This window comes from Musca autumnalis, unplaced genomic scaffold (assembly GCF_047663935.1).
Source record: "Musca autumnalis isolate F117 unplaced genomic scaffold, ASM4766393v1 scaffold_1, whole genome shotgun sequence".
Lineage (NCBI taxonomy): Eukaryota > Metazoa > Arthropoda > Insecta > Diptera > Muscidae > Musca > Musca autumnalis.
Window position 1 is genome coordinate 51,082,508 of NW_027411644.1, and position 72,089 is coordinate 51,154,596.

Genomic DNA, 72,089 nt, shown 5'->3' on the forward strand with positions numbered 1-72,089 from the left:
CTGCTTGATAGGTTTGTTGATCTATGGGTTCTCTCTTGTAACGTTGGACCTCTCTTTCTAGATCATGAAGATTCCTCTTGACATGCCTGGGTGAGGTGTCTTATCCACTATATGGTGATTAGGATAACTCCCACGGTAACGCTAGAGCAAGTAATGCAACGAAAACACGTGTAGATGGTCCTATGAAGCCATGAGAAGGCACCATGTTGCAGTTCTCAGGACCAGGGTTTCGGAGTCGGAGTTTACGAGTCGATTCCGGGCAATTTTTTTCTACAATATAGAAATATAACATTAAATTCGAGACACCATTTTTTCAAAAATCATTATTTATTTTAAAAGAGAGCTAAAAGAAAAAACATATTAGCAAATGGTATACTACACAAATTTATAGGACGATTCACAGGATATTTTCTCTCCTTTAAAGTCTAGTCTTTTCATCTATATTTTGATTACAAAATGCATGTCCAGAATATTTTTGGTCCAATTGATCCTTTAATTTTTTGCAATCAAAAATAATGTTCTATTACAAGCGAATTAAAATTGGACATTTAACGTCTTTTAGACCTACTGGTCTTCTTACAAAAAATCTTCTGATCTTCTTACCTTGTCTTTTGTGATATGCCAACCTTGTCTTCTATAATGGACATTGTGGTCGTTTGGGAAATCCTACTGATTTTACTGTGACATAAAATGGAAGTCAAGGTCTGGGGGTAGGAAATTCACATTGGGAATGGATGCACTCATTGAATTGAGAGAAGTCTCCCTTGTCACTTGTGGGATGTTTGTGGGACAATTATGTATATGGGGATTTCTGAGTGAAATCGGACACTGTTTCAAAATTAGGTTTTTGATTTCCTTTATTTTTTGTTGTAGTGATGCTTCTCATCAGCAAATCATTTCAATATATTTAAATTTTTTTTTACCAACGGTTCCAGAGTGTACCAGGATTACTTATCAGTGAATTAAGTTCTTTTGTTTCCGCGATAGGTTTAGCCATTGCATATTTCACATTCGAATCATCATTGGTATTTAAATAATAATCTTATGAAAGAAATATCACTTTAATATTTGATAAATTTTTGGGCTCAGATGCCCAGTCATATAATTCACAAGCTGTGTTTATTTGATAATCAATTTAGTTAGTTTAATGTTCAGATGGTACAATAATTGCAAACAAAACAAATTTTAAAAAATTTAATGTTTTTTTTTTTTTGTAAAAGGTCAAAGTAATACCAAAACAAGTAAAAAGTCGTTAAGTTCGGCCTGGCCGAACTTTTTATACCCTCCACCATAAAATAGTCTTAATTAAAATGGAATAAGTAGGGCCCTTTCACAATTTTAAGTGGAACAACTTTTCGACAATGGGTAGACTCCTACTGCCTCCCACTATTGCTTAAATTACACTGTGAACACAAATGTTGGGGCAAAGATAATTCCTTTTGGAGATGTGTGTATATTAAAAATCCCGAAGGACAGATGCGCCGGGAGTCGAACTTCCGCGTTAGGGCGTGATGAAATTTTTGCAAGTGACCCTGAATAAGCATCTTATATTTGTTTGTTGTTTTTGTAGAGCATTTAAGCAACATTGAACAAAGATATAACGCTAATTCCTGATGGCCCACAGAGTCTCTAACAAAAATTTCATCACGCCATAACGCGGAAGTTCGACTCACGGCGGATCTGTCCTTCGGGGTTCATAATATACTCACCAAGGCCTTTCTTCCCCAAGAGGAGTTTTCCGTGCCCCAGACTTTCACCTCCATTTTGTTGCACATTGTTATCTAATCTAGTCTAAAAAAAATGTGTTCAGCTAGGTGAAAGGTACCACCTACGGGGCTATATCAAAGAGTCAACCTATCTTTAAATCTTTTGGCGGAAAAGTTTTATAGCTGCAGGAAACTTCAAGAGTCAAATTGAGGGTAGTTTCATAAAAACAATGTAGACCCTCAAAAATGGACCCATGTTGACGAATTTTAGTGAAGAAATTTCGTGACCACTGAAAATTCCCGAAAATCGGGAGGTAAAGTTATATGGAGGGATATACCAAAACATGGACCTATATTGACGATTATTTTTGAATAGAAAATATTGTAGCTAATATTCTCAAAATACCGATCATTACAGCTAGTTTGGTTAAAAATTGCAGCTAAAACTCTCAAAATACCGAAAATCGGGAGATACCGTAATATGGGGGCTATACCAAAACATGGACCTATGTTTTGGTTTTGTTGGAGATGTTTTATGACCACTGAGAATTTCAAACGTCAAATTACAGCTATTTCGGTTAAAAACTCTAGCAAAAATTCTCAAAATACCGAAAATCGGGAGGTACCGCTATATGGGGGCTATACCAAAACATGGACCTATGTTGACGATGTTTAGTGGAGATGTTTCATGACCACTGAGAACCTCAAATGTCAAATAACAACTAATTCGGTTAAAAATTGTAACTAAAATGCTCAAAATACCGAAAATCGGGAGGTACCGATATATGGGGGCTATACCAAAACATGGACCTATGTTGACGATGTTTCGTGGAGCTGTTTCATGACCACTGAGAATCTCAAATGTCAAATAACAGCTAATTCGGTTAAAAATTGTAACTAAAATGCTCAAAATACCGAAAATCGGGAGGTACGGTTATAAGGGGGCCATACCAAAACATGGACCTATGTTGACGATGTTTGGTGGAGATGTTTCATGACCACTGAGAACCTAAAATGTCAAATTGCAGATAGTTTGGTTACAAATTGTGGCTAAAATTCTGAAAATACCGAAAATCGGGAGGTACCTTTATATGGGGGCTATACCAAAACATGGACCTATGTTGACGAGGTATGGTGGAGATATTTCATGACCGCTGAGAATTTCAAATGTCAAATTACAGCTATTTCGGTTAAAAACTCTAGCAAAAATTCTCAAAATACCGAAAATCGGGAGGTACCGCTATATGGGGGCTATACCAAAACATGGACCTATGTTGACGATGTTTAGTGGAGATGTTTCATGACCACTGAGAACCTCAAATGTCAAATAACAGCTAATTCGGTTAAAAATTGTAACTAAAATGCTCAAAATACCGAAAATCGGGAGGTACCGATATATGGGGGCTATACCAAAACATGGACCTATGTTGACGATGTTTCGTGGAGCTGTTTCATGACCACTGAGAATCTCAAATGTCAAATAACAGCTAATTCGGTTAAAAATTGTAACTAAAATGCTCAAAATACCGAAAATCGGGAGGTACGGTTATAAGGGGGCCATACCAAAACATGGACCTATGTTGACGGTGTTTGGTGGAGATGTTTCATGACCACTGAGAACCTAAAATGTCAAATTGCAGATAGTTTGGTTACAAATTGTGGCTAAAATTCTGAAAATACCGAAAATCGGGAGGTACCTTTATATGGGGGCTATACCAAAACATGGACCTATGTTGACGAGGTATGGTGGAGATATTTCATGACCACTGAGAACCACAAATGGCAAATTACAGCTAGTTCGGTTACAAATTGTTGCTAAAATTCTCAAAATACCGAAAATCGGGAGGTACCGATATATGGGGGTTATACCAAAACAGGGACCTATGTTGACGATGTTTCGTGGAGATGTTTCATGACCACTGAGAACCTCAAATGTCAAATTGCAGATAGTTCGGTTAAAAATTGTGGCTAAAATTCTCCAAATACCGAAAATCGGGATGTACCGTTATATGGGGACTATACCAAAACATGGACCTATGCCCATATACTTTGGGATATAAGTTTGTTGATCACTAGGAACCCTAAGTGTCAAATTATAGCTTATTCGGTCTTCAAATGTGGCGAAGAACGTCAAAATGCCTCAAATCCGGAGGTACCGTTATATGGGGGCTATACCAAAGAGTGGACCGATATAGCCCATCTTCGAACTTGACCTGCCTATGGAAAAAAGACCCTGGGGTGCAAAATTTCAGCACTCTATCTCAATTATTGCGGACGCTAGAGTGATTACAACAGACGGACAGACGGACGGACAGACGGACATGGCTAGATCGTCTTAGAATTTTATCCTGATCAAGAATATATATACTTTATAGGGTCGCAAATGATTAGTTCGATGTGTTACAAACGGTGGAGGGTATAAAAATCAAGAAAAACGAAGAGTACAACCTTTGTTAAAATTTTTTTGATTGGTTTTAAATATTAACTCGCGATAATTACATCCAAGCCCACTGTGCAAAAGTTTTCCTATTTTTGATTAAATAGCTGATAAAACAACAAAACATACAAAAACAATTTGTTGGACCAATTGGACAAATACTAATGAAGTTATGGGTATTTCTTTGCATATAGTTCTTACAGAATTCAACTTTTTCAAAGTGCGATATCTCTGGATACGTTAATCAAAAAAAAATCTGAACATATACTGAAATGTTTTGCTGAGAGCAGCAAACCTCATTTTAAAAAAAGTGTACGATTTTACTCAGAAATCCCCATATATATGAAATCAGTCCTTGGAATGCCTACCTCCAGATGAACTAAGGTTAAATGAAATGTTTGTTCTATATATGTAGACCTTCTTTAAATTTAAATTATTTACAATATATGGTTGCGGACAAATATAATACTCCATTCGAAAATTGTGGTCATCAGACGCTAGATTTGGCGCCGACAAGAATTTTACAGCTTTTGGGTCATTAATTCAGAAAGTATTGTCAGGACATCAAGGACTACCATCAGTAAAAATTCCACAACTGTTCTTGAGAAGCCTTAAAACTGCACTCTGAGACGTTTGGAAGAAAAAATACAATGTACCAATTTCAGACCAAATCGAATACTCCCTTCTAGAGTAATCGTGTTAATTTTTATATATTTGGGTATAAAACAATTACACCACAATTTTCGTTCAAACCTACTTTAGTACTTCGATGAGGCACATTTTTTGATTGTATCAAAATGTATAAAACTCCGTTATCCTAAAGGCCGTGGGTATAAACAGAACTTATTTTCGGAGAGAAGAACTAATACCGTTTAATTAATGTCTTTCTATTTTCTAAAAATGATGCTCTGCAAGTAGAATTTCTAATGTTCTGTGAGAAAACCTACTGGTAACTTATGAGAAGTTTTACCGGTCTTCTATGGTTTCTTCTGGTTTTAATCGGGAGATATAATGTTTTCTTATGAGAATACTTGCTTTAATTCTCGATAAGAAGGCCTTATGAGAATACATTACAAGTATGTTCTTTAATGATCGTGACAATATGTATTTGCCCTCGGTGGCCATAAAACTGAGGTCATAAAAATCGGTTTTAAATAGTTATTCGTCCCTTCTTTAATGCACTTTACCATTAGGCTATCCTCATTTATTTATGTTCCTTGTTACAATTTACTTAAAAAGTAATTTGTCTTCTTAAATACATCCTAAGCCCCATCCTCCCTAAACCATATTTTCTCTTAAAATGCATCCCGTGGTAATTATTATCCTTTCTTGTCCTTCTGCACAATTAATTTCGCAACCCAATTCCTAGCAAAAATTAAAAGGTAAATGTGATAAAACAAAATGCATTCACCACAACACCTGATGCAACCCACTTAGCTTACATAACGACACCACCAGCCACCCTCTGTGTACCAGTTAACAACAATGCAAGTGCATTGGACCATTAGCTGCTGAGAATAAAAATGTCACAAAAGCTAAAAAATTGTGTTGGCAGCGGGGCGTAGTGAATGTCATAAACGTTTCATTTTGTTTGTGACAATACAACAAAACCAACAATTGTAGATAGGTAGGTAGACATGCATCCATAAGTAAAACATCTTTACAATAGCATCGTCATCAAGAAACAAAAACAAATCACTTAGCCTTAATGGCTTATATGGGTGAGACAAAAAAAAAACAATTCAAGAAGGTTTTTTGTTGTTTACTACTTTTCATAAGATATGAAGAATAGATGAGTGGAACAGATTTTCAGACTATTAACTTTTGTGCAATGCTGACGAAGGTAGTGCAATGCCATAATTACAGAAACATTGTAAAATGGAACATTTCTGAGTTTTAAAATAATAGTAAACGAATCAAATATTTGGTATGGAAATGATTAATTCAGCCTGAAAGTATACTTCATAATACGTTATTTTTTGGTAGTATACGAACGGTTGTAATGTTGCCACATCCGAAAAATAATCTGTTAATATAAAAAAATTCCTACCAAAAATTAAATTAAAGAAAACCAAAGATTGGTTAAAAACCGAAATGTAGTTAAAAATATGAGAACATACTATATAAAAAAACTTCAACATGAAGCAGGATATCACTGTAATTATCTACATTGGAAAGTGGTATATCGAAAGAGTTCTTTTCGTACGGTATCTAGTGTCACAAACACCTGCGGAAATTTGTCATGCTTTTATCGAAGGCGTACTGAAAATACAAAATTTGTACTTTAGTGTAGAATGTTAGAATTCATTATACGCACAAAAATCGTTGTTGTTGTAGCAGCATAGGTTTTCAAACTCGTGCCGTTTATTGCCGTTATTTTGATTGAAGAAATGATGACAAAAAACGTAAAAATCTGTGTAATTTTTAAAATAACATATCGTCGGTGTCATGCTTATGTGTTCCATACGCCATTTACCTGATTCGAGAAAAACTCAAGGCTAGATGTACTGCAAAAATCCAGTACTTTAAGAGCTCAGTTCTACTTAACTAAACTCAAAGAATATATTAGGAATTTATTTTAGTCAGATATCTGTTATAGTCTAGAAGTTATGGCCAAGTTTTATAAATGCAAAATGTTGTTGACTTGTTCCATAGGATCTTTTTTCATGTTTTTGGCAATTTGTGTCACATTGAACACTTTATGTCAAACTTTTGATCAATTGTGTTCCACCTCCGTTAACGGTACTTTGAAGACTGTAGCTACATTTTGTGACAAAACTACTTCAATTTGACAGTTGAGGTTCCTAGTGATCACAAAACATCTCCACCAAAAATTGTCAACATAGGTCCATGTTTTGGTATTGCCCCCATATAACGGAACCTTCCAATTTTCGATATTTTGATCATTTTAGCTACAATTTTTGACCAAACTACCTGTAATTTGCTGTCGAGATTCCTAGGGATCGCAAAACACCACCACCAGAAACTGTCAACATAGGTCCAAGTTTTTGGTACAGGATCCATATAAGAATACCTCCTGAATTTCGGTGTTTTGAGGATTTTAGCTACATTCTATGACCGCACTACCTAAAATTTGCCTGTTTGAAGTTTCACTGTGGTCACAAAACTTTTCCACAAAAAATTGTTAACATAGGTTCATGTTTTTGTATAGCCCCCATATAACGGTACCTCCCGATTTTCGGTATTTTGAGGATTTTAGGAACAATTTGTAAACGAAAATTTTTAATTTGACATTTGAGGTTCATATTGATCACAAAATATCTCCACGAAAACTGTCATATAACGGTGCCTCCCGATTTTCGGTATTTTGAGGATTTTACCTAAAATTTTTAACCTAACTACCTGTGAATTGGCGTTTGGATTTCCCAGTGGTCACAAAGCTACTCCACCGAAAATTGACAATATAGGTCCACATTTTGGTACATGCCCCATAGAAATTTACCTTCCGATTTTCGGTATTTTGATGATTTTAGTTAAACTTTGACCAAACTACCTATAATTTAACATTTATGGTTCACAGTGGTCACAGTGGTCAACAAATTGTCAACATAGGTCCATGTTTTGTTATAGCCCCCATATAACCTCCCGATTGACCTCTCATTCTAGATCATGAATATTGACATGCCTAGTTGGGGGTCCAATCCACCATATGGTGATTAGCATGGTTCTCACGTTAACAGCCGATCAAGTCCTGCAACGGGAGCATGTAATTGTGTTGCTGTATTTGAGGAATCTTTGTCTCCTAATGTAGATGGCCCACTGAACTCATGAGGAGGCACCCTGTTTCAGTTTTCAGTGCCGCATTCAGACAGGTTTGAATATTTTTCCATCGCGTTGCACTTATACTTGCGGACCAAACTGGCGCCGCATAGTTTACTTCAGACCGATCTATCGCATTATATGAGGTCAACAAGGTTTGGGCGCACATACCCAAAGTGCTACCGACTAAGGACTTGAGGATCTTCTTCTTACATCTCAGCTTGTCACAGATAGCGGTGGCGGACGACATTAACTGGCTGTCGAAGACACCCTTAGAATCTTCGGGTAGTTAGTGGTAGTCCGTGCTCACATATGCAGTGAACTCAGTGGCCCGGCCGTAGGTTGCGGATATTTGCACATTTCTGAGGTGGAAAAAGGTGGTAATATCAGTCAAATATGAGCTCAGCTTTTCACGCTGGCATCAGCGACGCCAAGATCCTTCAATCATCCGAATACGTAATGATATCAGTGCCATCTAAAGGAAGAGTAAAAGCAGAGGTTAAACATTTCCGGAGATATCAACTCACCTTGGGGAAGTCTCTATTCAACTTGTACTTTTTATACGCTCAGCATTTATGTTAACGAGCGTATATATACACTTTGATACGATCAAAAATGTGCCACATCGGCATAACGGTTTTAGACCACAAGTATGTTTGGTCGAAATTCGTTTCAAACAAATTGGACTAGATTTAGCCATGTCCGTCCGTCTGCCTGTCTGGCTGCCTAGTGCGCACGATAACTCTCGAACGGATCAACCGATTCGAACCAGATTTTGGACTTCGTAATATTTTACCCAAACTAAGTTTAAGTTAAAAGATTAGTCATATCGGTCCACTCTTTCGGGTACCTCCCACACAAAAGTTCAAAATGTTTCTGTAAAATGGTGTAAACGATAACTCTCGAAGGAAGCAATCGATACAAACATTGCACATCGTGAAATTTATACCAGACATAGAAGAGATTTCATTATGGTGTCAATCGGTCCACTCCTTCGGGTACCTCCCACACAAAATTTCGGAAAAATTCAGTTTAGGACCTGCTCTCGAATCGATTTGATATTTTTTATAACAACTTGTATTCAATACCCAATTACGTCGGTACAAGTTTTATCAGGGGCAAGTCCATCCTTCTTGAGAAAATAGCGTGAAAGGTGCTAGATAACTCTCGAACGGATCTGCAGATTCGGTCCAAAATTTAGCTTTCGTAATATTTTGTCCAAACTTGCTGTAAGTTCGAAGATAAGCAACCTCGGTCCACTCCTTCAGGTACCTGTGTAGGTTTCTTATTGCATGGCTGGTTCCGTATGTTAAGGGTAGTAGTTGTTGTATTATTTACGTGAACATGTTTTTCACGTTACAACACCTACCGGAATTCTAAGGCCTAATGGTCTTCTCTGAGAAGATCTACAAGCCTTCTGTGAGAAAACCTAATGGTCTTCTATAGGAAAATATACTGGTCTTCTGTAACATTCTTTCTCAGCCAATATTCTTCTATGAGAAGTTTTCTGTTCTTATAAGAGACGACCTATCGTTCATCTAAGAGATAACCTAGGGGTCTTCTTTGGAAGGACATATTGATCTTTAATGTGAAGATACACTGGTGTTCTATAACAAGAACTATGAGAAGACTGGTCGTATATGACAGAACCTACTGGTCCTCTCTAAGAAGACTTATTGATTTTCTATAGGAAAAGCAATTGGCCTTCTTGGAAAATACCTTATTATTTCTTGTGAGAAGATTTACTGTTCTTCTATGAGAATGCTTTAAGGCATTCTGTTTTACTGTCTTTTATGAAAAGACCTGGTCGTACTGTTTCTTAAATAATTTAACCTATGAAGAAATATCGTTACAACCCAGTATATATAATAAATTAATCTTATATTTATATCATCTTTATTTTTACAAAATGGCAACGTGCTACTGCTGTTATGTTTAAAAACGCGTGTGTGTTAAACTGAAAAGGCGTATGAATACATGCCACATGACGGTGCACGCAGAATCGGCAGGCCTAAGCTTCGATGGAGCATACAAGTGGATGAAGAAATTAAAAGGCGCGGTATTCCAAAAAGCGAAGCGAAAAACAGAGAGGAATGGAGATCTTTTCTTAGTTCGGTCTATGGAACAAATGTTCTGTAATGGGCCAGCTAAGTAAGTAAGTGTTAAACTGATAGATACGTGGTACGCATAGTTTTTGATTTCCACGTTCTAACAAAATTTACAAATGCTAACAAAAGTAAATACAACTAACAACGGATTCTGTAACAAGCACAACAAATCTTCTGTGGATATTAACACGCTGTGGTAAGCAGTTATGTTTTTGATCATTTTTGTTATTTGTATTTACTTAAAGTACGCATCTACCTCGGATGCAATTGAAAGATGAACGAATTGTTGAGACTGCTTTCGTGCATATGTATGTAGGTACTTATATATGATACATGCGGTTGGCATATGATAATTTTTATTAATATTTTAACCAGAATCTGTCTGCTCCACTTTTATTTGAGGGAAGTATGCATAATTTATAATGTTTTAGTAATGTTTTAATTTATTTTCAGTTTATTTTCCGGGCGGTTTTAAGAAGAAGTTGGAGACGCACAGTGGGAAAAAATACCGATCTAGCGTGCGGAAACTCGAAAAATGGACTTGAAAGAAACTATGAAACGTTAGTACAGTATTGAACTAGAGTGTTGGCTGTACTTAACGGCATATATAATAATTAGAAATAGTTAGTCAGAACGGAATAACGGTGCATTTAAAATTTTGCTTTTCAAAATAGTCAGGCTTAATCCCATAGTCGTTGTTTTAATATTTTATTAAAACAACTTTAATTTATTAGTGGGAAAAATTGGCGATGTTTTCCAAGGGGTAAGGCAGGGAAGACTATAGTTTCAGATCTCGCCACAGATCTTCATCAGTTCCCTTGTTTCTTGTTTTTCAACAAGAAACTTTTTATACCCAAGTGTCAATTGCTCGCTCAAATAGATAAGTGTCCAAAGAAACACTCTGATCCTGAATTTCTTTGGCACTACCTAAACTCGAGCAACTTCACTTGCAAACAAAACCAAATCTTTCCCACTGCTATGCGTTCGTTGAGTCTCAACGAAAAAACACATAACTAATTTGTTGGTATTGCTTAATACAGGAATAAACCAACACTTTCTCGACGGTGCCCGGTCTCACAATTAGAAGGGTTGGCGTTTTTTATTTGGGATGACGACATTTTTGTCTTCTTTGTTGTTTGTCATCTGTTCATCGGGGTTGCCATCATGCAACACATATTACGTACAGATGAAGATGCAAAAATCACAAAATAAGCGTTACGGAAACCCTGAAATATAAAAGCTTTTCCGAAATAGACGAAAGCTTTTAGATAAACACGAATGGTTCGTTAAATTTTACAAGAACCAAATTTTGAACGTATACGTTTTATTACGAACGGTTCGTGTGACAGGCAAGCAGTTTTACAAAAACAGGCTGTAAGTACCAAATTTAAAGTGGGGTACACACGATCAGTTTTGACTGTCAGTTTTGCTCAAATAATCGGTTGCTTGCCAGTGTGGCCGTTCATTTTTGTCAGTCATCGGGCAACCAAGTTGAAGTTGAAGTTGAATTTATTGAGCCTTTTTTTATAAACGTTATAATTATATAGAGTTGTAGTAATAATAAGCAAACTTAAGATTTTAATGTGTTATCTAAATTTACAATATTGGTAGAAATGTGAACAGCACCATGCTTTTACAGGAATACGAAAAACACAAATAATTACTTATAACAATGTTTAAAATTCCTTGCTCCCGAGAATACAATTTTTTCGAGCGTAAAAATCTCAAATTATCTTACAAACTAAAAAAAAAAACTAAAAATAAAAACAAAAGAAAAATAAAATAAAAAAAAAACATGCACGTTAACCCCTGTGCGTACCTGACATAGTTTTGGTATAAAATGCATATCGTGTATTAACATTGATGTCAAAATTTGGAGGAACTTCATTTACATAGCCGATAGGAGATAAATAATTAGTATTCGTCCAACTATATGGTATCTGGGTGTCGTAAATCAATGATACATAACAATTTTGATGATCACTAACTCGATTAACAAATTTTGAAATCAAGTCACAAACGGAGTAACCTTGGACTCCTTATAAATTATCTTATTAGAATAACGCTTGCAATTTGATTCATAATATTTACCAATACAATGACGTAAAACCTTCCTTTCTAAAATTTCCATTTCCTTGATTACCACAGGAGACACACTGAACCATATGGGAAATGCGTACATAAATACTGGCCTTATACTTGTTTTATATAAAAGAAGTTTCGTTCTCACAGGAAGATTTTTATTTATTAAGATTCTAGAGAAAGAGCCAAGAATTCTGTATGCCTTTCCCAATACCTGTCTAGCATGTTTATTAAATTTTAAAAGATTATTAAACGTTATTCCTAAATATTTTAAAGTATTTTCCACAGGAATTTCAACTCCATTAAAAGATAACTTTAGATTTTTACTTTCAGGAACCACAAATTTTTTGCATTTTCCAGATGCGTTCCTAATACATATTGCTTCAGTTTTTGATGCATTTATTTTTATACCCCAATTACTGTAAAATTTTGCAATTTTCTCCAAATGATGTTTTACTTTACACAAAGCGATTTCTGGTGACTCATCATGAGCATATAGAAGGGAATCGTCTGCATAAAGGAGACCGGTAGAATCCGTTTCAATGTGAGGAAAATCGTGCATAAATATGCTATATAGATGTGGTGACAAAATCGATCCTTGAGGGACACCACAATTAACGTCTCCTGGATCAGATAAAATCTCATGAAATTCTACACAAAATTTCCTATTCGAGAAGAAATTGTGGAAAATCTTTATGACAAGCGGATCAAAGTTAAGTTGAATCATTTTATATAAAATTCCTATATGGGACGCATGGTCAAATGCTTTCTCAACGTCGAGAGAAAGTGCTACAGTGCATTTTCGATCACGTAATTTGCAAATAATATCATTGTGGAATTTAAGAAGAGCATCAGAAGTTGAATGACCGTTTTTAAATCCGAACTGAAGATTTGGGATATACGGTGCTGTTATTCCATAATCCATCTTAATACGAATGACTCGTTCTAAAATCTTACCTAAGTTTGACAGCAATGAAATGGGCCTTAGATTGTTTATTTCTATGTTGTTGGGTTTTTTTTAAAATAGGAACGATTTTAGATATTTTCCATTTGTTAGGGAAGTACGAATTATTTATACAGTTATTATAGATTATAGTTAAATATTCAAAGCCCTTAGCAGGAAGTTTTTTGATAATAAAGTTAGATATCCAATCCACAAGATTTTTTATTGTTAATTGTTTTGCATATATTGACAATTTCATCCAAAGTCGTTAGCCTGGGATTATCCATAGGATTAATAGAGGAGACAATATTATCGAAAATAAATAAACTGGAATCATTTGCGATAAATCCATCAATGCGATTTTCCATTTCATGCATGTTTTCGATTACTGGCACTTGCTGGTAAATATTACCAAAATATTCTTTTAATCTAGTGCATGCAATAGAATCACTGTCCAAAAGTACACCGTTCTCTGATAACTTATTAATGTTCGCTTTGCTTTTATAACCAATGATATTATAAACATGCCTATGAGCCCTAGGTCCAGGTTTAATCTTTCTCAGTTTTTCCGAAAAAATACGACACTGTTCAATTTCAACTTGCCTCTTAATTATAATGTTTAATAACTGAACTTGTTTTGATAACATACGATAATTTGGATCATGTTTATCACGACATCTATTAAATATTCTTTTTAAATCCCTCTGCCATGTGTATTTCAACTTATAAAAGTTTTTAATTGAATCGGAAACTACAATTTTTCTTCCTACATTAATGATTTTAGAATGCAAGGTCTGAATGTTATTTATGATATTTGTGAAATTGTCGATATAATATTCAATTTCATCATTGGTAAGATTCCTATCAGAAACTGGAAAAGTTGCAAGCAATGCCTCTCTTGCATCACATTTGAAGTCATTCCAATTTGTATCTTTATATGAAGTATAACATCTGGGAGAATTTAAAAGAATTAAAAAAGGCGATAATTTTAAATGCAAACTCAGTGGAAAATGGTCGGAAAATGTTGGTAATGTATTTACTCGAAAATTTGGCGAAATTGAATCAAACAAGTTTGTGCTTATAATAAAATGGTCAAGATGGTCCATTCGGAAAAGATGGAATAGTATCACAAATTCGAACAAAATCTATAGAAGTACGTTGCAGCCAAGAGAATAACACATTACCATTCATATTTTCCAGTCCGTCACCCCAAGATGAATGTCTGGAATTGAAATCACCTCCTAATATGATACCAAAGTAATTTTGAGAATAATGACTCAAAACAGACAAGCTTTCTTCATATAGCATGCGATTAGCATTGCATGGTATATAAATTGATCCTATTAAAATGTGTTGTTCAATGCCATTCAAAACGAGACTAATACTTAAAAACACGCATGGAAATTTAAAATCAGGTATATGGACCCTACGGAATTTATATAAATTTCTTATGGCTATTGCTACGCCTTGTGAGCTGGTATCTCTAATGAAAGTATAATTTTCTAATACAACTCTATGCCTATCTCTCAAGTGAGTTTCTTGAATGAATCCGAAATCAATTAGGTTGGAATTAAGTATATTAGACAGTTCAATTCTCCGGCTCACCTCTATGAGGGACCTAACATTGAAAGTGAGACATTTAATAGAATCACGGACCATATTGAGATTTAATTTCCTCCAGAAGCTCTATACATTGCATTTTTGCCTGCTCTTTTGAAAGAGTTCTATAACGTCTTATAAAAAGTTCTATCCTATCCTCTAAGGAGGCTGCTTCAGGATGACAAATATATTTTGCAATTTTTAGAAACTCTTCTATTAATATGGCTTGGTTATGTTCTGGAAAACAACTGGCATATGTTCGACTGGCATCAAAAACGTTAAGGTTATTCATTGCCTTAGATACATTGTTGGTGGCTAAAATCTTTTTCTCTCTAGCTGCAGACTTTTTGTCGTTTATCCTTTTTAAATATTCCTTATAAACTGGGCAACCCCTATAATTTGAAGGATGTCCATTTTGTTTGCAATTTACGCAATACAGCTTGTTTTCTTCACTTGAGACAAATTTGCAGTCACCAGGGCTGTGTTTTTGATCGCATTTAACACAAAGATGTGTTCTACTACAGTTTTTGGAAATATGGCCCCATTGTTGACAACGCCAGCATTGGATAACCTTCAAATTTGATTTAGGAATTTCCCAATATATTCTTTGGTCACAAATATATCTTTCAGTCTTAAGCTCACTATCTGTTTTACCAGGTAAGAGTGTGACTAGAAACAATCCTGTTACATTTACATTGAAAAGGAAAATGGGAGGACAAAATGCTTTAAGACTATTTACCGGTTTCGAAGAGATTTCATTTCTAGGAGCGGTTGTAGTTTCAATATTGGGATTAACTTCAGAATTGGGTTGAGAAGATTGAGCTCTAGGAATAGATGGCTCCAAGAGGATATCAATTTCCCCAAGCAAAGCAAAACGGTTCTGAGATTCCTGATTTGAGGCTGATGACTTTTCCGAGGATTCACACATTCTCGGCCGTTTGGTTTTTGATTGACTGCAGTCGAAAGTAATCGTATTGGGAAATGTAGAAACTGGATTAGAATTTGTTTCAAAATTGGAAACAGAAGAAAATTCATTTTGACAAACGTCATCGCCGAATCTTCTCTCATCAATTGTTTTATTCTTATTCCGTGACTTGGTACCAACATGTTTAGCCTTCAAATTGCAAGGGACAACTTCAGAATTATCTAATGATTCTTCCATGCCAGAGCTTGGTGACGACTTTGTATTAATTCTCTTTGATTTCCTTGTATCCCCTGATTTGTCTGGAGGTACATCTTCAGATGGAGTCCATTCCTCCATTCCATTAGAAAATATATTTTATTTACAGACACAAAAAACTACGTCTATTCGATTCGAAAACTAAATCGAGAATCTCCTATCGGGCAACCAACAACCGATTATTTGAGCAAAACTGACAGTCAAAACTGATCGTGTGTACCCCACTTAAGCCATTTTGGTGGGTAATTGTGGCAAAACACCGAAAATTTGGAGGTACCGTTCTATGGGGGCTATATGAAGGCGTGGACCTATTCCGAAAAATTTAGAGGTGAAAGTTGAATACCCTACGAAGATCTAATTCTTAAATTCATCTTTTTACAAATGGCAAGGTGCTACTGCTGTTATGCATAAAAACGCGTGTCTGTTAAACTTATAAATACAAGGTACGAGGGTCACTCGAAAACCTTCTGGCCCAAGCAACACGCAGTGTCGCCAGGTGTCATTTGACATTTTTTGGAAACTTTGACAGTTTCTAGCCTAAGCGTACTCAGGACAGTTTGACATACGACCATGTGTTGTATTGTTTTCAATGGCTTGATTGTGACACCTCCAAAACATGGTTTTTGAACGCTTTACAGCATCTTCTGGCGACGAAAATCGTTGATCACGCATTTTTTTCTTGATGTGCTGCAATCAAATGAAGTCATTGAATCCCAAGTCAGGGCTGTACGGCACATGAACCATTAATTCCACGTTTTGTGAGAGAGCTCGCATTGTCGCGATGCAGAACGATGCGTCTTTTCTTGTTTGTTTTTCAAATTTCTCAGGAGACTTCAGGCAAACAAATTGTAGTGTACCACTCAGAATTAACCACCTATAATTCTCAAGCCGTATGTATAGTCGCCACACGGTCAGTCTTTCTGAAGAAACAGGCAACCGTTTGCTTCGAAGTGCTTCTTACATGAACAACTTTCGTTGGATTTGGCTCGCTTTCGAAGACCCAAACTGTCGATTCCTGGTTTGTTTCGGGCTCCTAAGCAAAGATCGAAGCTCCGTCGAGTGTGACGATCTTTTTTCGAGTGTCGGCCACGATTGAATTCATTAAACCAGTTTTTCATAGTGCTATCGATGCACTCTTACCGTGATAATCCACGTCGAAAGTTGTTAAAAATTATCGGACGAAAATGTGTTGTAAACAAAACAACACATGGTCGTATGTCGAACTGTCCTGAGTAAGCATGGTCTAAAAACTATCAAACTTTCCAAAAAATGTCAAATGACAACTGGCGACACTGCATGTTGCCTAGGCCAGAAGGTTTTCGAGTGAACATTTGTTACTTGTATTTACTTAAAGTACGCATCTACCACGGATCCAATTGAAAGATGAATGAATTGTTGATAACTTGCTTGCGAGGGTAAGATGTAGAGTGGTATTTCGTTTTATATGGGACTGCTTTCGTACATATGTATGTAGGTACTTATTTATGATACATGCAGTTGGCATATAATAATTTTAATGAATATTTTTAACAGAACCTGTCTGTTCCACTTTAATTTGATATAAGTATGCACACTCTTTATAAATAAAAATCAAATGTCGTTGTTGGTAATGGCATCAGTTGAAAACGGCTGGATTGATTTGGATAATTCTTTTTTTGATATGTTCGTCATAATTCAACTTAGGTTTGTATGCACAAAAAATTTGACCATGCCCACTTTTCTCAATTTTCAATTTTAATATTTTCTACAAAAACTTCTGAACTGATTTTCCTGAAATTGTCAGGGAATGTACAGCGATGGCCACCGGTGAAAATAGGCTACATATTTTGTTGATTTTCGGAAGGGGCGGAGTACTTCACCTATACCCTATTTCTTTAAAACGCTATATATTTAAAAATAAAAATCAAATGTCGTAATATATTTGCAGACGAATTTCGGGGGCCTATTTTTTTATAATCGCTATATTTGCTAAACTTATGAGTTCATCGGCTTGCAAATTAATTTTCGAGACAACGTTGGTTGCGCCCCCGATAAAAAAACGATATATTTACAAATTTCCTTAAATGGTGAGATTCAACGGTCCATCATCCATGAAAACCTAAAACATATACATAAGTCTCAATAGTTCTTCCGCTTATTGAGACTGATAGACCATTGGACTTAAACACTTTTTTAACTTTTATAATTAGATCGCTATAGGATAAAGACAGGGGAGGGGACATGGACAATAATAAATCCTAAACAGCATCAATCAACGAAAAAATCTGACAAAGTCCGTAATAGAAAAGAAGGGCTACAGACGAAATCTGTTGATAAATTTTAAATCCTCCTTGGTTTGAGAATGAACCGAAGAAGTAAGGAAGAAAATACCTATTTTGTATTGTCAAGCATAAAAAGTTGTCATTAAAACTCATTACAACCGGCCAGCAACGCGGACCGGGGTCTGCTAGTTTATAATCTTTTAATAATGTTTTACTTTATATTCAGTTTATTTTCCGGACGGTGTTAAGAAGAAGTTGGAGACGGTGCGACTAATTTGGCGTTAAGTACAACAACAGAAATTAAATTAAACTATATTTACAGTAAGGAAAAAAATAAAAAAGGAAAATTCAAAATAAAAATCAATCTGGAGACACGTTTTTTTGTAATATCAGACTGCCATCATCATACGTAGGTTCTGTTATTTAAGGTTTAAGGATGAGCGTAAGGCAGTTTCTACTGACTTGCCTTTAATGTAAATGTACTGCTTTGGCGATGTAGGTCACCTTTACCTCTTTCCATAGACCAACTATGTGCGAGAAGCGCAGACATGCCTTCCCTGCAGCCTGATTTACGCTGATTCTGCTATATTTAGAAGCACAATTGGTATTATACCATCTGGTTCCGGCTACTTGTAAGACTTAAAACCCGTAATCGCCCATTGAAGTTTTGGGAGACTAATTAATATATCTACCACAGTGTCTTAGAATTCCATATCTTAAGTCTAAATCCCACGAATTTCACAGCGATTTCTGATTGAAAATATTCTAATTACATGCCATGGCAAAATGTCTTGTTTGCCAACAATAACAAAAATTAAATTTTTATTTATTTTTCTAGTTAAGCCAACAAAAGGATATACCCTTACAATCGTTTGACACTTCAACATACCTACGTGTACAACACGAAACCTATTATCTCAATCTACAAATCCAAATGCAAATGCTTTAACTTTTCCCATTATCCCGACAACTACTTGTACTTGAGAGTTACATACACACAACAAGTTCGAGCAACAAAAGCAAACAAAGGCCCGGAAATTAAGGTTAGTTTGTGGTGACACTAGTTAAACATGCCACGACGCTAACGGTTGGTTGTAAAAGCCAAACTTATCACACACATGTACACAATGAAAATAAAGCTCAATTTTGAGAAAGGGCCAAGAGACAGACGCGTATTTAATGCCAAAATGGCAACGGAAATAGTTAACTTTCGATTAATATTGCGGTTTGGGGGCCGTCACTGCAATGCAAGGACACTCACTAATGGACCATTAGAAAAGGATTTGTTAATTCCAAGGAGCAAAGCATGTAAACCACATGATAAGACTTAATAGCCTCATCAAAGGATATATGTATGCGGAACGTTTGTCTAATAGAATTAGAACGGAAATGACACATGTAACCCTTTACAATGAAGGGTATAAATTAGCAACTATGTCGTGAAGCCGTTGACTGTTGTTTGTGTTTCCAAAACAAAGCTGAAGAGGAAGATTGTCTTGGATTGAATATCTGGAAAAATGTAAAGGGGTGCTCAGACTGCGTTTGACTTATTCAAATGAAATTCGTACCGGTAAAAAGAGAGATGTAAGATACAGTCATGGGTACATTGAAAAAAAAAAATATTTTATTGCATTCTACACATCACATTCTGGACCAGGGTGTGTTCACTTAAAGATAATATAAGATTAGGTTTTAAAGGTCCATGAAAACTATTGTTTAAAAAATCAACGATTATTGCTTTGGTGGTCCCTTAAAAATATTCTTTAAAAAATTCACGATTATTGCTATGGTGGTTTATGAAAAATATTCTTCAAAAAATCCACGATTTTTGCTTTGATGGTCCATGAAAAATATTCTTTAAAAAATCCACGATTATTGCTTTGTTGGTCCATGAAAAATATTCTTTAAAAAATCCACGATTATTGCTTTGTTGGTCCATGAAAAATATTCTTTAAAAAATCCATGGTTATTGCAATGGTGGTGTAAGAAAAAGAATCCTTTAAAAAATCCACGATCATTGCGTTGTTGTTCCATGAAAAATATTCTTTCAAAAATCCACGATTATTGTTTTGGCGATCCATGGAAAATATTCTTTAAAATGATTAATACTCTGTATTTCCTTCGAAAGAAGTCCTTGTATCGCATTCTAAAAATTACCCTTCGGATTTAAATATTACAAATCAAGGCATAAATTTGCATATTTCCCATCGCTTCTAAATATGTAAATAAATTCATTAAAAAGTTGCATATGTAAATTATACTGAACAATTATTCAAGTATACTCTCCTTCGAAATGCTCAAAAACAAAATAAAAGCTATTTTGATTTTCGAAAATGCGTGTTTAGTATTAGATATCCAAACACCACAACCCACTATAGCTTTCAAAATAATCAACCCTTTTTAATTACAGCACGTTGTAGTTTTATTTTTGCCCATAAATTGAAACAAAATTTATTTATCAAATAAAACGTTGCTGGCAAAGGATTATTTCTACCATCTCATGTACGAAAACTCTGAGCATTTTCGTACATATCTAAGTGTGAATAAATAATATTTCAGGATTTTGTGGCCACAAATGTCACATTAGTGTAAGGATGAGCAAAAGGACTAGTTGTTGTAGTAGTCGGTCTGTGGTTGGTGGTGGTCCATGAGGTTAATTACCAAACATTTGGTCGGTTAGGTCGCATAAGATAACAACCATTTGAAGCAGTTGTGCGAAAAAAGGGGTTTCAAATTCAATAAGACCTGTGCTCGGTTTTATGGCTCATATGAATACAAATTTATATTATTTATTCAAATCGTAGATTTACAGGGACCACCATAATAAAGATGCATTTAAGGGTTTTGGTTGAAATTAGAAGATTATGAGATGGTATTAATAATTGTTTAGCACAACTCTAAAGAATTCAAAGAACCACAAAAATACTTTCTCCTCTCAACTTTTTTAATACAAAAAGTGTTTTTATTAAATTAAGATTCTACACATTAAATTTTATTATCAATAAATATTTAAAAATTATTTTAAAATCACAAAAAATTTTATTACATTATCTCTTTTTAGATTCCAGAATATGATCTACGGCGAAAAAATGGTCGTTGTTGTTGTTCAGCATCACCACCACCAATACCAAATCTTGTGAAAATATCAAAATCTTTTTGGGCTCCACTATATTGGCCAAATCGGCCAAATTGACGTTTTTGACGGGCTAAAGAAGCATCATTTTCTCCGGCATTTTCTTGTTGGGCAAAACTCAGACATAACACAGCACAGATGATAACAAATAACGATAGAAATTTCATTTTGTTTTTCAATATTATTTTGTTTTCTTTTTCTCTGTTAACAAAACCAAAGAACAATCAACCAACACACCACCCAGCTGAACGATATCAACTAATTGCCGTCTCAAACCTAAATGATTTGACGGTACAAAACTTGTTTTAACTTTTATACAAATAAAAACAAAATTATTATTTCAGTAAAACGAAACCGGTTATTGTTCACTCGGTAATTTGAATAATATGTACCAACAACCACGACACCAACTATGATTTGCAATGAATGGTCAGCTGAGATTGTTGGGTGTTTTACACCGGAGAACAAAGAATTATTTCTGGCATTCTCCAGAAATACTTGTTGGTGTAAATTAAAAATAAAAAACAAAATGTGTTAATTTGCGTAAAGTTTATGTTTATTTTTTAATCGCACGCATGGAAGCATGTTATTAACTGGCTTTGTTTTTTGTTGTTTTTATTCTGATTATTTGTTTTTTATTGCATTTTTATTGTGTAATTAAATACTGTAAATGTTTTGTGTGTGTGTTTTAAAGGGAATTAAGAACAATAAACATTTGCAAAGACATTATATGTAAAAAATCACATTTGCAATATTTCGATGACATAGCTATGAATAGCGAGATATCGTTAAAGATGTAATAAGCAATAACGGCGTTAAGTCCGGCCGGGTTGAACTTTTTATACCCTCCACCACGAACTGTATTGAAGTGAATAGGAACAATGAATATCTTTCGTTTATGAAAGTACTAAGCTCTTCCACCTATTCCTTGCAGGAGCAAAATATCTTAACAAAAAATACTTCCTTTAAAATAGTTCATATGAGGCGTCATCGTTGTTCTTTCCAAAACATGGACCTTTGGTATCCTCTGGCATTACTCACTATTAAATTACAGCAATCTCGGTTTGAAAATTTAAAAAGATACCCTGAAATACATAAAATTGAGGATAGCTTTTTGCGAGGGGCCAAATAATGGCGTAGACCCATACCGACAATTTTCGGGTGGGAAGCTTTGTACCCCCAACGAAGACTAAAAATCAAATCTCAGCAAATTCGGTGGTATATTGAGGGCACAGCCTCTTTAAAAACGAAAAGCGGGAGGTACGTTTCTATGGGGGCTATATGAAGATGTGGATGTAAACATATAATTCTCTTCTAGAAAATTTCATAACCCCATGGAAGACTAAATACCAAATATCAACCATTTCAGTAGGATATTGAGGCCACAACCTTAAAAATATTGAAAATCGGGAGGTACCGTTCTATTGGAGGCTATATGAAGGCGTGGACCTATACCGACAAATTTCCCCCAACGAGGACTAAATACCTAATTTCACTAATTTCGCTGCGATATAGAGGCAACAAAATACCGAAAACCAGGCGGCTATGGCGGCTATAAGAAGATGTGGACCTATACTGACAAATTTCAGGTGGAAAGTTTTATACACCCAACGAGGACTAAATACCTAATTTCAATAATTTTGATGGAATATGGGGGCTATACGAAGATGTGGACCTATACCGACAAATTTCAGGTGGAAAATTTCAGTCATTTCGCCTTAATATTGAGGCCACAACCTTCAAAATAACGAACATCGTGAGGGACCGCTCTAAGGGGGGCTATATGAATGCCTGGATCTATGCAGACAAATTTCAGGTGGAAAGTTTTGCACCTCCTAACGGGTTCTAAATACCTAATTTCATTTCGACTTGATATTGAGGCCACAACCTTCAAAATACTGAAAATCGGGAGACACAGTTCTATGGGGTCTACGTTAAGAAGTGGACCTATGCCGACAAATTTCAGATGGAAAGTTCTGTACGAAGACTAAATACCAAATTTCAGCCTTTTCGGTGAGATATTGAAGCAACAATATTCAAAATACCAAAAATTGCGAGGTATCGTTCTATGGGGGCTATATCAAAACGTGGACCGATATAGCCCATTTTTATACCCTCAGCATTTATGCTAACAAGAGTATATACACTTTCATACGGGCAAAATGTGCCTCATTGAAATAATGGTTTTAGACCCCAAGTATGTTTGGACAAAATCCGTTTCAGACAATTTGGAGTTGGTTTAGCCATGTCCGTCCGTCTGTGATCTGTCTGGCTGGCTGGCGCACGATAACTCTCGAACAGACCAACCGATTCCGTCCAAAATTTGGCTTTCGTAATATTTTTTCCATAGTTCGAAAATGTTCGGAAAATTTGTGCGCACGATAACTCTTGAAGGGAGTAACCCATATCGGTCCATACTTCGCACATCCAGAAATTTCTACCAGACTTAGACGAGGTTCCAATATGGACTCAATCGGTCCACTCCTTCGGGTACCTCCCCCACAAAATTTCCGAAAAGTTCAGTTTAGGACCTGTTCTCGAATCGCTTTGATTTTTGTTGCAACAATTTGTATTCACTGGCCACCATACGGCGGTACAAGTTTCATCATAGGCAAGTCCATACTTCCTGAGAAAATAGCCTGAAAGTTGAAAAAAAAAACCCCTATAACACTTTGTGTAGTGGATGGAACACACGATAACTCTCGAACGGACCTGCCGAATCGGTCAAAAATTTGGCCTTCGTAATATTTTGTTCAAACAAAGTTTAAGTTCGAAGATTTTTTTTTTTTTTTTTTTAGTAGGTATTTCATTTATTTCAATTTGATTGTTTACATAGGTAAGTTGCCCCGCGCCACGATGTGGCATTTTGGGGCGATAAGCCATATCGATCCACTCCTTCAGGTACCTCTCCCATAAAAGTTAAAAAATGTTCTGAAAAATTGTGCGCACGATAACTCTTGATGGGAGTGATCGATTTGGTCCATACTTTACACATCCTTATATACCTACCAGATATAGATCAGATTCGAATATGGACTATATGTGTCTCGGGTATCTCCCACACAAAATTTCGGATAAGTTCACTTTAAGACCTGCACTCGAATCACTTTGATTTTTGTTAAAGCAAATTGCATTCGCTGCCTCAATTACGACAGTAAAAGTTTTTCAGGGGCAAGTCCATACTTCATGAAAGCCCGAAAGGTGTAAGAAAACCCGATAACTCTCCCATTGATCAACCGATTTGATCCAAAATTTGGCCTTCGTCATAATTTGTCCAAAATTAGTTTCAGTTCGAAGATGAGCAATAGCGGTCCACAACTTCCGGTACTTCCCCCAATTTTAAAAAAAAGGTTACCTAAATGGTATGCACGATATCTCTTAAACGGGGCAACCAATTTGGATATCCTAATATTTTGTCCACATTTAGTTTAAATTCTAAAATGGACCATATTGGTCCTCTCCTTAGGGTACCTCCCCCACGAAAGATCATCATTTGTGTCTAAGTGCAGTTTAGGGTCTGTTTGAAGATCTTTTGGAAATGTATACCGATGTTGTTCTCTGTGGTCCTGTTTATAGCGATATTATGTTTTCCATGGATCAGTCCATGCCTCTAGAACACTAGTCCAAAACTTGTACGATGACCCACTGAAATGACTAGTGGGCGCGATATCTATCGAAAATATATGACTCCCAAAATAAGATCCACTTCCATAATGGACTATGTCGATCCATTCCTTTAAGTACCTCCTCCACAATTCTTTTGAACTTTAATCCTAATCCACTTTTTGTCGGTTCATGCGCCCAACATTTTGAAAACCCCCTCATAAGTATACATAAGTATTTCAAATTAAACAGGCTGAGGGTATATTTCTGACGGCAAAGCCGACTGATACTTTTTTACTTGTCAATACAATTTTCAATTAATATCAGTAAGTTTTTATAGCAGTTATAGTGCCCACGGTTCCTCACCGTTTACATCTTTAGGACCATTAGCCACAGATATCGTCAAAAAATCCTAAAAGTTGATGTGCAGAGTTAGGTCAAATCGGATATTCAATTCTTAATTCAATTCGTCCTACTTTGAGGCTCATCCTTTGAATTAAATACCAGCAAAAACTCCTCTTCCCAAGCAAATAACAATCGCCTCAACAATTATGTGCTGGTGTTCGTATATTTTTTCACTATGGGATTGGCAATATATATCGGAATGCCTGCTCCGAGCTCTTTTGCCGGGATAGGGAAAAACCCCAGGCCATGGATCTGTTCCATTTGCCAGATCCGCGTTCACCTTGATATATGGTAAGATATAATGGATGCCTTAGTCGCCTTCAGGTCTACTGCGATAGGAGATATTTTGCAGATTGCTTCTCAAGGACATCCGCCAGCGTGTCTCCAACTTGATCATCGGAATACGAGACACCCCGCAGTCTTCCAACAACAACAAACGCAGCATCTGAAACCACATAGTTTTGGTTAACGACCAGAAAAAGCATAATTCCTGCAATTCAATTGCAACGATCTCAGCAACAAAGTCGGACTTTATGAGTCGGAGAAACATCATGGTCACCGCGATCCAAAAAAGAGAGCTCACCGTCACTTGTAACTTCCAACGTTGCGATGTTTACAACGTTTTGCGAAAGGATCGTACAAGAAGCGGAAGAGGAGGACTTGCCTTCCTTATACACCAGTCTGCCGAGGTACAGTTGCTTAATGTGTACATACCGCGAATGAATAAGTGTACCTTGCGTTATATGACCGACACTAGTTCGCTTTTGGAGGGGAAAAGTTCGCTTTTGGAGGCCAAAAGTTCGCTTTGTAGCGACTGCCGAGTTAGAGTTGCCTAATGTGCCTTATGTGTACATATCACAGATAAATAACTTTGTCTCGCGTTATATGCCAACAATAGTTTACTTTGCAGAGCAATAACCGTCTGGAGCAAGAGACTTTAATGTACATGATGAGCTTTGACATTCCGTCCTAGTCAATGACCAGAGGGCTACAGTGTTGGTCGAGCAAATAGCTACACATTTTGCACGTTGAATGAAGACGCTCCTACGAGGATAAGAGGACATTACCACAGCTCACCAGACATCACCATTCTGACACCCGGTTTGACAAATGACGTATCCTGGTAACCCTCTATTTCGCTTGTCTCAGACCAATTTCCTTCATTTTCTCCGTTAACAACCCCACTTCATAACTTCTGAATCGTGAAAATGCTGATTGATAACTGTTTACAGAATTTACCAATGACCATTCCCTCAGACCTTCGGGTAACTGAGAGAATTTTCTGGGACATGATTACTACTGAAATATTGGATAAAGGAGTTTTTGAACGATTTTCGAAAAGCGGACCAAAAAGACCACTTTGATAAACCGCAGAGGGTTAAACATTTTAACAAAAATACTCTCCATATCCTCCTCAGTAGAGCGACCAAAGACACTGTATATGTACCTAAAATGCAAGGATTCCATGATATCTTAACTCCAATATTTCGAAAAAAAAAACTAGAATAATTTTCAGGCAAAAAATCAATTTTTATACTCAGCATTTATGCTAACGCTTACGCTTTCATACGGGCAAAATGTGCCTCATGGAAATAATGGTTTTAGACCATAAGTATGTTTGGACGAAATCCGTTTCAGACAATCTGGTGTTGATTTAGCAACTTGTATTCACTGCCCCCCATACGGCGGCACAAGTATCATCAGGGGCAAATACATACTTCCTGAGAAAATAGCCTGAATGTTGAAAAAAAAACCCCTATGACACCTTGTGTAGTGGTTTGAGCGTAAGATAACTCTCGAACGGATCTGCCGATTCGGTGCAAAATTTGGCTTTCGTAATATTTTGTCCATACTTAGTTTAAACTCGAAGATAAGCCATATCGGTCCACTCCTTCAGGTACCTCCCACACAAAAGTTCAAATATGTTCGAAAAAATTGTGCGCAAGATAACTCTCGTCACAATATATCTACCAAATATAGATGACGTTCGGATATGGACTATATTTGTCCACTCCTTCGTGTACCTCACACACAAAATTTCGGATAAGTTCACTTTAAGACCTGCTCTCGAATCACTTTGATTTCTGTTGAAGCAACTTGCATTCGCTGCCTCGATTATGACGGTAAAAGTTTTTTCAGGGGCAAGTCCATTCTTCTTGAGAAAACAGCCTGAAAAGTGTAAAAACTCCGATAACTGTCGAACTGATTAGCCGATTCGGTCCAAAATTTCATCATATTATCTCCGAACTTAGTTTCAGTTGGAAGATGGGCAATACCGGTCCACAATATTAAAAAATTCACTAAAATTGATATCACTTGAACAGGGCAACCAATTTGGTCCAAAGGTTGGATCTCCCTACATTTTGTCCAAATTTAGTTTAACTTCTAAAATGGTCCATATCGGTCCTCTGCTTACCTCCCCCAAAAAAGTTCAACATTTGTGTCTAAGTGCAGTTTAGTGTCTGTTCGAAGATCCTTTAGAAATGTATACCGATGCTGTTCGTTGTGGTCCTGTTTACAGCCATATTATGTTTTACGTGGACAAATCCATGCTACCTGTCAGACTGTTATACGATGACACACTGAAATGACTAGTGGGCGCGATATCTATCGAAAAGATATGACTTTCAAAAAAAGTTCCCTTCCATAATGGACTATGTCGGTCCATTCCTTTAAGAACCTCCTCCGCAACACTATTGAACATTAATCCTAATCCACATTTTTTGTCGGCAAGTTCAAATGTCCAAAAAGGGCCACATCATTCTGAAAAGACCCTAAATACATTCGATCTGTCCGTAGATGAAAGTTTCAATTCACATAGGCTGAGGGTATATCTCTGTCGGCAAAGCCGACAGACACTTTTTTTACTTGTTTTTATTCTAATCACTTGTCGAATACACGCTAACATCTAGCGAAAGATATGGGTAACATCCGAATGAATTTTAGGTTTCTTTAAATGGGGTATTATCTTGAAATAAAACTGTATCGGGTAATGTTCATTTTGAAGTGCATGAAAATCGCGAAATCCTTAAAATCACTTGATGCGCATGCGAATTACCAATAAAAAAAATTTCGCACAATTCTCTATTTTTGCAGTAACCGTTTCCGCCGTTCTAGTTAGAGTTGTGCCAAATGAACTATATGGAACTATCTCTTTCCCTTCGCAGTTCCAATGGCCCAAATTTTTTCTTTGAACGAACTGCGTATACTTAATAACACAATTTACATTTCATGATGTTACTCATACGTTTTGGAAATAGTACTAGGAACTAGATTACACAACTCTAGTTCTAGTGGATGGATTTTCACGATCTATGATTTATAAGATCCGGACCGTCAAAAAACTACAATATCTTGGCATCCCAGCACAATCAAAAGGGTATTGTAAATACTGTACCAAAAAATAGTTTTTTTTATAAAAAATATCGCACAAATTGTTGGACTTGGGCAGTAGATTACTGTGATGCTGTATAGACTACATAGTCAATACACACATCAAATTATGCGTGATCGTGAGTTCTTTAATAAAACTATTGGCTTTTCGAAATTCCCGAATGCGCGCCGCATTTAGATCACAAATACGAAAAACACCTAAAATCTGGCTTCAAAATGTCAGCATCCATAAAAGGTGAATGTAGTGGAGATTTAAAAAAAATGATACATTAGAGGTGTAATCTTCATTTTGTATTCTTCTACTTTTACTTTGGGCAGATATCAGTAATTTAAACGGTTAACCGGCAATCTAATAACAATGTGAAAAAACTCGTTTGCTTCAACGTGTTTTACCTATTTTTATTCATTTACGCGGTCATAGCTTCCTTGTAAATTAACTTTTTTAGCAAAAGCTCTGATCAAAAACACCTTGTTTGATCCAACTATGGTCATATTTCGTGGTACACTGCAATATTTGGCTTGCCATAATAGTGCAAACCTTGGCTTCATCAATATTAATTTTTTTTAATTTTTACTCATATATTCTCGTATAAACAAATTTTAATGAAATTTATTATTAATACTAACCAAGACAAATCTTTGTTCTCCTGTGTGTTGTATGTATTTTCTTTCCTCTCTTCGAGAAAGTCCAAATAATTAAAAGTCAATCATTAACATAAGATTGTTTGAGAGTACCACAAGAGTGTTAGAAGATAATTTGTTAATCTGTTAATACACAAAGTAAACGTTTCAGAGTGTGTATATTAGGATGTTCTGTTTACTCCCGAAAATTAAAAAAAAAATTAAAAATTAGCCAATGGCTGAGCCTAATAAACAGAATAATTTTATACATAAAACTTGCAATATTAAACTAGACAATAAGGAATAATCTTGAGATCAGTACATTTGTTATAAAAACAAAAACTATTTCTTGAGGTAATCTTCATGAGACTTAAATATTTACATAGCATACCTACTTATTACATAAAATATAATGTCGAAACAATCATCAAATGCCATCCCAATACACATTTAAGAGACTAATAATAATAACGTTAAAAATACAATAATTATCTTCAACATATTGTTTTTAATGAATTGCAGACAATAACGGATATATGCGCATATTAATTTGTACGAGGGTATATGATGGGAGTTTTGACAACAATTCGAAATAACCACTTAGCAAACGAGAGAAGATTCGAAGTCAGCCATTAAGTGACAAGAATAAAATTTTAAACCATTTCAAATATTGACATGCTGTATATAAAAACGATTGTTATACAGAGAGTACCACTTAGAAAGAGAGAAGATTCGAACAGACGTGCTAATGAACAAAGTCATCATCGTTATTTATAATAGCTGTTACATTCCCTCAACCTAGCTTATAGAGCCGTTTAAACCCGACCAAACACATTTTTTATTGGTCATTGATTGCTACTTTAAATATACTATACACTCATAATTGAATTGCAATTATTTATTTATAAACACAAAATTGAATTTGTTTTCTAATGAATGCTACCTTAAAAGAACAACTGGGAATGTTCGAAATAAATAAATTTAAAGATCAATTAATTTTTTTTCTTATTTTGTGGTTTATTGTCTTGCGGTTTATTGTCCTTCAAATACACTTAAATAACAACAACGTAATTAAAAAGAATAGGCCCGATTACGGATTTCTACAAATGATTTTAGAAGCACCCTTTCCTTTGGAAAGGAACTTTGGAAGCACCCTTTCTGTACAAATTTGAGGGAGCTGGCCGGAGTGGACTGTAACAGTTGTGAAGTTTAGCGGTGGCAGACTCCTTCTTATTGTAGGTTAGAATAAAAGGCAGTGATTTCAGCTATTCCTAAGCGAGTTGAGCGGGTAAACTTTATTGTTTAACTTATTGCTGCTTCAGTGGTTCTTAGACAAGTGAGTTGGTTTGGTTTTGTTAGACATTTTCTTTTTTAGAATAAATAGTGAAACAAACGGAATTAAAAAATGGAAGAATGATAGCCTTTGCATACTGAGTGAAAGCTCAAAGTGTCAAAGGTTACCAGATGAAATTTTAAACGACAATTATAGTTCAAAGTTTGCGTTCAAAATATGTAACGGAAATTCAGGTATTTCTTAGATAACTATCTTAAACTAGTTGTTGAAGACACTTCAACATGCCCGGCCCTCTTGCTTGGTGGCTACTTAATATTCACAGCCTCCGGATATCATCCAACCAAAGACTGTGCTCTGGGCAATGGGCATGGTGGAGGCGGTTTGTGTTAAGCCAGCTTTTAGTATTTTAGCGATATGGTCGTTGGCCAAAATGATTTCGATATTGATTGGATTAAAATAGTGGGGGTCTGCCAAATCTGTGAAATGGTTGTATATGGACTGCAAGCGCTTGTCGGTGGTGGAGTTTACGAACGAGGTGTCTAACTGGTTTCGTACTTCGCCCGAAATTTGTATCTTGACAGTATGATCGTGGAAGGATAGCAAATTGATGGTGGCGAACGTTTTCCCCGCTCTCTGAGTGATTGGTAAATCGATTCGCTTCACCAGATTCATAGATATCAAGGTTTGCGTTGCCCCAGAATTCATCAACAACCGTACTTTGTCGCATCCTTCTGTTGTGATTACTTTAGCTAGTGCGGTTGGCAGGAATACATGTCTTTTAGAGCGGGTGCTCAGTCGATCACTGACTTTGGACCGACGTCGCTGAGCAGTATTAGAAGTGGAAGCCTTTGTGTGTGGTGCTGATGGCATTTCCCGTTGATGACTTGATTTTGGAGGCGTGGTCTTCGGGCGGCCATTGGGTGATGGTGACCTTTGAGTTTTGCCAGTTTTGGGGTTGCGGCTGACGTCGACATGGAGCATCGTATGATGATTCTGTTGGCAGACCATGCACGTCCTACGACTTGGACACCACTCACGAGTGTGTGCAGTACACAAACAATTGAAGCAGAACCCTTTCTGCTGTGTCTCGGCTCTTCTCTTCAAGACACTCATGTTGGAAAAGATGGGACAAAATTTGATGAAATGCCTTTCTTGGCATATGCGGCATTTGGGAACTCTAGAAACATTGTGGAACATATGATTATATTAAATATGTGAGCGGGTTATTCGATTAGCACTTTGGCAGAAGACAGAGCTTAACAAGGGGGCGAGTAATGATTCCATTTTGTGTGCGTATTTCTGCCACACGAACTCTGGAATCTTTACCCGTGAACACTTTAACTACTCGTCCAAGCCCCCACTCGGTCGGAGGAAGATTGTCGTCTTTGATGACAACAAAGTCGTCAGGAGATAAATCTCGTTGAGTGGTTTTCCACTTATACCTACGTTGAAGTTCTGTTAAACACTCGTTTTTCCACCTTCTGGCAAAGTGGAGTTGGACAGTTTTTAATCTTTGCCATCGGTTCATTAGTGACAAGTTGTCGGAAAATTGTTCGGGAATTGCAGCAAGTGGCGCCCCTCTTAATAGGTGGCCAGGGTTAAGGGTAGTAACTCGTTGGGTTCTTCAGTCAAAGGAGATAGTGGACGAGAATTCAGAATGCTTTCGATTCGGATCAACAATGTAGAAAACTCTTCATAAGTAAATTTCAGATTTCCAGCCGGTTATGTAAAACGACTTGGACCTGAGCTTTCAGCGTTCGAAACACGCGTTTGAATTTAGTGCTTAAATTCAAACTGCAATTTTTTCTACAGAAAATTAACCCTCTTTGCTCACTATTTAATATAAACCACGTACCTCTTTTCAATTTTTTTACTTAAAATTTGGTGTCCAATAAAGGGAAATTATATCAGCGGCGGACGATATCCAAATTAAATGGTTTCTTCCTTCAGGTTCTTCGACGGCTCGACAGGACCATGTACAAATTTGAGGAAGCTGGCCGGAGTGGACTGTAACAGTTGTGAAGTTTAGCGGTGGCAGACACCTTCTTATTGTAGGTTAGAATAAAAGGCAGTGATTTCAGCTATTCCTAAGCGAGTTGAGCGGGTAAACTTTATTGTTTGACTTATTGCTGCTTCAGTGGTTCTTAGACAAGTGAGTTGGTTTGGTTTTGTTAGACATTTTCTTTTTTAGAATAAATAGTGAAACAAACGGAATTAAAAAATGGAAGAATGATAGCCTTTGCATACTGAGTGAAAGCTCAAAGTGTCAAAGGTTACCAGATGAAATTTTAAACGACAATTATAGTTCAAAGTTTGCGTTCAAAATATGTAACGGAAATTCAGGTATTTCTTAGATAACTATCTTAAACTAGTTGTTGAAGACACTTCAACACTTTCCTATGGAAAGGAATTTTGGAAACACCCTTTACAAAGGGAATTGTGCTTCCAAAGTTCCTTTCCAAAGGAAATGATGCTTCCAAAGTTTCTTTCCAAAGGAAAGAGTGCTTCCAAAGTTCCTTTCCAATGGAAAGGGTGCTTCCAAAGTTCCTTTCAAAAGGAAGGGGTGCTTCCAAAGTTCCTTTCCAAAGGAAAGGGTGCTTCTAAAGTTATTTTCCAAAGGAAAAGGTGCTTCTAAAGTTCCTTTCCAAAGGAAAGGGTGCTTCTAAAGTTCCTTTCCAAAGGAAAGGGTGCTTCTAAAGTTCCTTTCCAAAGGAAAGGGTGCTTCTAAAGTTCCTTTCCAAAGGAAAGGGTGCTTCTAAAGTTTCTTTCCAAAGGAAAGGGTGCTTCTAAAGTTCCTTTCCAAAGGAAAGGGTGCTTCTAAAGTTCCTTTCCAAAGGAAAAGGTGCTTCTAAAGTTCCTTTCCAAAGGAAAGGGTGCTTCTAAAGTTCCTTTCCAAAGGAAAGGGTGCTTCTAAAGTTCCTTTCCAAAGGAAAGGGTGCTTCTACAGTTCCTTTCCAAAGGAAAGGGTGCTTCTAACGTTCCTTTCCAAAGGAAAGGGTGCTTCTAAAGTTCCTTTCCAAAGGAAAGGGTGCTTCTAAAGTTCCTTTCCAAAGGAAAGGGTGCTTCTAAAGTTCCTTTCCAAAGGAAAGGGTGCTTCTAAAGTTCCTTTCCAAAGGAAAGGGTGCTTCTAAAGTTCCTTTCCAAAGGAAAGGGTGCTTCTAAAGTTCCTTTCCAAAGGAAAGGGTGCTTCTAAAGTTCCTTTCCAAAGGAAAGGGTGCTTCTAAAGTTCCTTTCCAAAGGAAAGGGTGCTTCTAAAGTTCCTTTCCAAAGGAAAGGGTGCTTCTAAAGTTCCTTTCCAAAGGAAAGGGTGCTTCTAAAGTTCCTTTCCAAAGGAAAGGGTGCTTCTAAAGTTCCTTTCCAAAGGAAAGGGTGCTTCTAAAGTTCCTTTCCAAAGGAAAGGGTGCTTCTAAAGGAAAGGGTGCTTCTAAAGTTCCTTTCCAAAGGAAAGGGTGCTTCTAAAGTTCCTTTCCAAAGGAAAGGGTGCTTCTAAAGTTCCTTTCCAAAGGAAAGGGTGCTTCTAAAGTTCCTTTCCAAAGGAAAGGGTGCTTCTAAAGTTCCTTTCCAAAGGAAAGGGTGCTTCTAAAGTTCCTTTCCAAAGGAAAGGGTGCTTCTAAAGTTCCTTTCCAAAGGAAAGGGTGCTTCTAAAGTTCCTTTCCAAAGGAAAGGGTGCTTCTAAAGTTCCTTTCCAAAGGAAAGGGTGCTTCTAAAGTTCCTTTCCAAAGGAAAGGGTGCTTCTAAAGTTCCTTTCCAAAGGAAAGGGTGCTTCTAAAGTTCCTTTCCAAAGGAAAGGCTGCTTCTAAAGACCATTTCCAACAGAAATGGTGTTTCCAATGCTCCTTTCCAAAGGAAAGGGTGTTTCCAATGCTCCTTTCCAAAGGAAAGGGTGTTTCCAATGCTCCTTTCCAAAGGAAAGGGTGTTTCCAATGCTCCTTTCCAAAGGAAAAGGTGCTTGCAAAGTTCCATTCCAAAAGAAATGGTGCTTCCAAAGTTCCTTTCCAATGAAAATGGTGCTTCTAAAGTTAATTCTAGGAAAGGGTGTTTCCAAAGTTCCTTTCCAAAGCACCCTTCCAAAGTTCCATTTTAAAGGAAAGGGTGTTTCCAAAGTTCCTTTCCAAAGCACCCTTCCAAAGTTCCTTTCCAAAGCACCCTTCCAAAGTTCCTTTTCAAAGGAAAGTGCGCTTTCAGTGTTTATTTCCAAAGGAAAGGGTGCTTCCAAAGTTCCTTTCCAAAGGAAAGGGTGCTTCCAAAGTTCCTTTCTAAAGGAAAGGGTGCTTCCAAAGATTCTTTCCAAAGCAATGGTTGCTTCCAAAGTTACTTTCCAAATCAAAGGGTGCTTTCAAAGATCCTTTCCAAAGGAAAGGTCGCTTCCAAATATCATTTCCAAAGCAAATGGTGCTTCCAAAGATCCTTTCGAAAGGAAAGGGTGCCTCCAAAGTTCCTCTCCAAAGGAAAGGGTGCTTCCAAAGATCCTTTCCAAAAGAAAAGGGTGCTTCCAAAGTTCCATACCAAAGCAAAGGGTGCTTCCAAAGTTCCATACCAACGCAAAGGGTGCTTCCAATGTTCCTTTCCAAAGCAAGGGGTGCTTCCAAAGATCCTTTACAAAGGAAAGGATGCTTCCAAAGATCCTTTCCAAAGGAAAGGGTGCTTCCAAAGTTCCTTTCCAAAAGAAAAGGGTGCTTCCAAAGTTCCATACCAACGCAAAGGGTGCTGCCAATGTTCCTTTCCAAAGCAAAGGGTGCTTCCAAAGATCCTTTACAAAGGAAAGGGTGCTTTCAAAGTTCCTTTCCCAAAGAAAAGGTGCTTGCAACGTTCCTTTCCAAAAGAAATGGTGCTTCCAAAGTTCCTTTCCAATGGAAATGGTGCTTCTAAAGTTAATTCTAGGAAAGGGTGTTTCCAAAGTTCCTTTCCAAAGGAAAGGGTGCTTTCAAAGTTCCTTTCCCAAAGAAAATGTGATTGCAACGTTCCTTTCCAAAAGAAATGGTGCTTCCAAAGTTCCTTTCCAATGGAAATGGTGCTTCTAAAGTTAATTCTAGGAAAGGGTGTTTCCAAAGTTCCTTTACAAAGGAAATGGTGCTTCCAAAGATCCTTTCGAAAGGAAAGGGTGCCTTCAAAGTTCCTTTCCAAAGGAAAGGGTGCTTCCAAAGTTCCTTTCCAAAAGAAAAGGGTGCTTCCAAAGTTCCATACCAAAGCAAAGGGTGCTTCCAATGTTCCTTTCCAAAGCAAAGGGTGCTTCCAAAGACCCTTTACAAGGAAAGGATGCTTCCAAAGATCCTTTCCAAAGGAAAGGGTGCTTCCAAAGTTCCTTTCCAAAAGAAAAGGGTGCTTCCAAAGTTCCATACCAACGCAAAGGGTGCTTCCAAAGTTCCATACCAACGCAAAGGTTGCTTCCAATGTTCCTTTCCAAAGCAAGGGGTGCTTCCAAAGATCCTTTACAAAGGAAAGGATGCTTCCAAAGATCCTTTCCAAAGGAAAAGGTGCTTCCAAAGTTCCTTTCCAAAGGAAAGGGTGCTTCTAAAGTTATTTTCCAAAGGAAAAGGTGCTTCTAAAGTTCCTTTCCAAAGGAAAGGGTGCTTCTAAAGTTCCTTTCCAAAGGAAAGGGTGCTTCTAAAGTTCCTTTCCAAAGGAAAGGGTGCTTCTAAAGTTCCTTTCCAAAGGAAAGGGTGCTTCTAAAGTTTCTTTCCAAAGGAAAGGGTGCTTCTAAAGTTCCTTTCCAAAGGAAAGGGTGCTTCTAAAGTTCCTTTCCAAAGGAAAAGGTGCTTCTAAAGTTCCTTTCCAAAGGAAAGGGTGCTTCTAAAGTTCCTTTCCAAAGGAAAGGGTGCTTCTAAAGTTCCTTTCCAAAGGAAAGGGTGCTTCTAAAGTTCCTTTCCAAAGGAAAGGGTGCTTCTAACGTTCCTTTCCAAAGGAAAGGGTGCTTCTAAAGTTCCTTTCCAAAGGAAAGGGTGCTTCTAAAGTTCCTTTCCAAAGGAAAGGGTGCTTCTAAAGTTCCTTTCCAAAGGAACGGGTGCTTCTAAAGTTCCTTTCCAAAGGAAAGGGTGCTTCTAAAGTTCCTTTCCAAAGGAAAGGGTGCTTCTAAAGTTCCTTTCCAAAGGAAAGGGTGCTTCTAAAGTTCCTTTCCAAAGGAAAGGGTGCTTCTAAAGTTCCTTTCCAAAGGAAAGGGTGCTTCTAAAGTTCCTTTCCAAAGGAAAGGGTGCTTCTAAAGGAAAGGGTGCTTCTAAAGTTCCTTTCCAAAGGAAAGGGTGCTTCTAAAGTTCCTTTCCAAAGGAAAGGGTGCTTCTAAAGTTCCTTTCCAAAGGAAAGGGTGCTTCTAAAGTTCCTTTCCAAAGGAAAGGGTGCTTCTAAAGTTCCTTTCCAAAGGAAAGGCTGCTTCTAAAGACCATTTCCAACAGAAATGGTGTTTCCAATGCTCCCTTCCAAAGGAAAGGGTGTTTCCAATGCTCCTTTCCAAAGGAAAGGGTGTTTCCAATGCTCCTTTCCAAAGGAAAAGGTGCTTGCAAAGTTCCATTCCAAAAGAAATGGTGCTTCCAAAGTTCCTTTCCAATGGAAATGGTGCTTCTAAAGTTAATTCTAGGAAAGGGTGTTTCCAAAGTTCCTTTACAAAGCACCCTTCCAAAGTTCCATTTTAAAGGAAAGGGTGTTTCCAAAGTTCCTTTCCAAAGCACCCTTCCAAAGTTCCTTTCCAAAGCACCCTTCCAAAGTTCCTTTTCAAAGGAAAGTGCGCTTTCAGTGTTTATTTCCAAAGGAAAGGGTGCTTCCAAAGTTCCTTTCCAAAGGAAAGGGTGCTTCCAAAGTTCCTTTCTAAAGGAAAGGGTGCTTCCAAAGATTCTTTCCAAAGCAATGGTTGCTTCCAAAGTTACTTTCCAAATCATAGGGTGCTTTCAAAGATCCTTTCCAAAGGAAAGGTCGCTTCCAAATATCATTTCCAAAGCAAATGGTGCTTCCAAAGATCCTTTCGAAAGGAAAGGGTGCCTCCAAAGTTCCTCTCCAAAGGAAAGGGTGCTTCCAAAGATCCTTTCCAAAAGAAAAGGGTGCTTCCAAAGTTCCATACCAAAGCAAAGGGTGCTTCCAATGTTCCTTTCCAAAGCAAAGAGTGCTTCCAAAGATCCTTTACAAAGGAAAGGATGCTTCCAAAGATCCTTTCCAAAGGAAAGGGTGCTTCCAAAGTTCCTTTCCAAAAGAAAAGGGTGCTTCCAAAGTTCCATACCAACGCAAAGGGTGCTGCCAATGTTCCTTTCCAAAGCAAAGGTTGCTTCCAAAGATCCTTTACAAAGGAAAGGGTGCTTTCAAAGTTCCTTTCCCAAAGAAAAGGTGCTTGCAACGTTCCTTTCCAAAAGAAATGGTGCTTCCAAAGTTCCTTTCCAATGGAAATGGTGCTTCTAAAGTTAATTCTAGGAAAGGGTGTTTCCAAAGTTCCTTTCCAAAGGAAAGGGTGCTTTCAAAGTTCCTTTCCCAAAGAAAATGTGATTGCAACGTTCCTTTCCAAAAGAAATGGTGCTTCCAAAGTTCCTTTCCAATGGAAATGGTGCTTCTAAAGTTAATTCTAGGAAAGGGTGTTTCCAAAGTTCCTTTACAAAGGAAATGGTGCTTCCAAAGATCCTTTCGAAAGGAAAGGGTGCCTTCAAAGTTCCTTTCCAAAGGAAAGGGTGCTTCCAAAGTTCCTTTCCAAAAGAAAAGGGTGCTTCCAAAGTTCCATACCAAAGCAAAGGGTGCTTCCAATGTTCCTTTCCAAAGCAAAGGGTGCTTCCAAAGACCCTTTACAAGGAAAGGATGCTTCCAAAGATCCTTTCCAAAGGAAAGGGTGCTTCCAAAGTTCCTTTCCAAAAGAAAAGGGTGCTTCCAAAGTTCCATACCAACGCAAAGGGTGCTTCCAAAGTTCCATACCAACGCAAAGGGTGCTTCCAATGTTCCTTTCCAAAGCAAGGGGTGCTTCCAAAGATCCTTTACAAAGGAAAGGATGCTTCCAAAGATCCTTTCCAAAGGAAAAGGTGCTTCTAAAGTTCCTTTCCAAAGGAAAGGGTGCTTTCAAAGTTCCTTTCCCAACGAAAAGGTGCTTGCAAAGTTCCTTTCCAAAAGAAATGGTGCTTCCAAAGTTCCTTTCCAATGGAAATGGTGCTTCTAAAGTTAATTCTAGGAAAGGGTGTTTCCAAAGTTCCTTTTCAAAGCACCCTTCCCAAGTTCCATTTTAAAGGAAAGGGTGTTTCCAAAGTTCCTTTCCAAAGCACCCTTCCAAAGCTACTTTCCAAAGCACCCTTCCAAAGTTCCTTTTCAAAGGAAAGTGTGCTTTCAAAGTTCATTTCCAAAGGAAAGGGTGCTTCCAAAGTTCCTTTCTAAAGGAAAGGGTGCTTCCAAAGATTCTTTCCAAAGCAATGGGTGCTTCAAAGTTACTTTCCAAATCAAAGGGTGCTTCCAAAGATCCTTTCGAAAGGAAAGGGTGCCTCCAAAGTTCCTCTCCAAAGGAAAGGGTGCTTCCAAAGTTCCTTTCCAAAAGAAAAGGGTGCTTCCAAAGATCCTTTACAAAGGAAAGGAGTTACTTTCCTTTCGAAGTTACTTTCCAAAGGAAAGGGTGCTTCCGAAGTTACTTTCCAAAGGAAAGGGTGCTTCCGAAGTTACTTTCCAAAGGAAAGGGTGCTTCCGAAGTTACTTTCCAAAGGAAAGGGTGCTTCCGAAGTTACTTTCCAAAGGAAAGGGTGCTTCCGAAGTTACTTTCCAAAGGAAAGGGTGCTTCCGAAGTTACTTTCCAAAGGAAAGGGTGCTTCCGAAGTTACTTTCCAAAGGAAAGGGTGCTTCCGAAGTTACTTTCCAAAGGAAAGGGTGCTTCCGAAGTTACTTTCCAAAGGAAAGGGTGCTTCCGAAGTTACTTTCCAAAGGAAAGGGTGGTTCCGAAGTCACTTTCCAAAGGAAAGGGTGCTTCCGAAGTTACGTTCCAAAGGAAAGGGTGCTTCCGAAGTTACTTTCCAAAGCAAAGAGTGCTTCCAAAGTTCCTTTCCAACGGAAAGGGTTTTTCCAAAGTTCCTTTCCAAGGGAAAGAATGCTTCCAAATTTCCTTTCCAACGGAAAGGGTTCTTCCAAAGTTCCTTTCCAAGGGAAAGAATGCTTCCAAATTTCCTTTCCAACGGAAAGGGTTGTTCCAAAGTTCCTTTCAAAAGGAAAGGGTGCTTCTAAAGTTCCTTTCCAAAGGAAAGGGTGTTTCCAAAGTTTCTATCCAAAGCAAAGAGTGCTTCCAAATTAACTTTCCAAAGGAAAGGGTACTCCCAAAGTTTTTTTTCCAAAAGAAAGTGTGCTTCCAAAGGAAAGAGTACTTCCAAGGATCCTTCTCATTCAAAAATTGGTGTGACTGATACTCAGGTGCCAATCCAAGCACCCACCTAATTGTCTATGGCCGAAGCGCTCTTCTTTGCAAATACAGTATTGTACAGGATACCGCGGAGTGATTTTTGCATTTGCTTCTGTACGTCAACAAATTATAAACATCATCTGGTTGTATAAAGAGCTCAGCTACTCACATACACCTCCCTTCGGTGTAATAAATGCTCAGCTGTTCGCGGGCATAGGCAACTACCTCTGCGCCTGTGTTGGTGCCCTACACTGCTCTAAATATTTCGCAACCATCAAAACTTGCATGGCTTAAAATTGTAGTTACCTCCCTGTCCAAAATAATTCAATTATGTCGTTATTGTTGTTGTTGTTTTTTTGTTTTTTTTTTGTTTTAACAATAAACTTTGATGTATTCATCAAAAGTGGAATAGAACACACACACAAACTTTGATAAGTACTTAAATATCAGTTTGAATAGAATCATTTACCCATTTCTACCGGTAAAACTAGAATTTGAATGTTTATATTAAAATACAAATAAAAGAAAGTTTTATGGGGGATTTTTTTGGGAGAATTTGATTTTATATTTAATTCAGTATAAAAGCCTCGTCAATTTGAATATAGAGCATCACAAGTTTAGTTTGCATTCACTTAAACATATCACCAAAAGTTTCTAAACAAATTTGCGAGAAAGACAAAATGAAATTGGTTGCATTTTTAACCCTGTTTTGTGCACTGATTGTCCTCATTGCGGCAGATACTGTGGATTCCAACAATGAAGTCAACCCTGAATTAGTTCGCGAGAAACGCCAATTTGGATTCGGTAGAGGAGGTTTTGGTGGAGGCTTCGGCAGAGGAGGTTTTGGTGGGGGCTTCGGCAGAGGAGGTTTTGGTAGAGGAGGTTTTGGTCGTCCTGGATTTGGTTTTGGTCGTCCTGGATTTGGTTTTGGTGGTTAACTAGGATCCATTGGTTAGACAATAATAAAAAAATTTAAAAAATAAAGAAATGTTTTTGATCTTATATAAATAAAACCTAATAAATATGTGATCTATATACATATATAAAATTGAAATTTGTTTGTACGTTTGTTGGTTTGTTTGTTTGTGCCTTATAAACTCGAAAACCGCAGAATAGATCTTACTGAAAATTTTCGGGTACATTGCTACATGCCCTGGAATGAAAATAGGCTATATCGTTTTTTGAAATTTTGCGTTGATCTGGAGATATATCATCAAAACCGGAGGTACCTCCAAAAAATTTAGATTTTGTATGCAAATATCTTTAGAACTGTTACTGATACAATCTCCAAATTTTGTATGTGTGACGGAATTTGGTGTAGACATAAATGTGCCAAATTATATGGAAATCGGTTCAGATTTGGATATAGCTCCCACATACATATATTTTCGGCCGATTTCCTTATTTTCTATACCAAACATGCTATTTATGTCCAATTTAAATGAAATTTGGAATGTGTGACGGAACTTGGTCTGGCTATCAAAATCGGTTCAGATTTGGATATAGCTCCTATAAATATTTTCTGCCGATTTCATGTATTTGAGGCACCAAACACGCTATTTATATCCAATTTCAATAAAATATGGAACGTGTGACTGAACTTGGTCTAGAAATACAAGTGCCAAATTATATCGAAATCGGTTCATTTGGATGTAGCTCCCATATATATCTTCGGCCGATTTTCCGCATTTGATGCACCAAACACGCTATATATGTCCAATTTCGCTGAAATTTGGAATGTGTAACGGAATTTAGTCTAGAAACAAATGTGCGAAATTATATCGAAATCGGTTCCTATTTGGATATTTCCCCTATATATACTTTCGGCCGATTTGCTGTATTTTATGCACCAAACACGCTATTTATGTCCAATTTCAATGAAATTTGGAATGTGTGACGGAATTTGGTCTAGAAATGAATGTGTCAAATTATATCCAAATCGGTTCATATTTGGATATTGCCCCTATATATATTTTCGGCCGATTTCCTGTAATTTATTCACCAAGCACGCTATGTATGTCCAATTTCGCTGAAATTTGGAATGTCTGACGGAATTTGGTGTAGACATAAATATGCCAAATTATATGGAAATCGGTTCATATTTGGATATAGCTCCCATATATATTTTCGGCCGATTTCCTGCATTTTGTGCACCAAACACGTTATGTATGTTCAATTTCATAGCAATCTGGAATGTGAGACGGGATTTGGTGTACAAATAAATGTGCAAAATGATATCGAGATCTGTTCAGATCGGAATATAGCTCCCATATATATGTTCATGTTTTTGTTGCGTATGTCCAATTTCAATGAAATTTTGAAGATATTTAGAAGTCATCATTATATACACAAGTACTTATGGTTGAGAAGGAATTGACCAAGGCTACAGCTTTAAATATTATATCTTTGATAGACTTCTTAAGTATAATGTTTACACCCTCAGTATTTATGCTAACGAGGGTATATACACTTTCATACGGGCAAAATGTGCCTCATCGAAATAATGGTTTTAGACCCCAAGTATGTTTCGACGAAATGTGTTTCAGACAATTTGGAGTCGATTAAGCAATGTCCGTCCGTCTGTCTGTCCGTCCGTCTGTCTGGCTGGTTGGTGCGCACGATAACTCTCGAACGGATGAACCGATTTGGTCCAAACTTTGGCCTTCGTAATATTTTGTCCAATCTTAGTTTAAGTTCGAAGATGGGACATATCGGGCTACTCCTTCAGGTACCTCCCCCACAAAAGTTCGAAAATGTTCGGAAAATTTTGCCCACGATAACTCTTGAAGGGAATAACCGATTTGGTCCATACTTTGCACACCGTAAAATTTCTACCAGACTTAGATGAGGTTCCAATATAGACTCTCTCGGTTCACTCCTTTGGGTACCTCCCACACAAAATTTCGTAAAGGTTATATAAGAACCTGCTCTCGAATCGCTTCAGTCTTTATAGTAGCAACATGTATTCACTGCAGTTCATACGACGGTATAAGTTTTATCAGGGGCAAGTCCATACTTCCTGAGAAAATAGCCTGTAAGTTCCAAACAAACCCTATGACACCGTGTGTAGTGGTTGGAGCGCAAGATAATTCTCGAACGGATGAACCGATTTGGTCCAAAAATTATATATATATATATATATATATATATATATATATATATATATATATATATATATATATATATATATATATATATATATAATTGTTCCACAAACATCCCATAAGGGACAAGGGAGACTTCTCTCATATCAATGAGTGCACCCCGATTCATATTTTGCTCAATGATATGGGACCTACAGTTTATCGCCGAGTCCGAACGGCGTGTCTAAGACACCACTTTTGTAGAGAAGTTTTACATGGCTGAAATACTCAGGAAATGTCGCCAACATTACTGAAGGGTATTTTGCCACTGTTGAAAAGTGTTTTGATGTTGCCTGGCCGGGGAATCGAACCCATGACCCTATGTGTGCAAGGCGGGCGTGCATACCATTGCACCACGGTGGCACCCAAAAATTAACCTTCGTAATATTTTCTCCAATCATAATTTAAGCTCGAAGATGGGCCATATCGGTCCAATCCTTCAGGTACCTCCCCCACAAAAGTTAAAAAATGTTCGGAAAAATTGTGCGCATGATAACTTTTGACGGGAGTGAGCGATTTGGTCCATACATTACACATCCGTATGGGCGCCACCGTGGTGCAATGGTATGCACACCCGCCTTGCACGCAGAAGGTCGTGGGTTCGATTCCCCGGCCAAGCAACATCAAACAATTTTCAACGGTGGCAAAATACCCCTCAATAATGTTGGCGACATTTCCTGAGTATTTCAGCCATGTAAATCTTCTTTACAAGTGGTGTCTTAGGACACGCCGTTCGGACTCGGCGATAAACTGTAGGTCCCATATCATTGAGCAAATATGAATCGGGGTGCACTCATTGATATGAGAGAAGCCCCCCTTGTCCCGCCAGGGATGTTTGTGGAACAATTATTAGTACACATCATTATATTTCTACCAGATATAGATCAGGTTCCAATATGGGCTATATTTGTCCACTCCTTCGGGTAAATCCTCTGCTCTCGGATCACTTTGATTTTTGTTGAAACAGCTTGCATTCGCCGCTTCAAATAAGACGGTAAAATTTTTTTTCAGTGGCAAGTCCATAGTTCTTGAGAAAACAGCCTGAAAGGTGTAGCAACCCCCTATGTCACCATATGTAGTGGCTGGAGAGCACGAAAACTCTCGAACTGATCAACCGATTTGGTCAAAAATTTGGCCTTCGTCATATTTTGTCGAAACTTAGTTTCAGTTCGAGGATGGGCAATACCGGTTCCCAACTTCCGGTACTTCCCCCAATATTTAGAAAATGCCACTAAAATGGTATGCACGATATTTTTTGAACGGGGCAACCATTTTGGACCAAACTTTGAATCTCGTAATATTTTGTTCAAATTTAGTTTAACTTCTAAACTGGTCCATATCGGTCCTCTCCTTAGGGTACCACCCCCAAAAAAGTTCAACATTTGTGTCAATGTGCAGTTTAGTGTCTGTTCTAAGATCTTTTCGAAATGTATACCGATGCTATTCGTTGTGGTCCTTTTTACAGCGATATTATGTTTCCGTGGACAAGTCCGTGATTCCTGTCATACTGCCCCATGCTTCCGGCATACTGTTATACGATGACCCACTGAAATGACTAGTGAGCGCGATATCTATCGAAAAGAAATGACTCTCAAAATAAGATCTACTTTCATGATGGACTACGTCTGCCCATTCCTTTAAGAACCTCCTCCGCAACACTTTTGAACCTTCATCCTAATCCACATTTTTGTCAGCAAGTTCAAATGTCGAAAAGGGCCACACAATTCTGAAAAGACCCTAAATACATTCGATCTGAACCGAGTCACATAGGCTGAGGGTATATCTCTGACGGCAATTCCGACTGACACTTTTTTACTTGTTTTGCGTTTAATGTTACCGATTTTTGTCGGTAACTCAAAAAATGAGTTAGAGAATTCCACTACTGTACTCACAAATTTCTATGATAACGTTTTGTAGCCCCAAAGAGGACTAAATACCAAGTTCCAGCATTTTTTGTAAGATAAATCAGATAAAACCTTAAATTTACCGAAAATCTGGCGGTCGCGCTGTATGATAAATTTCTGGGAGAATTTTTTATAGTCTCAAAGTAAACTAAATACCCATTTTCAGCCATTTCGGTGGTAATGAGGCTAAGACCCTAAAAATACCGAAAATCGTGAGGTATCATTCTATGGGGGTTATATCAAAACATGGACCATTTGCAATAAGGGGGGAAGTTCAACGCTCCCTACGAAGACAAAATACAAATTTCCGTATGATAATTAGGCTAATATCTTTAAAATACCGAAAATTGGGAGGTTCTTTGGGGGCTGTATCAAAACGTGAACCTGTACTGACAAATGTCTAGGAGAAAGTTTTATAGCCCCAAAGTAGCCGAAATGGCAATTTTCACCACTTCGGTGCGATAATGAGGCTAAAACCTTGAAAATGCCGAAAATCGGGAGGTACCATTCTATGGGGGTTGTATCAAAACGTGGACCTATAGCAACAAATTTCTGGGGGAAGGTGAAAGGTACCAACGAAGACTAAGTACGAAATTTAAGACAATCCAGTGTCATAAATCTCGTAAGAACAGCCGGTTATCGCTTTCTCAGAGGCCTGATGTAAGGCGAATAACGCGGAATACAGTCATTGCCTGGCAGTTGTATCTCGGTGGTTCCACACTGGAGCATCCCAGCACTCCATGTTCATCTTAGAAACTCGGTTAGGTTCTGGTATTGAAATATTTAGGCCAACTCCCTCTGGTACCTCTCCCAAGGAAAACTACACCTTTTTCAGATGTAATTCGAACTATTTTAATTGTAATTCGTAACATTTCATTTGTAATTCGAGAACTCCATTTGTAATTTGAATTATTGCATTTGTAATTCGAATAATTCCATTTGTAATTCGAAATTTTCCATTTGTAATTCGAATTATTGCATTTGAAATTTGAATTATTCTATTTGTAATTCGAATTATTTTATTTGTAATTCGAAATTTTCCATTTGTAATTCGGATTATTGTATTTGAAATTTGAATTATTCTTTTTGTAATTCGATTTATTTCATTTGTAATCCGAATGGCTTCATGTGTGGTTTCAAATAAAATAATTCGAATTACAAATGGAATAATTCGAATTACAAATGAGATAATTCGAATTACAAATAGAATAATTCGAATTACAAATAAAATGTTGCGAATTACAAATAGAATTCTCGAATTACAAACGAAATGTAATGAATTACAACTAAAATGTTTCGATTTACATCTGAAAAAGGTGTAGAAATGTGGCTACTATTTGTGACCCTGGTTACAATAATTTATTTTTTATACCTCAGAATTTATGCTCACGAGAGTATATACACGGACAAACTGTACCTCATCGAAATAATGGTTTTAGACCCCAAGTATGTTTTGACGAAATCCGTTTCAGACAATTTGGAGTCGATTTAGCAATGTCAAGCCGATTTAGCGCACGATAACACTCGAACGGATTAATCGATTTGGTCCATAATTTAGCTTTCGTAATATTTTGTCCAAACTTAGTTTAAGTTCTAAGATGGGCCATATCGATCCACTCCCTCGGATACCTCTCAGACAAATGTTCAATTTTTTTCTCAAAAATTATGCGCACGATAATTCTCGAAGGCACTTACCGATTTGGTCCATACTTTGTACATGGTATTATTTCTTGCAGATATAGATCAAGTTCGAATATAGACTATATCGGTCCACTTTTCGGGTACATCCCACACAAAATTCCGGAAAAGTGCAGTTTCAGGTCTCCTCTCGAATCGTTTTGATTTGTGTTGTATCCATTTGTATATTCTGCCACCATTACGAGAAAATGGTGCGAAAGCTCCAAAAACCCGCTATGACACCATGTGTGAAGCGCACGATCGAATAAACCAATTCGATACAAAATTTGACAATCATAATATTTTGACCAAACTTAAATCAAGTTCTAAGATGGGCCATATGGGTTCACTCCTTTTGGTACCTCCCCTACAAAAGTTCAACATTTTCGCTAAAATGGTGTGCACGATAACTCTCGTAGGCAGTAACCGATTTGGTCCATGCTTTGCGAATCGTAACATTTCTACGAAAGATAGATACGGTTGAAATATGGACTGTGCATGTCAACTCCTTCGGGTACCCCCCACACAAAATTTCGGAAAAGTGCAGTTTAGGAGCTCCTCTCACATCGTTTTGACAGATTGCGCTCAAGGCCCCTATTACGAGTGGCAAGTCCATACTTCTAAGAAAATGACCCGAAAGCTTTAGAAACCCCTACGCCCCGCATGTGTAGTGGCTGGTGGGCACGACAACTATCTAACCGAATACTGCATTGGTCCACACTTTACATATCGTAATATTTCTTCGAATATTAGATGAAATTCCAAGATGGTGCTTATAGGCCGACTCCTTCCCATACCTCCCACACAAAAGCATGCATGTGAATGCTATTTATAAATGCTTTATAGGTTTCTTGATCTAGGGATTTTCGCTTGTAACGCTTTGTAACCCCTCTTTGTAGAACATGAAGACGTCTGTGTGTGAGGGGGATTCCTGTCCACCATATGGTGATTTGGATGGCTTTCACGGTAACACCCGAGCAAGTACTGTTACGAGAGCATACCATTGTGTTGCTGAACTGGAAGAATCTTTGTCTCCTCGTGTAGATAGTCCGCTGAAGACATGAGAAGGCAACCTGTTGCAGTTCTCAGGACGGAATATTTTTCCATATCGTCGCATAGCTTACCACAGACCGACCTATCGCGTTATATGTGATCAACAGTTTCCACGTATACTCCTCAAGTGTTACCGCCTAGGGACTAGAAAACCTTGTTCCTACACCTTGTTCCTTGTCGCAGATATCTGTGGCATGCGCGGACGACGCACGGTGGTCGAAAGCACTGATCTAGCGGCGCGAAATTAATAACTTGCAAACGAATTGAGATACGTCACTGAAATTTGACACAAGCTCAGCTTGTACCTGTGGTTAATAATGGGCCAAATATGAATATCGGCTGATGTTTTGGTATAGCCCCCATATAACGGTACCTTAAGATTTTCGGTTATTTGAGGATTTAAGCCACAATTTCGTAGCAAATTAACTGTAATTTGGTACTTAGGGTTCCTAGTAGTCACAAAATATTTTCACCAAAAATTATGGACATAGGTGCACGTTTTGATATAGGCCCCATGTAACCGTATCTCCCAATTTAAGGTATTTTGAATATCGTGACCACATTTTTAAACCAACTTGGCTGTAATTTTGCATTCCGTGTTCTCAGTGCTTATAAAATCTTCTTACAAAACATTTCCAACACGGATTTATGTTTCGATGTAGCTCCTTTTATGGTACCTCGGATTCGTTGAATTTTTACTTGTTATCCACATATTTAATAACATATTTAGCTATAATATGGTAGTATAGTGTCTCCGAGGGTAGAACTCCTCCTTGCAAACATTTCTCAAGATAGGTCCATATTTTGATTTAGGTCCCATACAAATGCACAGCTAAATTTGTATGAATTTCATTCAAAATCCCTTATTTTAAAAGTGCAGTCATCAAAAGATTTGCAAATATTTGCAGCCCTAATGTGGTTATTCCGTATCCAGAGAGTCCAATTTCATTCCCCAAAAAATAATCGAACCTAAGTTCGGCCAAGTTTACAAGATGCACTCTATGGAACAAGCGCGTACAACCCATAAAAACACTAAAAAATTTAATTTTTTGCTATATAACTAAGTACCTCCAGACCCCAAATTAATTTTTATAATTTAAATCACACCCTCTGCTATTAATAAAAAATAAATCTTGTCCAGTTTCATTACGAATTTATTTAACATTTAAACAAAAACCAAGTTAATTGTATTGCAACATTTTTTTTAAAATCTGATGCAGCAAAAACTCTTGTATTTGATAGTAAATAACTGAGTGAATATTTACAACAACAAAAATGAAAAAACAAAATCTTTGTCTGCAAAGTGTCTGTAATCGATACAATGGAAAATATTTCGCAATTTTATAGTTCGATTTTTTTACTTTCGCGCCGCTAGATCAGTGGTTTCGACCAGTGTGCGACGTGAACATACTGTCGAATGTGACACCTAAAATTTTGGGGTAGTTTGCGATCGGAGTTCTGCTACCATCGACTATGAAATTCAACTCAGTGCTCACCTCTGCAGTTTATGCGGTGGACAGAGTGGCCGTGGATTAACTGACTGATATTTGCATTTTCCTCGCGTAAATGTGGTAAAATCAGTCAAGTTGGAGTTCAGCCTTTCACAAGGGACTTTAGGGAAGATACCTGACTCAATCAACCACATATGTTAGGATATCAATACCGTCTGGAGGAGGTGGAATACAGAAGAGGTTGAAAAGTTCCGTAGATATAACCCACCTTGGTGAACTCCCTTTTTCACTCCATGGGGCTTGGACTGCTGTACCTGAATTTTACGTATGAATAGCGTCCACACATATCATTGATTATCCAACGTTCACACTTGACCGGAGGGTAGTCTGGTCAATGTCCTCCAGCATGGAGTGCTTGCCAGTATCAAAGACTTTTGATAAGTGGAGCGCCACCAGCACTGTCCTACACAAGGCTTGCGCTCTGGTTGAGCCCTTGACTAATATATGTGGAGATGGCGTGTAGCGCTGGTGTCGTACTATGCTGTTTACGGAACCCATGCTGATGATTGTCAACTAGATAGCTATTTCTGATGCTGGGGTGGACTAAAGCCTCCAGAATCTTTGTCGCGCGTAAAGCAAGCCAAATCGGTCTGAAGGATTCAGCTTTGTTGGCATCCTTGGCTAGTTTAATAGCGGGACCATTTTCTAAACTTCGGAAACGATGTGGGTGGTTGGTGACAGGTTAAGAACTTTGGTGAGATACTCGACTTCCGGCACATTCAGCTGTTTTAGCATTACCATGAAAATTAGGTCCTGATGGCATTCGCAACATCATCTATTCTAAATTGTGGTGCTCTCCTCGGCAGGAGGAGTTCTAATGCGACGTAGTACTCTTCACTTCGCCCTGTCACTCCGGGCGATTAAAAAAACTTGCTCATCTCTTCGGATCAGTCAGCGTAACGTCGTAAAACGTGACTGAGGTCCTATCTTGCTTATTTCCAGGGTTCGTGAGTAACTCAAACGTTGGTAGAGTTGTTAAAACGTCCTTTCTTCCACCCGAATATCAGAAGGGATATGCAGATCTTTGAAACGGTGATTGGTGAACTCTCTGAAACTAGGCCAATTACTTTCCACGATCATGATGAAAGTGCGACGCTCAGAGGTGATGTAATCGGATGGTCTGCTCATGGAGACGATTTCCAGATGCCAGATGTTCTGACCCAAGAGAAACTGCGGTTTGCCTGATAATGTCATTTGTCAGACCAGGTGACACGATGGTTTTGTCTGGCAACTGTGACACTCTCCTCTAATTCTGCTAGGGTCGTCCCCATTGAGCATGTAACGTAAAACCATTAATCAGCTCCAGCCAGCACTATACACTTCTGGTTATTGCCGAGGTCCGAATGGCATAATTCATAATGAGCCGTCCCCAAGACTAGACGGGGGCTAATGTTGGACATATAACCTGAAGTACAGCTATTTATCGTCGGGAGGCATACGTTAAGCAACTCTACCTCTGCAGTTCCCCCCTACATTCCATTTTCGAGTCATTAGCGCCAGGCTCAAACGAGATAGTTCTGCATTGAATAGAATAATGCAATAGCAAAGCTAATGCCTCACCTCCACTTCTGCCCCTAACGCTGCACAGTGTCACGACCGTGGCCAAAAATGGTAAAAACTGAATACTTCGTTGAACAAATTTATTGATGGGGAGTAATAGAAAACAAATTAATTAAGAAGAATCTGAATTTTTGTACTGATACGTGAAGTAGTTTTTGCTATATGAGGATTTAAATCCGACAATTTTAGTTAATACGTATTTTTGTGTTTTTTTTTTCTAAAATTAATAAATTATATCATGCGTTAATATTTAAAATTTAAAAGTAACGGTCGCTGTAAAAATGGTTCCTAAGTTCTCTTGGGATGTAATAAACATGGCTACACTTTTGTTTGCATGTAAATATTAATCATATGGTGTTTACATTTACCCAAACATGTATTACTAAGTTTATTATTTTCTGAAGCAAATTTTAAATTGAGTGGAGTGGGAAAAAATGGTATAACAGTGTATATCGATATTTTTGCTGTATGAGTAATAAAAAGTGAGTACTTCAAATATATAAAGGTCCCAGCTGCAGAGGTTTGCAGACGAATGTGTCATTTCTCTTTTTCAGCGACGACCTCACTGAGAGGATACCCCCTTTTTTAACAAATCGTTTTGCGGTGTTGGCAGTAGCGCGAAAACGAATGAACTGATCATAACATATTTTTATGGGCTTATTAAGTACCTAATAATCTTGCTTTAAAAAGAGAGTATTTTAAAAATATCAATGTTTAAAAAAAATTGTGAACAGCGAAAATCAAAATTAGATTTTTTACATAAAATGTTCCGTTTTTTGACCACTAATCGGTCAAAAACATTTTTTAAAGGAAATTTCTCATATAAAAGACAAGAGTTTGATATATTCAATATGCTCACAAACAATATGAAGACTAAACACCAGATTTCAGTCATATCGGGTGGATATTGAGACCACAACACTCAAAATACCGAAAATGAGGAGGCACGGTTCTATGGGGGCTAAAGGAAGACGAGGACCTATACCGACACATTTCTGGTGGAAGGTTATAATATAATACCAATTTTCAGCAATTTCGGTGTAATAATGAGGCTAAAATCTTCAAAATACCCATTATCGGGAGGTACCGTTGTATGGGGGCTATATCAAAACGTGGACCTAAGCCCACAATTCTCCGTTGGAATGTTTGATACCTCTGCCGAAGACTAACCACAAAATTTGAATACTTTCGGTTAGGTTAGGTTGATAAGAGAGGTGATACTAGATCACCACATGCCCATGTGGACATACACTTAAGCCATAAGTAGGCCTGTTGTGCGCTCTAATTTTGGGTTATAGAAGATTATCTTTTTTTGACTTAGTCTAGGATCTCTGTCCTATTTACATAGTCTCTGATCTTTTTGAACTCGATTGTCCTAATTTGGTCGAGTCCTGGTATAATGTCATTCCCTAGTAACTGGGTTCTCAGATTTGTGAAGGCTTGACAATGGCAGAGGTAATGTTCCAACGTTTCGTCGTCCTCTTTACTTTCTTTCGTCCTCTTTACTTACTTTTGGTTGGTCATTGTGTCTAAAACATTCAAAATACCGAAAATCGGGAGGTACCGTTCTATGGGGGCTATATCAAAACGTGGACCGACCAACCCAATTTTTTGTCCTTAAGATTGTAAGTCAATAATAGGTACGTGTACCAAAATTGATGCGCCTACGACAACTCCTTCTATTTTTGGCCACAGTTAATATGAACTCACGACATTGTGCGCTGTAAGCTGCAGTTGTAGTTGGTCACGACCATGATATTCTTCCGACTCATTAAATTCACTATTTGCTTGATCTTACTTAGGAGTTCAATGCAATTAATTTGCAAAAAGGTTGAAATTTCAGGGATTGGCACAGCAACGGTTGGTGGTGAGGGCGATTCTCGTATTCTCCTGACGAAAATTTAATGGGAGCTGGGTTCTCGCAAATTGCAGGGATATAGTAAACCTTAACATGGGACTACGGCCGCAGCCACTGGCGTAAACGCTCATGTAGTGTGATTCCGGGTCAATCCAGTATCGAACCCGTTTTCGTCGTTTTGGTCTTATTGCTGTCATAGATGTATGTGGAATCGAAGGCGTCATGATGCGTATTTATACATACACGACCTTCTAAAGTGGCCTTCTATAGATATAAAGGTCTTCTGTAGATAGAAGACCTCTTGAAGGGTCTTCTAAAGATAGATGACCAAAGTGGCTTTCTGTAGAAAGCTGACCTCCTAAAGAAATCTTCTAAATATAGAAGACATCCTTAAGGGGTCTTCTTTAGACAAAATGCCTTCTAAAGAGCCTTCTAAAGGCCATAAAACCAGAATTCCAGAAACTATGTAAACTTTTCTAAAATTTTAACCCTAGACTAATGAATGAATAGACAGAGAAATTGTAATGTACTTATTTTTTGTAGGGGTCGCCCTTACGGAAACTACGCAGTCTTTTCACTCAATTGCACAATGTTGGCGTAAATTGCAATATTTTGTTGAATATTTTTATATGAGGATTATAAGTTTATATGAGGATTATAATTTTAAATTGTAATAAATATTTAAATAAATAAATAATTTATATGTGGCTGTAGATCCGGCCAAATATTGTCTTTTACCAGAATAAATATTTTTAACATGTGTAGTTATCGCCATTTTAAAAATTGAGTTCATAGCCAACTGACTCAATTCACACATTAAATGAGAGAATTTCAGTGAGAGGATTTCGTCGTCTATACTTTCATTAGTGTATGTTTTAACGATTTTGTTGCGCTAGATAAAGTTTTTCCTATTGACACTTTACTTCTACTACTTAAGGGCTACAATATTGTTGAAGACTGCAAACTATAATTGTTATTCGTTTCTGAGTAAAGGCCCGATCACTGGAAAAAGGGTCGTTTTAGCCCGGTTTAGATAAAGCCATAAAATCCTTATTCTAAGGAAAAAGGTGGGCTGCTTTATAATCAGCTGAAACCACCAGAATTCAAAATACATAAATATTTTTAGAGCTCAGAACTAAGAGGTGTGTGTTGAGATACAACTGATCATATTGGATTACACTCTTCTACTTACGTATTTATATCTAAGTCGTCAAAGACGACTGATTCTTTTGTTTATTTACGCTGACGAGTTTATGAAGGCAAAAAGGGGGCAAATAAAAAAATTAATTCTTGTCCATTTGGATCAATTATATTAAAGAGATATGTATTTTAGTTCATGAGTTGTTTTTTTCTGTTTAACAAAAGTCTTTTGATGTATTCATCAAAAGTGTAAAAGCACACACAAACTTTGACAAGTAAATATAAACAAATATCGGTTTGAATAGGATTATTTATACATCTTTTACCGGTATATCTAGAATTTAATTGTTTATATTAAAATATAAAAAAATGTATATTCTATTTTTCTAGAATTTCATCCAACTTATTTTAATTCAGTATAAAAGACCAGCCTATTTCAATTAAAAGCATCACAGTAATATATTGCATTCAATTATACACATCAGCAAAAGTTTCTAAGCAAATTCTGGGAAGTACAACATGAAATTTGTTGCGTTCTTATCCTTGTTTTGTGCCCTGATTGTCCTCATTGCAGCCGATGCTGTGGAGTCCAACAATGAAGTTAAGCCCGAATTAGTTCGTGAGAAACGCTACTTTGGAGGATTAGGTGGATATGGTGGAGGTTTTGGGGGAGGTTATGGTGGTGGCTTCGGGGGAGGTTATGGTGGAGGTTTTGGAGGAGGTTATGGTGGAGGCTTTGGAGGAGGCTTTGGGGGAGGCTTCAGGCGCTATTATGGAGGCTATTACGGCGGTGGTTATGGCGGCGGCTATGGCCTCGGCGGATTTGGTTTTGGCCGTTAACTCAGATCCATTGGTTAAACAATAATAGTAACAACAAATTTGTATGATCATATGTAAATAATAATTTTTTAATTTATTTTTTTTTTTTAATTATTGTTTGTCTTGAGTTATTGACTTGAATAGTTAGGTAACAAATTGTTAATTCCGTGTCTACCTGTCTTCGTAGTTATGAAGAAGCTGATTTTTAAAATCCCATTAAAATGAATGGTTCTTCTCCAATTTCTGTAGGAACAACTTAGTATTCAAAGAGAAAAGATTGTCTTTGGTTCCATATTAAACGGATAAATTTGTAAGAAAACACAAGTGCTCAAAATTGAATAATTTAAGAAAAACAAATAATAGAAGTGGTTAGGCTATAATGGACGGGAACACCGAGTCCTTTGATTTGGAACATGAAGACCTAAACAAATGCAACGTTAACAAATGACGGTATAATTTTTTTGGAATATTTTTTCTGTAGAAAACCTACGGCTGTAGATAAATAACAACTCATATTGGATTAAATTCTCGTCCTTACGTCACATATTGAGGGTATATCGACATATGTCGTCAAAGCCGACAGATTCTTTTTATCTGTTTTTTTTTTTTTTTTTTTGTTTTGGTTTGTAACGCAATTAAATAATCGTTTGCGAGCATATAAAGTATATATACTAGGGTTATGACTTTTTTACAACCTCGTGTCCGTGTAGTTTGATGAGTTTTTACCTAAGGTTACATAAAAAGGTTCCGCACAAAAAGCTTTTAAAGTTTTTATTTGTCAGAACATAAACAAGGCGACATAACCATTGGTTTTTATCATTTCATTTTATCATCGTATTATTGCATACAAATATATCATTTTATATTATATATATATGTATAATAGGCCGGGGCGATTTGTATGGAAGGAAAAAACCTTAATGGGCCCTTCGCGTTTCTTATTCCTGGGATTGAACTGAGCAAAAAAAGTCTACTAGACCATAGGTCTATCGTGAAAATCGAGCCCCCCGATTTTGACTTTTAGTTTTTTATCCACGTTTTTTGGACATTTTGGCATATAACAGATAAAGCATTGAGATTTTCGCTCGAACACAAGGACAACAATTGTAGCCAAGACAGTAGTTAATAACTCTCTAATACATCGCAAAAGCATTGGAACGCTCCTTCAGGCAGGTTTGGCCTTGAGAAGGTGCAAACTTTTCGAAAAATGTCGATAAATGGCACTGTGCTACAGAAGTTGACCAGAAAAATATTCAAGCGTTCCGATGCAAAATTATATCGTGTTGGGATCCATGGACAACGACAATGCATTTAGTTCGTTTGTATCACTTCGTTTTATTGTTTTATAACGGTAAAAGTAGTGAAAATCTGGGTTTCTTACATTTTCAAATTTAAACGGACATATCTTCTTTTTTCACAACGGAATTCTATTGATCCTTCTTCCTTTTAAAGGGGTGAATAATATCTTTGGAACAAGTTATTATTTTTTTAAATCGGTTAGCAAATGTCTAAGTTATAGTGGTTTATGTCTGAAAACCCCCACAAAAAAACTATAACTGAATTTCTCACAATTTTCAAAATAAATATTGAACAAGACAAAAAAATATATTATATATGGTAACATGGGGCGCCTTCGCCACGTTTTTGTTCAAAATGTTCTCATGCCGACACCGGTCAAGTTTTTTCAAATATTATTTTTGGTAGAAATATTAGCATATCTTGACTATAAGTTTTGATATATAAATGTTTATAATGTTGTTTTTAAAACATTATTTTTAAGAATTTACAAAATGTCTAGAAAGTGGCAAAGCCTCCCCACCCATGGGGCAGCTTCGCCATCGATAATGAACATTCTCCAACGGACTCTAAAACTGTAATTCACCATACTTCTTCCTTAAATATCAACATTATGCTAAAAAGGAACATGTCGTCTATTAAATAATCAAAAATGATTTTAAAATTCACTAAAATAACCGATTCTAGCTGATAAATGAAGTAGGTACCTTGAATTTAGGTACAAAAATCATAATATAACTAAAACAAGATAAGTTCAGGACAATATTTTATTTTAACTTTACATTATAGTGTGGTATATCTATGATGTAAAGAATTTAACTTAAAGATGATAAATTTCTAACATTAAACCACCACGCCCTTATCATGGCGTAGGCGCCCCACCCCTTACATTTTTCATATTATTAATATATTGACATTTGCAATTGCTTTTTTCATGCGAATTATTGGGATTTGTATTCTTCAGTAGCTGTCTTCTAACGGTATAAAATGTGTTTTTTAAAACACAAAAGGTAAAGAAGATATCACAAAATATAACTACCATAATTATTTTTCCCAATACCCTAAAAACACAAAACTACGTGCGTCCGCTATCATACCGCTGACACAACTACCAACTTTTGGAAGATGATAGATCTTCATTAAACTTACAATTTTGCCTTTAACGGATTTTTTCTAGCACTTATATTTTGCGAGAAAAACGGCGCTGGCGGAGCCGCCCCTGCGGCGAAGGCGCCCCATGTTACCATATATATATATATATATATATATATATAATATAAAATCGGGAGGCTCGATATAGATAGACCTATGGTCTAGTGGACTTTTCTGCTCAGTTCAATCCCAGGAATCAGAAACGCGAAGGGCTCATTAAGGTTTTCAAATCGCCTCGGCCTAATGTATAACTTTATTTCATATATCATAAAAATTAAAAGTGGTTTGTGTGTGACCTTTTTCAGTATTTAAATTAAATAAAAGTTATTTTAGATATTAATAGACAAAAGGTCATTCTTTCGTGCAACAGAAAATAATTTTTTGAGAATTATTTTCCATTTGATATTTTTTATACCCTCAGCATTTATGCTAACGAGGGTATATACACTTTCATACGGGCAAAATGTGCCTCATCGAAATAATGGTTTTAGACCCCAAGTATGTTTGGACGAAATGTGTTTCAGACAATTTGGAGTCGATTGAGCAATGTCCGTCCATCTGTCTGTCTGGCTGGCTGGAGCGCACGATAACTCTCGAACGGATCAATCGATTTGATCCAAAATTTGGCTTTCGTAATATTTTGTCCAAACTTAGTTTAAGTTCGAAGATGGGTTATATCGATCCACTCCTTTCGGTACCTCCCCCACAAAAGTTCGAAAATGTTCGGAAAATTTGTACGTGCCATAACTCTTGAAGGGAGTAACCGATTTGGTCCATATTTTGCAAATCGTGAAATGTCTACCAGGCTTAGATAAGATTTCAATATGGACTCAATCGGTCCACTCCTTCGGGTACCTCCCACACAAAATTTGGGATAAGTTCAGTTTAAGACCTGCAATCGAATCACGTTGATGTTTGTTGAAGCAACTTGCATTCGCTGCCGCAATTACGATGGTAACATTTTTTTCAGGAGCAAGTCCATACTTCTTGAACAAAAAGCGTGAAGGCTGTAACCCCCTATGGCACCATATGTAGTGGCTGGAGATCCACTTCCATAATGGTCAATGTCGGTCCATTCGTTTAAGTATCTCCTCCGCAAAACTTTTGATCTTTAATCCTAATAAAAATTGTTTCGGTTCATACATCCAAAAATTTTAAAACCCCCCAAAAACATACGGTTTTTGGGAGAAAAATTGTTTCAATATACACAGGCTGAGGGTATATCTCTGTCAGCAAAGCTGACTGATACTTTTTACTTGTTTATTTTTTTTTTTTTTAAAGTGGTCTGTGCCGAACCTTTTTTATAATAAAATGGAATGAATGTTATTTTAGGCATTAATAAGCAAAAGTTAATTCATTCTTACTACTGGATACCATTTAAAAAAAATCCAAAAAGTCATAACCCTAATATATGCTATTCATCAGAATAAAATTCTAAGTCGATATAACCATGTCCGTCTGTTGTAGTTACTCTAGCGTCCGTGTTTCGGTATAGCCCTCATATCACGGTACCTCCCGATTTTCGTCATTTTGAGGATTTTCGCTACATTATTTACCATGTTACCTGTAATTTGACATTTGAGGTTCCCAGAGGTCACAGAACATCTCCACCCAAAATTGTCGACATTTGTCCATGTCTCGGTATAACCCCATATAATAATACCTCCCGATTTTCGGTCTTTTGAAGATTTTACCCACAATTGTTAACCGAACTACCAGCAATTTAACTTTTGAGATTCCCAGTCACAATACTTCTCCACCAAAAATTGTCAACATATTTCCATGTTTTGGTGTAGCCCCCATATGATTGTACCCCACGATTTTATGTGTTTTAAGGCTTTTAGCTACATTTGATGTTAACGATGATCACAAAACTTCACGTCCAAAAATTGTCAAAATAGGTCCACACTTTGATTTAGTCCCTGCCCCTCCCGGTTGCAGTTATTTTTAGACAGTTTAGACTATGGGGGTACCTGTTGTCACAAAATAATTATTACATTATAGTTCCGGACACTTTGTGATGGAGGGTATAAAAAATGTAGTCCGGCCGAACTTAACACTTTTTTATTTGCTTTGGAAGGAGCATGTCAGCGGAATAATTTTAATTAGTTCCAAAAATGTTGGCGCAAGTACAGGTTAAGGTTAAGTAATATTCACGGCCCCTATTACATCGGTATAACAACGGTAAGATGTCGGTAACCTTATCACTTGGTTGTCGGAGACCCAGGCTCGAATCTCAGCTTAAGGCGAAGGTTATTTATAATGATATTTTTAATTAATTCTTTTTCGAGTTGAGTTGTTGTGACCTAAGCGGTACATTGAAAAATTAGGTGTCTACTGAAGTCCCTGGTTCTCCCTGATGCAGGCGTCTTAGCGTTTTAAGCCACCATCAACTTGTCAAAACCTTCGTAGACAATAATTGATGATCAAATCTTCTGATATAGAAGAACAAATACAAATGACCCACAATGGTTCAGAAATCGATTTTCCTGGTCATAACCCCCATTTTTTTGTCACCGATTGTTGATTTCTATATGCGATTCGATACTAAACATACTGAAACTAAGGCTAGCAAAAAATTAGATCAAACTATTGGAAGGTTAGGGCGTGGCGTTCTCCTAAAGACGACGATGTTTCCCAATTTTGGAAAATACGTAATTTTTGCAAATTTCTGGAGAAAGAAACAGGTATTTCTCAGAAATATAACAGATATTGTGTTCATTGTTTTTTTTTTTTTTTTTTTGTCTTAGGTAGGTAGGATTGTTGCCTTTTGTCGTTTTAATAAATTACCGTATCGTTTACACTAAGTGAGCTATTTTATTTTTCCTCAAGTACTAAATTTTAGTGAAATTCCAAGTTTAGTGGACTAGAACTTTTAGGGAACAGCTGGGAACAAAGTTGCGTTTTCACAGAATAATGCCCGAGAGTGCCCTATTTCAGCCCATATGTACATATATACTTTTGTACCCGTCCGTTTAACAGTTTTTTAATTTTTTTGAAATTACATGGGTAAAAAATTTGTTTTTTAAATAGTTTTATTTAGCTCACCCCGTTTGTTTTATTTTATTAATTTATTTATTATTTATTCTTGGGTCAAATTTAGTAATTCAAATTTCACCCTCTTCCTGTCAACCGATTAATCTGAAATTTTGTATACACTTTGGATTTTGGTGACAATACAATTATATTTATTCATTATCATTATAAATTCAAGATGGCGGCCGCTACATAATGGCGGATAACGTAGGTTTTATCAATCCCATCAATATGGGTATCAAATGAAAGGGCTCAACAAGCAGAATACAATATACTATAAAAAATTGAAATCCAAGATGGCGGCCTCTACGAAATGGCGGATAACTTACGTTTTATCAATCCCCTCAAAATGGGTATCAAATGAAAGGTCTCAACAAGTAGAATACAATTTACTATGCAAAATTGAAATCTAAGATGGCCGCCGCTACCAAATGGCTGATAACAATTTTTTATCAATCCCACCAATATGGGTATCAAATAAAAGAGCTTGACAAGAAGAATACAGTGCACTATACAGTACATCTTATACACCCGAAAGCCATACAGTTTCCAGCTAAGTACAATTACGGGACGGCTGAAAGAAGAATGTTGCCTTTAATACTATCATGGGCTTCTACTATACATAAAATGCAGGGCAGCACTGTGGATCACGCAGTCGTATACTTAGGTGCGAAACTGTTTGAAGAAGGTCAAGCCTACGTGGCTCTTAGTAGAGTAAGATCTTTGCAGGTACTACACTGAAAGAAAAAGCTTCATAATATAAACGAAATCTTACGTTCCATCAATGAAATTTGTCATTGATTTTGAGCCAACGTAGAGCTTCATTGAATAAACGAAAAAAGTTACATTGAGTTTCATTGAAGTAAAATTAACGAATTTGTTCATTGATGTAATGAAACCTCTTCATTAATGCAATGAAACTTCTGCATTGATGCAATGAAACTTCTTCATTAATGCAATGAAACTTCTTCATTGATGCAATGAAACATTTTCATTAATGCAATGAAACTTCTTCGTTGATGCAATGAAAACTTTTCATTAATGCAATGAAATACTTTCATTAATATAATGAAATAGTTTCATTAGTGTAATGAAATATTTTCATTGATGTAAAGAAATACTTTCATTAATGCAATGAAGCCTTACGTTGGTTCAAAATCAATGGTACATTTCATTGATGTAACGTAAAATTTCATTTATGTTATGATGTCCTTTCATACTCACGGAATGCATAAAAATTAAGCCAATGCTAAATATGTTTAATTCAGTTTATTGCAATTAGATTTGACCATGGATACAAGACGTCATTTTTAATTCCTTATGTATTAACTACAAACATTAATGAAACCATTGGTTGTTGTCATCTGTAAGTAAAATTGAAAGAATAAACAATTTACTAACTAAATAACTTGTTTTCTACACAATAACTTACCTTCATATTTTGCCGCTGAGACATCCCCTGTGTACGTCCATGATGTTGGGATACAACATAGAAAATTCACATAAAACAACTGTACACATAACAACTACATGAAAGAGTTTTAGTTTAATATTTGTATTTTGTTAAACATTAAACACTTCATACCTACTTTCAACGAAGTTTATGATTCTATTAGGCGTTGTGTCACCAGTAAGTAAACTTGAGAATCATAAAAAATGTTAGTAATTTGTCTTTTGTCGCTGGCATTTTCTCCGTCATTCCACTCTTCTTTAGATTTTCGATTGCTTACATCTTTTACAAAGAAAAAAAAAACAAATAAATGAAAATTTACCTAAATAAACAAATGAATACATAAAACTTAACAGAAATAGTTTACCCAATACTTACATACTTACTTTTCTAAGCTAAAAACACGAATCGTAAAATTTTTTTCATCCGCACTTTGCGGCGTTATGATGTCAACTAAAACAATGTTGTTGAAAATTTGCTGATCAACTTAAGCCAGCGAATTTTGTTTTGTCTAATCGTGTTTTCTGCTTGTTAAACGCACACATGCACATTCACACCGCATAGCTGGAATTTACTTCATAATAACAATGAAATACATAACAAGGAACAACAGAGAGTAACATACCGAGAGAATAAGCCTTAATACACAAGTAGAAAAAACGAGACAAACATTTTAATGAGAATGAATATGTATGTATATCAAAGCCAATCGCTAGTAAAGCAAGTAAGGTATTTTTGTACAGTTACGCTGTTGGTGACGCTTCTGCAAATATTCGTGCATACATATGTATGTTTTTGTATGTGATTCTATACCCACATATGTATGTACGTAGCATATTTATGAATGTGTTCTCTTTATGATTGTGGAAAATTTAAAACATTTGTTAAATAAAGAAAAATAATTAGAAAAAATGATAATATAAGATTTCATTATAACAGACCCTTTTTTCATTCCGCAAAATAATATTGGGGACTTCAGAAATGTTTCATTATACCCTACACCACTATGTGGTAAGGGGTATTATGTGTTAGTGCATTTGTATGTAACATACAAAAGGAAGCGAGATAGACCCATAGTTCCTTCTAGGGATATACATAGAATCACTTTCTGAGTCGATTTATGCATGTCCGTCCGTCCGTCCGTTCGCAACATACAGGTCGCATTTGTTGACCGATTTCGCTGAAAATTGGGGAATACCATTTTTTAGCCGTCGAAGATGGGCTATATCGGTCCAAGTTTTGGTATAGCCCCCATATATTATTTTCGGCCGATTTCACGTATTTTCTGTAACACACACGCTATATATGTCCGATTTCGATGAAATTTGGAATGTGTGACTGAATTTGGTCTAAAAATAAATGTGCCAAATTATATCGAAATCGGTTCAGATTTGGATATAGCTCCCATATATATGTTCGCCCGATTTCACGTATGCGATGTACCAATCACGCTATATACGTCCGATTTTAATGAAATTTGGAATGTTTGACTGAATTTGGTATAGAAATAAGTGTGCCAAATTATATAGAAATCGGTTCAGATTTGGATATAGCTCCCATATATATTTTCGGCCGATTTCACGTATTTTCTGTACCAAACACGCTATATATTTCCGATTTCGATGAAATTTGGAATGTGTGACTGAATTCAGTCTAGAAATAAATGTGCCAAATTATATCGAAATCGGTTCAGATTTGGATATAGCACCCATATATATTTTCGGCCGATTTCGCGTATTTGCTGCTCCAAACACGCTATATAAGTCGGATTTCAATGATTTTTGGAATGTGTGACTGAATTCGGTCTGAAAATAAATGTGCCAAATTATATATAAATCGGTTTAGATCTGGATATAGCTCCGATTTATATTTTACATATTCACAGCGGTGTAGGGTATCATATAGTCGGCCCCGCCCGACTTTGATCCTTTCCTTACTGGTTTATTTGATGAAACTGTTTCATTTATTTAATGAAAATGTTTCATTTATTTAATGAAACTATTTCATTTATTTAATGCAACTATATCACTAATTTTTGGAGCCAACTAAAAACATCAAATATATCCAATTTTCCACCATTTTCTTAAAAGATGTTTGAATACTAGTTTTTAAGCACATACTATTTAGCATAGTTTCAATACTCACATTTGTTTTAATTTAAAGAAATAAAAAGTTTCATTATATCAATGAAAACCGTTTCATTTATTCAATGAAACCAAAAATCATTAAATTTTAGTTAACGTAAGGTTTCATAGCATTAACTAAACATTTTATTGTATTAATGTAACATTTTATAGCATCAATGAAAAATAATCAATGAAACCCGTTCATTGATACAACGAAGCATTTTTCTTTCAGTGTACGTATAGAGGAGTTGGACTGCAATAAACTAACGGGCAAGAAACCTTGCAATAATGAAGCACTAAACGAATTAAACAGAATGCGAAATAAAAACTAAAAACTAGAAAATAAAAATAGGTAAAAAAACTTTTTAAGTTAAACGGTTTTATGTTAAACATACATTGCAATGTTTAAGATAAATGTACGAAAAACCAAAAAATAGTAAAATAGATACAGTCGTGGGAATTATAAATATGCATCGACTAGACTAAAATAAAACCGTGGGGCACGTCAATTGTCTACAAATTATCGACTTAATGTGCGATAGAAGAATCGTTTAATTCGTCGTTAGGCAGTTGGCCCGCAGACGGTGAGGAAATTACTTACTATTTCTTGCTCATGGAAATTCCAATAGTTATACACTCCATGTAAATAAAAGAGATGTTTCAACTAGTTTATCGTTAGACATTCACACTGCTGCCTGGCGAGGAAGCGTTTCACTGCTCGTAGTTTGTCTTTAATCGACAAAGTACTAATCGCTCACCACTATGGAACCCTAAAACTCGCTTATAATCGAGCTTGCTAGCTTGTTTCCACATTCTAGCCCTACTTATCACACGTCCATCGTTGTCGGTTGAACAACTGCCTAATTATAGTGTAACATTACAAAACAAACATTTTAATCAACGATTGTAGGCAATTGACGTGCCCCACGGTTTTATTTTAGTCTAGTCTATGCATATGTTTATAATTCCCACGACTGTATCTATTTTATTATTTTTTGGTTTTTAGTACATTTATCTTAAACATTGCAATGTATGTTTAACATAAAACCGTTTAACTTAAAAAGTTTTTTTTACCTATTTTTATTTTTTATACCGTTTTCCATATAAATTATTATAATATATGAGTTTTTATAAGAGTTTTATGAAAACCCAAGGAGTATTTTTTCAATTTTAGAAAAAATTTAAATTTTTTAACAAAAATATTGTTTCCAAATATTTATACCCTACTCCACAATGTGGGAACGGTATTATAAGTTTGTTTTGCTAAAAATTCATGTAACACCGCGAAATATCCGTCGTAGACCCCCAATGTTATATACCATTTTTCATACCTTGACGAGATTAAGCGATTTAGCGATGTGTGCCCGTCCGTCCGTGTGTCCGTCTGTCCATTATAAATTGTAATCAAACTCCAGGCCGCAATTATGGACCGATCGTCACGAAATTCGGTATAGAGCTCGGTTTCACATCAGAATAGATCGCTATTTTAATTGGTGATGACCGTGAAATATTTAGGGGTGAAATGGACCCAAAGGTAATTTTTGGCCGAATTTGTATCTGCGGTGTGAGCTTATGACAGAAATGAAGCTTGCAATTTTACATGATGATGAGATAGTTTTTAGTGGGTGAAACGGACGGAAACTTTTGTGTGAAAATTGGAAAAAACAAGTAAAAAAGTATCAGTCGGCTTTGCCGACAGAGATATACCCTCAGCCTGTGCAAATTGAAACACTTTTTTTCACAAAAAAACTGGTCGTATGAACCGACAAAAATGTTGATTAGGATTAAAGTTCAAAAATTTTGCGGAAAAGGTACTTAAAGGAATGGACCGACATAGACCATGGGGTGCCATAGGGGGTTTTTACACCCATCGGGCTGTTTTCTCAAGAAGTATGGACTTGCCCCTGAAACAACTTTTACCATCGTAATTGAAGCAGCGAATGTAAGTTGCTTCAACAAAAGTGAACTTATCCAAAATTTTGTGTGGGAGGTACGGGATGGAGTGGACAAATATAGTCCATATTCGAACCTGATCAATATCTGGTAGATATTATGAGAATGTGGACCAAATCGGTCACTCCCATCAAGAGTTATCGTGCGCACAATTTTTCCGAATATTTTCGAACTTTTGTGGGGTAGGTACTTGAAGGAGTGGACCGATATGGCTTATCTACAAACTTAAAGTAAGTTTGGAAACAATATTACTAAGACCAAATTTTGGCCGGAATCGGCATTTCCTTTCGAGAATTATCTGGAGCTTCCACCCATAAACATGGTGTCATAGGGTTTGTTTTTCAACTTTCAGGCTATTTTTTCAGGAAGTATGGACTTGTCCCTGAGGAAACGTGTACCTTCGTATAGGGGACAGTGAATACAAGATGTTACAACAAAAACCAAGGCGATTCGAGAGCAGGTCCTAAACTGAAGTTTTCCGAAATTTTGTGTGGGAGGTACTCAAAGGAGTTTACCGATTGAGTCCATATTGGAACCTGATCTAAGTCTGGTAGAAATTGCATAATGTGCAAAGTATGGACCAAATCGGTTACTCCCTTCAAAAGTTATCGTACACACAAATTTTCCGAACATTTTCGAACTTTTGTGGGGGAGGTACCTGAAGCAGTGGACCTATATGGCCCATCTTCGAACTTAAATCGAATCTGGACAAAATATTTCGATACCCAAAATTTGAACCGAATCGATTGATCCGTTCGAGAGTTATCGTGCGCACCAGCCTGCCAGACAGACAGACGGACGGACATTGCTATTTCAACTCAAAATTGTCTGAAACGGATATCCTACAAAACCATTATTTCGATGAGGCACATTTTTGGTCGTATCAAAGTGTAAATACCCTCTTTAGCCTAAAGGCTGAGGGTATAAAAATTATACTTATCTTATATCTTTATTACTGGTAGACACATATATTTACTTTATAGAGTCTCCAATGAATATTTCGGTGTGTTACAAACGGAATGACAAATTTAATTATACCCTCCATAGTATGGACCTATTTGTTGGTATAGAACCACGCCTTCATATACCCCCCATACAACGGTACCACCCAATTTTCGGCTTTTTGAAGGTTTTAACCCCATTATCACACCGAAATGGCTGAAATTTGGTACGTAGTCTACGTTGGGGATATAAAGCTTTCTCCCAGAATTGTTTCGTTTTAGGTCCACGCCTTCATATAGCCCCCATAGAACGGTACCTCCCGATTTTCGGTATTTTGAAGGTTGTGCCCACAGCAACCCATCCAAATTGCTGAAATTTTGTATTTAGTCTTTGTTGGTTGAAATTCTTCTTTATATGCCCACGTTTCAATGTAGGCGTTCTATGAGGGCTTTATCGAAACGTGGACCTATAACGACTAATTTCAGTTAGAAAGGCTTTTACCTCCAATAAAGACTTCCCGATTTTCGTAATTCCTCCGAAAGACTGAAATTTGTTATTTAGTCTTCTATGGGGTTATAAAATATTCCAAAAGAGAATTATCAGTATAGGTCCACGGGTTCCTATATCCCCCATAAAAGCGTGCCTCTTGATTTTCGGTATTTTGAAGGTTTTACCGAAATTTCGGAAATTTGGTAGTTAGTTAGTCGTCTTTGAGTCTAAAAACTTTCCGCCAGAAATATGTAGGTATAGATCGACGTTTTGATATAGCCCCCATGGAACGGTACCTCCCCAATTTCGGTATTTTGAAGGTTAGCCACATTATTTTACCGAACTTGGTATTAGTAATTAGTCTTCTTCAAAAACGAAAGGAAACTAGTTGTTCCATTTTACTTCAACACAACTCGTGGTGGAGGGTATAACAAGTTCGGAACACAACTCGTGGTGGAGGGTATAACAAGTTCGACCTGGCAGAAATTAACGCCGTTCTTACTTGTATTTTTTTATATTTACGCTGACGTGTGTATGAAGGCAAAAAATAAGTAAAAATAATTGTCGTCCATTTGGATCAATTACACTGTACAACAAAATTGAACTTTTTTTAAAATTACAAGAAACCCCGCACAGATTATGAAAGAGGCCCGAAAAAGAGAAGAAACATGTATCGGTGTTTTGAAGGTTTACGTCGGGAAGTAACCTACATAGGCGTGGAAAGTTCCGCCCATTTCTACAGGTTTTGAAATATTCGATATCAGATTACTTGGAATCTTTGGTTTTAGGTATAAAGTGTCTTTGGCAATATTACTGACAACAATGCAGGGTATTTTTTTATGAAAAAAAATTAACCTTCATGCGAGTCACTAAACGGGTCTTTTTGGTCCTTTTTTTCAAAAACGTTTAAAAACTCCTTTAAAATGTGATCGTATATAGAAATATTCTACAAAATTATTTGTCATACAATTTTACTATAGGTCCCCGAATACACCAAAACTCTAAATCGTACCTAAACGCCAAAAATAAAATCACATTTTAGGGTTAATGTTGTACTTTATCTGAATTTATTAAGTTTTGTCCCACACAACTTCATTCTAGATAGAAGACGTCAAAGACAAAAATATTCTCCATCAAATTTTAATGTATGCCGCCGAATAAATAGAACATGTATTTCCAATATATATCAAGAAAATATATACATCAAGTTTGCCAACAAAATACCTAAATATTTTTTGAATAAATTTGTTTTGTTCTTTTTTCGAGTTGATGCATGAAAGTAACATGAAATTTAGTTTTAGACGAAAGGCGTTAAAAGAAGAAATATTCTAGACAAAATTTCACTGTAAGTCCCAGAACAAACTATATATCTAAGTAAAATACTTTGTTAAGAAAATGACGTTACAAAATTAGATATTATAGGTAGAAATTATTTGTAAAACCTTTACGCTTTTAATTAAAATTTATTCCATACTGAGTCAAAATCTCCTAAAATACTTCAATTTTTGGGGATTGTGCCAAAAGAAGAAATGTTCCAAATCAAATTTCATTACGAGTCTCTGAATAAAAGAAATGTGTAGCTATAATATTTAACATCTCTAGAAGCTTTCGGTTTTTATATATGATTATTTTACCGTTGTTATTCACATTTTCGTTATCTGCGGTCACAAAATATATTTTATTGATGTTTTTCATAATAAAATCTTTCAGAAGATTATGTGTGCTCGATTCAAACTTCTTGATATTGTATGTGAAAATGCGAGGATAGTCTACGGCTATTGTCCTGTGAATATATCCGACATACGAGTCCTAACATCTATGATTTTGCCATGGTCCTAAATACTATAATGATGGCAGCTACTCCTGCTCTCACAAAATTGACTGAATTAATCCTTTGGCAGATTCCTGGCATTTAGGTACAATTTAGAGTTTTGGTGTATTCGGGGACCTATAGTAAAATTTTATGACAAATAATTTTGTAGAATATTTTGATCTGAAACGATCACATATTAAAGGAGTTTTTAAACGTTTTTGAAAAAAAAGACCAAAAAGTCCCGTTTAGTGACTCGCATGAGGGTTAATTTTTTTATAAAAAGATACCCCGCATTGTTGTCAGTATCATTACCAAAGACACTTTATACCTTAAATGCAAGGATTCCAAGGAATCTGATGTCGAATATTTCAAAACCTGTAGAAATGGGCGGAACTTACCACGCCTATTTAGGTTACTTCCCGACGTAAGCTTTCAAAACGCCGATATACGTGTCTTCTTTTTTTCGGCCCTCTTTCATAATCTGACCGAATTGTCTTGTAATTATTTTTTGTGTTGTACAGTGTTAAATTAAAGAGATATTTCATTTCATCAATTGTTTTTTTTTATTTTTTGTTGTTTTTTTTTTTTTTTTTTTTTTTGTTACAATAGACTTTTAATTGTATTCACCGTGAGTGTAAAAGTACCCACAAATTTTTGACAAGTAAATACAAATAAATATCAGTTTGAATAGGATTATTTATGAATTTCTTACCGGTCGATCTAGACTGTAATTTTTTATATTTAAATATAAGTACAATTATTTTTTGGGGGGAATTTGATACAACTCATTTTAATTCAGTATAAAAGACCAGCCTATTTCAATTAAAGGCATCACAGTAATACATTGCTTTCACTTAAACATATCGCCAAGAGTATCTAAAGAAACTTCAAAAAAGACAAAATGAAATTTGTTTTGTTTCTATCCTTGTTTTGTGCCCTGATTGTTCTCATTGCGGCCGATACAGTGGAATCCAACAATGAAGTGGAGCCTGAATTAGTTCGCGAGAAACGCCAATTTGGATTCGGTAGATTCGGTTATGGCCGCGGTGGTTTTAACAGATACCGCTATGGTGGATATGGTGGAGGTTTCGGAGGCGGCTATGGTGGTGGATTTGGCGGCGGTTATGGTGGTGGTTTTGGCGGCGGTTATGGTGGCGGTTTTGGCGGCGGTTATGGTGGCGGTCTTGGCGGATTTTATGGCCGTTAACAATCCAGATCCATTGGTTAGACATTACTACTAACAGAAAATTTGTATGTTCATGTGTAAATATAAAATACAAAAATACTTCATTTAATGTAATATTGTTATTTCTTTTTTTGTTTAATTATTTCCTTTATTTTGGAAGGCAAAACAAAGAAACATACATCCTCAAAATGTTATCATTTAAAAAGGACTATTAATGGATTAGTTTAGACTAAAATATGGGTGCCCAAGACAATATATACATATAAACCCCGCCGGTATATGGGCTACGTGTTGGCTGTCAGCGTCTCTAGATTGAGACAAGAAGACCTGAATAAATCACTTTTAAATTAAGCTTTGGACTAGTAATCCAATTGCATAAAAAGTCTGTACATTAAACGTTAATCAATAAAATAACAACGCTAACGAATTATGACTGGTATCTGGAATTTTCGAACACTCTCTGAACCTTGTAGATCGAATCAAATACGTAACGAGATGACAACTTATAATAACGCCATTAATAAAATAATTTAATTGCGTTATTGAAAGTGATTAATTTCTTTAATGAAATTTGTTTATTCCATTAATGAATACAATCGTTGATGCAATGAATCAATGACATTTTATTTTTGTTATAATGTAATCGTTATTACATTTTTTTTTTTTTCGATTTTCGAAAAAGCATATATCGCAATTTTATCGTTTGAGTTTTTAACTTTTATCCCCATGGATCAGTTTAAACCGATACCTTACAAAGTAAACCGATCTCTTACCATCGCACACCGATAATGTCAAGAATGGTCAAGAAAATCCGCGTAATTTGTACACTCTGTGTAAACAATCCGGACATTTCAAGTCTGGCTGGGAGCGTCAACATTTGGGGGATTACTTTATACCACGCCAGTACCATGTGTGGAATATTGTCCTAGTAACGAAAACGCGTTTTTTTAGTTCGATTCGGTGAAAAAAGTTTCCGCTTTCAGTCTGTAACTTTCGCGAATTCGTTGCACATGACCACATATTCGCGAGTTTATAAAGAAAAACAAACAAGTAAAAAAGTATCAGTCGGCTTTGCCGACAGAGATATACCCGCAGCCTATGTCTGGGGTCTTTTCAGAATTTTGTGGCCCTTTTTATACCCTCCACCATAGGACCAAATCGGTTGAATAGTTCGAGAGTTATCGTGCTCTTTCTTATACCCTCCACCATAGGATGGGGGTATATTAAGTTCGTCACTCCGTTTCTAACTACTCGAAATAATCATTGTAGACCCCACAAACTCTATATATTCTTGATCAGCGTGCAATTCTACATCGATATAGCCATGTCCGTGCGTCTGTCCGTCTGTGGAAATCACTCTAGCGTCCGAACGGATTGACGTAGGTGGATGAAATTTTGGGAAAATCTATTATATGTACGTAGGACTTTTGGTATTGAAAGCGGGCTAGGTCCACGCTTTCGTATAGCCCCCATACAAAATGACGCGTGACGCGTCGTCTTTTTAAGGAATTTTTAAGATATTTGTTTGTGTTTCCAGAGACAAAGAAACATTTCCACCATAAATTGTTTATATAGGTCCACGTTTTAATATAGCCCCCATAGGACGATATCTCCCGATTTTCGGTATTTTGAAGGTTTTGGCCTCATTATCACACCGAGATGGCTTAAATTTGGTATTAAGTCTTCGTTGAGGGTATAAAACATTCTTCCAGAAGATTGTAGGTATAGGTCCACGCCATCATATACCCCCATAGAACGGTACCATCCGATTTTCGGTATTTTGAAGGTTGTGGCCACATTAATCCACCGAAATGACTGAAATTTGTGGTGAGGGTATAAAAAGTTCGGCCCGACCGAACTTAACGCTTTTCCTACTTGTTGGACATTTAAACTTGCCGACAAAAATTATGATTAGGATTAAAACAAGTGAGCAACGGCTATAGTCGGGACGGGGCCGACCATGTGATACCCTACACCACTACCCCTGTGCATAAGCTTTTCACTGGTAAACATTTCTTTTAGGGAATATAAACCGACTACCACCAAAAATAATATGCCTTTTTGTCTCTGGGACCCCCATAAGCAACTAAAAGTTCGTGACCATC